A 72089-nucleotide genomic window follows, 5' to 3' on the forward strand; every position below is an offset into this window, starting at 1 on the left:
AAGATCTGAACTGAACTAAACTTATAGAATCTGATCTGAACTGAACTTATTGGATCTGAACTGAAATGAACTTATAGGATCTGAAGTGAACTGAAATTAAGTGACTTTAGACCCTGTTCTTTTGGACTGAAACTTATATGATCTGAACTGAACTTATAGGATCTGAACTGAACTGAACTTATTGGATCTGAACTAAACTTATTGGATCTGAACTGAACTGAACTTATAGGATCTGAACTGAACTGAACTTATAGGATCTGAACTGACCTTATAGGATCTGAACTGAATTGAACTGAACTTATAGGATCTGAACTAAACTTATAAGATCTGAACTAAACTGAACTTATAGGATCTGAACTGAATTGAACTTAAGAATCTGAATTGAACATATAAAATCTGAATTGAACTGAACTGAACTTATAGGATCTGAAGTGAACTTATATTAAGTGACTTTAAGTCCAAAAAAACATGGCCTTAACTTCATTTAAGTCTATAATTTGTAAATCTCGAAAATTAATTAATGAATAGTAATAAAATATTAAGGATAAAAATATCCAACAGTTATCTATTCCACCCAATTTATCTTGTGGATATGGATATGGATCGATGAAACCATTAATAATAAAAGAGTGCATAATAAGTGATATTTCAGTAAGTTAGGTCATGTGCTTTTGGATTTAAATTCACTTAATTTGATTCGATTGAGATCCTATAAGTTCGATTGATTCGATCGAATCCTATAAGTTCGATTGAGATCCAATAAGTTGATTGATTCAAATCCTATAAGTTCAGTTCAGTTCAGATCTAATAAGTTCAGTTCAGATCCTATAAGTTCAGTTCAGTTCAGATCCTATAAGTTCAGTTCAGAAAAATTCAGATCCTATAATTTTAGTTCAGAAAAGTTATATACGGAGTATTATTTTTAAAGACCGATACAAAAACATTTGACATTAATTATTCGATACATACATTATTATTTTAAAAAAAATCACTCCTCTCATTAATAATTTCAGCTTCACAATAAATTTGGGCATGTTTGATAAAAAGCGGAATAAGGCCATGTATTAGGTACGAAACAACATAGTCAAAAACTATAATTTTTTTTTTATCAATGTTCTCTCTTGACAAGTAATAATAATAATAATAATAATAATAATAATAATAATAATAATAATAATAATAATTAAGTTAAATAAAATAAAATAAAATTAAGTTAAGTTCGGCTCCTATAAGTTCAGTTCAGAAAAGTTCAGATCTTATAAGTTCAATTCAGTTCAGATCCTATAAGTTCGATTCGATTCGAGATCCTATAAGTTTAGTTCGATTCGATTCGAGATCCTATAAGTTCGAGATCGATTCGATCCTATAAGTTCGATTTAGATCATATAAGTTCGATTCGATTCGATTCAATTCGAGATCCTATAAGTTCGAATCGATTACGATCCTATAAGTTCGATTCGATCCTATAAGTTCGATTCGATTCGATTCGATCCTATAAGTTCGATTCGATTCGAATCTTATAAGTTTAGTTGATTCAAATCGATTCATTTACATTCGGTGTAATTCCGCAGCGATATTCGTTACCACCCGTTGCTCGTAGAATGATGTCCTTGGTTGAATCCTTCTTGTCTTTATCGTTCCTCTCGGCCTCTCCTGCAACAATGAACGAGGCGGGGGCTTGGCTTTGTGCCAAGCGTCTTTCATTCCGACGCTCAAGTCGATAACTTAGGGATAAGTTGTTCCTTGGCTAAATGTATATTGTAGAGAGAGAGGGAAGATTATACGGATGAATAGTGTTTCTTAGGTTAAGTTGTGGATCCTTTCCTCAATGAAGGTTGAGGAGTATTTATAGACTTTCACCTTTTGTCGCGTAGTGGCCAAGTGGCCAAGTGGCTAGCGGTGGAAAGATCGATCTACCCCTCGGCCGAGGGACCTATGGCGGCCGGCGGGCCCTGTTGACTCACCGTAGGGGGTCTTGGATGTGAGTACGCGGGTATGTGCCCATTTGCAAGTTGCCATCTTGAGACCAGTGACAGTAGATGGGCCAGATCGGCTAAGCCTAAGCGGATTGACTTCTTTGTGGATGTCTTTGACCTTGCTCAATATGTTGACTTGGTCGGATGCGAAATATCTTTGTCGGTTTAATCAAAAGAAAAACAGGGCCTTAGTGAAAGACTGTTTTTCCCAAGTTTTTATAAGGTCAAATAACACCCTACTTGGATATATACATAAGATTTTTACTACTCTCTCTGTCTCGGTCATTTGTTTACCCATTACATTTTTTAGAGTATTTTATTCATTTATTTTACTTTCTATATAATGGAGGGATTTTATGGGTAATTTGATCATACACCTCCATTATATTCCAATTGTCATCCACTAACAATCATTACAAATGATCCTCTCCCTTTTCTTTGATCTTATGCAAAACCAAAGATAAATAAATAATCGGTCAGGACATAAGAATTTTGTTTTTGCCCCATTTTAGCTACTTGGACGATAATAGTGGAAAATAATCTTATAGTTGCGTTACACAAACTTGGACGATTTCATGTATCTACCCTATAATAATATTAATAAATCACATCATCACTCACTTAAAACTCTTCTCCCTAGCTTATCTCTCCTATTTTCCTCATTGCTTCATCCGTCTATTTTCTCCTGATAAAATCCAAAGAAAAACCCAAATAATTATACAAAAAAAATTGACATTGTTTCATTTTCATACAAAAAATAACAAAAACCAAATTTAATCTTTTTTTCTTTTATTTTTATTTTGGTCTCTCTTCTGTCATCTATCAATTCCGTGGTCACTGAATTTCTAAGCTTTCTTTCGTTTTTCAAAATTAATACGCTAACATCATATCATAAAAAAATAAAATAAAATCAACTTTCGTCAAAACTAAGCATACCCAATTATTCTCATTTTTCTTAAATTCTTGTTTTGATCTTGGATTTTATTAAAATTCTGGGCAGTTCGAAAAAAAATCGTCTTATTTTCTTGATTTCTTACAAAAATTAATTCTTGGGAATTAATTTTTTCTGGGTTTTTTTTTGTTTATTTTTTCTGAGTTTTAGTAAAAAAAAAACAAAGAAAAATGGTGGGAACTGGGTTACAGTTTAATGGAAGACAAAGTTATGGGTTTAATAATAAGAAGAATAATAATAAGAATAATGATAAGAAATTAAGTTCAAGTTTAAATAAAATTAATGATAATAATGAGAAGAAGGCAGAAATTGAAAGAACTAAAAATGATGTTGTTAATGGTGGAGCGAAGGGTATAAGTGTCATTTCACCAAGTGTTGAGTTGCCTTTAAGTAATTTAGAATGTTTCCTTGGAGCAATTACTCCTTCTGTTCATGCCCATTATCTATCCAAGGTATTTTATTTCTTTTTTTATTTTTATTTTTATTTATTTTACGCGTTATCGATTTGTTATTAGTTTGTTTATTATGGAGATTACTTGTATACATGTTGAATGAGTGTTTAAGAAAATTATATGTTGTTTTGTTGATGCATTCATTTCTTGATTAAGTGCATGTCAGGGTTCAACACTTCCAACTCTTGGAACCGGTCCTTGTCATTCCAATTTTGGGATTTTGCATTTTGTGAACTTGAAGATTGTTACTGATTCAAAATGGGTTAAATTGATTGGGTTAGGGGGGACGATATCGCCATAGGAAGCGTATTTTGTCACTCGTTGTGTGAGAGTATTATTTTACTCCTTCCGTCCCGTCAATTGTTGTCCTTTGGTTTTGGCACAAAGACCAAGGAAAGAGGAGAGGGCCAATAACTAAATGACAAGTGGAACAAATTAAATGAGAATGCTCAAATTACTCAGGTTCATTCTTAAAATAGAAAGGACAACAAATGACTGAGACGCTCAAAAATGGAAAAAGACAACAAATGACCGGGACAGAGGGAGTAATAGCTTAACTTTTCGAAAGTGTTTTTTAAGCGACAGAGTACATGACCACTTATTTTCTGGAATGAATATTGGGTCATAGCTTCATTGGTTTAAGTGAATAAATGGTTGTTTTTTAATAAAATAGTTGCTGAAACTGAAAGTTGATTGTTTGTGGTTGCATTAACACATTTATTGCCAACATAATAAGTTATGCTCATTGAGTAATTGGTTTGATTGGATTGGGGAATGATGGTTTGCAGACGACAATGAAGGGTTTAAGTACATGTGATGGCGAGGTCCAACCGTACTTCATCCTCAGTGACCTGTGGAATTCATTTAAGGAGTGGAGTGCTTATGGTGCCGGAGTTCCTTTGGTATTGAATGACAGTGATTCTGTTGTTCAATACTATGTACCCTATTTGTCAGGCATTCAAATCTATGTTGATCCTTCAAAATCTCCTGTTAAGTCAAGGTATCTGAAATTCGTTTATGCTCGATGCTGCATTTCTTCAAGTTTCATTTATTCTGTATAACTGGAATCATTGAATGTCACTTCGGTTTTCATAGGATTTGTACATGTTTAGTTTTATCTTTGTATTTCTGTGGTATTATCTGATGTAAACCCTTCAGTTAGTAATTCTAGAATATTGACTTGCATTCCATGGATTTATATTAATTAAATGTAACCATGGAGTATCTAGTTTTGGTACATTGTCTTTTTGCGGAGACCCATAGTATTGTAAAAGTTAACTATTCATTTATGTTGTTGCTCAACGGCAATGGTATGTCAAAAATCCACGCGCCCTCTAACTGCCAGGGCCTTGGATTCTTCCTATATCACAATGTTTCTCTTTGCAAAGATATCTTTTACAATGCAGGTTCTCATGTTTCTGTTGAAATCATGCAATCACACATGTAAACCGAGTTTTTCTTCTATTTTTAGTTTGTTTTCTTTCTGGGAGGGTCGAATTTGAAATTTTCATGGCTGACCACTTTCTATGGGCCATCTAGTCTTATCTTTTAAGGTATCACCCATATCTTCGATAAAGTTTTGAGTGCACGTATTGTTACTGTACAGTTTCTGATTCAATTGGGCGAGGGTATGCTAATGTGAACTATTAACAAGGATAACCTCAGAAGAGCTGGGCAGTTGAATTTTATTTTTAGACTTGAGCATTTAAGGTTCCGTTGTATGGTTTAATTATCTGAGTTACCATTTGTGAAAGTACCATATGCATATTCATAATATGGCACGCTAAAGGAGGTTACATTGGACTGTGAATAAGATTCCTGAATGGGGATTTATACATTAGGAAATTGTTCGACATATCCAATATCATAATTTTAAACCTTGTTCTGTACACTAGGTGTTCCAATCTCTCGTTTTGATCCACAGTTTCAAAACAATTTCAACTTCTTGATAAAAAAGTAGGATAACTTCCTTTCCGGTTTATCTTTTAGTCCTAAACTTAGTTTAAAAAAGTGCGCCTCTGACGCACCTAGGCGCAAGGCGCACTAAGGCTACCAAGGTGTCTTAGGCGCATGGGATCCAAAAGGCGCACCCGAGGCGCACTACTATTAAATCCTATATTTTTTTTCCCAAAGTCTTTCATTTCACCCTTCTCTTTCCCCCTAATGCTTCATTTCCACTTATAAATTCATGTTAGCCCTCTTTAAAAACAAAAAAGGGGACTCTTGTTGCACAAAAAATTATTCTATAATATAGATGTTCATTTGATAATCAATGCGCCTTGTTCATAAGGTGAGCGCCTTAGTTTAAAAAAGCACTCCTTAATGTGCGCCTAAGGCGCGCCTTGGATGAGTTTCTAGCCAAAACGCCTCGGTGCATTTTAGGTACACCTTTTAGACAAGGCTCACCTAATAAGTTCTAACAAGGCTAACTAATACGCACTTTCCATATCTTTTAGACAAGGCTCACCATTTCGTTTCCTAATTATTCCTAACTTTACTCGTTGACATGTTAGCCAACTTGAGAACTCCTAAAAAACCTATTGTTTCCCAAAATTTTATTTGGAAATTACAAATTTGTTATAAAAAATAGGGCGACTACGTCCAAAAGGCGCCTCGTCGCATCGGCCCCTTTGCCTCGGTGCGCCTTGCGCATTTTCAAACCTAGGTGTGCGCCTTTGCCTCGCCTATTGCGCCTCGTCGTCGCCCTGGGATCCCATTGCCTCAATGCGCCTTGCGCCTTCTCAAACTAAGGTCCTAAACCCATATGGTGTCATAAAATGCCTTCTTTTTGTTCGCGCGGGCCACTTAATGAAAGTAATTGTTTGTTTTGTTTCTATAAATATGTGATTTTTACCTTCCTTCAAGACGTGTCGGAGATATGTTATATGAAATCCTTAAGCAAAGTAAAAGTTGATTTTCATTCTTTCAAAGATTTGATATCATTTCGAGCAAAGCCACCATTAAAACATAAATTTGTTACTAAAAATAGGGCGCCTCACCTTAGTTTAAAAAACCCGCCTCCAGTGCAGCTAAGGCAGCCTTGGATGAGGCACCAGCTAAAACGACACGCCTCGGTGCAATTTAGGTGCACCTTTTAGACGAGTCTCACTTAATAAGATTCGCTAGTACGCACTTTCCATATCTTTTTAATCTAGATCTTTAAGTATGCCATTTCTTTTACACATTATTCCTAACTTTTACTCATTTACATGATAGCCAGCATGAAAACTCTTAAAAAAGTATTGTTGTCCAAAATGTTATTTGAAAAATACAAAATTGTTACTAAATATGGGGCAACTCGTATCGAAAAGTCGTGCCCCATTTCCTTGCGCCTTGCGCCTCGGCGCGCCTTGCTGTAGTTGCTCCTCTTCAAATTAAGCGCCTCACGTACAAAACCGTAAGGCGAACCTTGGCCTCGTCGCCTCGGCCCCATAGCACCTCGATGCGCCTTGCGCCTCCTCAAACTAAGAACTCATGTAGATAAATCAGTGTGAGATGTTGCTATTGATGAGCCATGAGCGAGTGAGTGCATTTTGTTCTCGTCTTAGTTGTACCGCAACTTATGCATGCTTCTTGTAACATGGGCTCATGACTTATTATTAAACATATAGAAATATTCTTTTCATGCCACTTTGGCTTAAAAAATTGAACTAACAGAATAAAGTTTTGTGTGAGAGTATGAAATAAGAATCAGCACTTGGGGATGCCTACGTAGTTTAACAATGGTGTCTTCGTTGGAAATGTGTAATGCCGTGTGGTTTTTTGTTATCGTATTACTGGCAATGGACCTGGAGATAAACATGCGACATTTGCATCCAAGATGTTATATGGAAATGCCTTTGTATACACATGGTATATTGGAGCATCTTGGCTGGAAATGTGTAACAGACTAACTTGTGGTTTTCGTTATTGTATTGCTAGCAATGGATCCTTGGACTCGTAGGTGGTATATTGGAACAATTTTAAAACAGATACACATGCGACATAACACCTAGCATATCGGAAACTTTAAAGGCAGATCATAACAATTTATTAGTTGAACATTAGATTCATGGCCTAAGGAAATCAGCAATTTAATTAGTGTATGTGATGTAGTTGACTGAGAAAACAAATCAAGTCATTTATATGTTAACTGAGAGTTTACTTATTATGTTTAAATTATGTCCTCACATTTAGTGGCCTGACTAGTGTAGCCAAGCTGATGGTTTGATGCAGTCTTAGTTAGATATGAATTGTGCGACATTTCTGATTACAGGACTCTAAAAGTCACACATTAAGGTAACCCGAGGGGGAGGGGTTGTTCATTAATGCTGTATGGTCGCTCGACATATTGAAATTGTCAGGCGCGTAAAAGTTGGTAAATAGTTATTATGCCATTTGACACTGTTGAATTAGTATCTCCTATGATAACGACAACATGACGGTCTATAGATATGTTTTTTTGTCTTTGTGCAGGGTATTTCCAGAACCTCCAGAACCTGTAATTTCATGCACGATAACACAATGCTTTAAGTGTTTGTAGCGAAAAGTTCTGACTGTCGCTCTTAGTTAGAATTTTTTGGAAGGTGTACCGCTTAGGGCTAGCAGTAAAAAACGTAACCATATATGGAATGTTAGTCTTTGGGATTTATTTGTTAAGTTTCTATAAGCTAGTGCTTTATCTTTCATAGCGACGTTTGTAGGTTAACAAATGTATCCTTAGTATACCTGCTGCCGTACTACGCCAGCTTATTGCTATGTTTCATGTGGAGAAGTTTTTTTATTACATTGTATACTACAGGTTTTTAGCTTACACAATGACATCCTCTTCTTTATCATATTTTTGACGCATAACAAAACTGTTGCTTTATTGATTGGTTAGAAAGTATTTTGGAATCTCTTACTGGCAGAAGGCTAAACGATTTTGTATGTACCAGGCGAAAGAGTGAGGACTGCAATTCAAGTAGTGGCGGTAGCAGTGATTCTGAGAGGGACCAGGCATTGACATACTCTAGAGGGCAGCACAATCCTTGCAGCCTTCCGAGCGATATTTCTTTCAAAATGGAGAAATTGCTCTCAAAAACCCAGCATATAACGGTGCATGAGGGGTCAAGTGACGATGGTGAATCAGGGAATTCTCAAGTTTCCCTGTTGTTTCAATATCTTGAGTACGATCCGCCCTTTTGTCGTGAACCTCTGGCTGATAAGGTTATCCTCTCATTGTCCCCTCTGAAGTTGATGGCTCAGTTTTATTATAATGCTTACTTCTTTATTTTGTTTGGTCAGATATCTGATCTGGCCTTGCGATTTCCGGAGCTAAATTCACTTCGGAGTTGTGATTTACTGTCTACCAGTTGGCTATCTGTGGCATGGTATTATTTAGTGCCTTCAAGTCTCTTGTATTAACTTGCCTTTTACTGCTGATATTAATATAATTTGTATATTTTAGGTACCCAATTTATAGGATACCAACGGGACCAACATTGAAAGATTTGGAGGCTTGTTTCTTGACCTATCATTCTCTTTACACCCCAGTAGGAGGTAATGCGCTAATACTTGATAATGGTTGGTGCCTTTTCTGTTTGTGGCAAGAACTGTAATTGTTGGCTGCGTGCTTGCCTTCTTCCTGTTATAGTGTATATTCTTTATGAACAAGTTATTCACTATTGCAGTAGGGATAGCAAGATTGAGGTCTGAATGATGGGAGTATCCAAAAAATACAGCAGTGTCGTACAACCTTATTGTATTAGTTTCTTGCACCTTTTGTGTGGATATGCATAGTCAAATACTTGTTGAGCAACTCTTTGGCCTTTTCTCTTGCTTAAAAAGCCTGTCAGCTCATCCCTGACTGATCCTTTCGACTTTTACTACTTTTCATCATTTTTTGATTTTTTGAGAAGCGGCAGTGATGTTGCCATGTTGGTGAATAAATAAAACCATGAAGGTCCTGGTTGAATGGTATACAGTTGGTGATGACTGATGAGGATTTATTACAATCTTGCCGAGATATTGGGAAAATCCTGATATTAACCTTTTGTTTGGATGGAGAGATTTGAAAGGAAAGGGAAGGGAGGGGATAAGAGGGAGGCAATTTTCTTTGTTTGGTTAGCGAATTGAAGTAATTTAAAGCAGACCCCTCCATTTCTTTCTATAAGGCAAATTAAAATCTTTCCAACATAGGGACAATTTGGAAGAAAAACTACCTTGGTTCATTCCCCCTCCTCTCCCCTCCACCCCTTCTTTCTCCTTATTTTGTAACACACTGTGATGTAGGTGATGTAGGTGCAATAAGGGAACAAATGAGAGCTGCTGGAAACACACGGTTTCCTAGGCCAACTAGAAGAAACGGTATCCTAAACCGTATAGGACTTAGAATATTAGTTATTATTTTTGAATAAGATTAGGAAAATTAGCTTATACCAGTCAAGTTAGAAAACTTGTTATTTCCTAATCCGAGTTGTTATGGGATTTCTAAATTCTGGTTGTATTTTTAATTATTATTAGTTAAATAAGTTTCCTAATTAGATTAGGAAAGAGTTAGATAGCTTAATTAGCAAGCTAAGGTATTAGAGTTGTAGTCAGACTCCTGACATCGGGCAGGACTATAAATAAGGCCTATTTGTGACCTTATTTTTCAGATTATACATAAATAAAATAAGATAAGATTAGATTAGGACTCTTCCTGCGAGGCTTCATAGCAAATGGAGAGCTATAACCTTGCGAGGTTAGAACCAGATTATTCTATCCCAGTTTCTGTTCTGTTTTCACGATTTACAACAGCAAACACAATAAATTCCGCTGTAAAATTCTACATCCACAACTTGTTGATTTAAAAGCTCCGGAGTTGCTATCAGCCTATCATCAACATGAGTTTGAAGTTTAATTTGATAGTGGAAACTTACTCCTCAGCCTAAAGTAGAGGAGTTTAAATTGCACTGCTTCAATTAGTAATTTATTCCTGAAACACTGTTTTTCAATGTGGTACTCATAATTTTCTAATTTGCAGATGCCCCTTCTCAAGCTCCGGTGGTGACTTACTCAAATGAGATTGATGGCATTCCAAGGATCTCTCTACCAGTTTACGGTCTTTCTTCTTACAAGTTCAGAGGATCATTGTGGACTTCAAGTAGTGGAAAGGACAATCAGTTAGTGAACTCACTCTTGCAAGCAGCTGATAATTGGCTCAGGCTTCTCCAGGTTAACCATCCTGACTACCTATTTTTCAGTCGAAACAGATGATGTCAATAAGTAAACTGCTATGGTACATTGCCTTCCATTTCGAGGATGTTTAAGCGCGGCTTTCAGTGGTCAATGAGTTGGGGTTTTTCCCCGTGACTTGTTTTAGTCATCTATGATGCAAATTTAAAAAACCAAAAAGCAAAAAAAAAAAAAGAAAAAAAAAACCCAAAAACCCAAAAAAATCGAAAAAATCAAAAGGGGAAAAAAATGTAGATGTAGAGGTGCCTAGAGTACAGTTGAAGGGAAAAGGCCCAGCTGAATCGAGAAAGTAACAAGATAGGTGTAGAAATGCTGCTAGAAAATTTGAGTCAGTCAGGTTACAGCGAATGAGAGACTGCTTTATTTCCGGGTACCTTGACTAATCCCCCAGCCCTAATGTGCTTATTGACTAGAACGTAGTAGCTGGCAAACATTTTGAAGGGGATTTTGATAGGTTGTAACAGAATTATGATACTTTTTTCTATTTTATAGAGTATATAGACGTAGATTTGTACAGTAATGTTGGTTTGCTTGCTTTTCTCTAGTTTGCTTCATTGCCCTTATAATTTGCTGGGGTTTGGCGTTGGCATGGTTGATCTTGGCATGTGTTGGATTAGCTGTCTGTTAATCTGTTGAAACTCAAATATCCAGAGTGCTGTATTCCATGTCTTGTCAATATTCGGGTTTGGGACAGTTTAGGTTATGTCGGAACATGGTTTGGTCAGGTTGGATGAGTGACAAGTTATTATGCACACATATTTTCAAGTTTTGATCAATAGATCCTAGTTAAAAACTATTCTTAGGTGCATATATATTAGTATTAATTACTCCCTCTAACTCAACGGATTCTTAATCCCAGTCCTCGCAGAATAATAAAGTGAGAGAACAAGAGTTAACTCTCTTAAGAGGCTAAGAGCTCGCTTACTCCAACCATGAAGTTGGGGGTTTGATTCTCACCTGCGACAGTGCGCTCATTTGAACCAAAAAAAAAATAATAATAATAAAGTGTAAACTTCTTGTTGAGTCGGGAGTACTAATTACTAGATTTAATGTCCGTGCGTTGCACGGGCCATTATGTAATATTCTAACCTTAAGTGGGCTTAACTAAAGTAGCGTTCTTTTGGACTGAAATTCTCTGATCAGAATTGAACTAAACTCTTCTCTTCACAAATTAAGGCTATGTTTTTTTCGGCTAAAAGAGTTGAATTAATCTTAATGGATTTGACTGAACTGAATTGAACTTATTGAAGTTGAACTAAAATAAGAATTAAGCTGAACTGAAATAAGAATTAATTTGTGAAACTAAATTTAAAATAACAGGGTCTAAGTGGTTTGAAACATAGATACAATATTTTTTATGATTTCTTTTAAAACTCACGTAGCCTATATAACATTTTTACAAATTATTGATGAAAGTCATACAATAGATAACACACGTAGTACAAAACCATGGTATGGACTTGTGCTAAAATCTTTATTTACAACTGTTCTGTGTAATAATATTTGTTCCTGTACTTGTTCAAATTATTTGGTAATTCATAAAAATTCGTCTAAACTTAATAATTGTATTAGCTTTTAAATTACTCACAAAGTTGATTGTAATAATAGTAGGTCTGGTCTCTTAAGAGATGATTTCTTAATAAACTTACTTGAGAGACTAATTACAAATTGATAAAAAACTGGTACAAAATTTAATAAAAACGGGTATGTAGACTATAAAATGAGATACTAATTAAAAATAGTTACAATATATGATAAAATAGATATAATTGTTGCGAAAACATTTATTATACATGCTCGATTGATATTTATGCTAATAACGTAAGGAATCATATATTAGAAAGTATATATTTGTTAATCATATTAATGATATTAGATGAAGTAATGATTTAAGACGAATGTAAACTAATCTTAATTAGCTGATTCTCGTATAGCAAATCTCACAACAAAGCATTTAATGATGCTTCGTGTGTTTTGCCATAGTGCTCAGGCATATTTGACAAAATTGATCAAAACCACAAAATAACCATTATAATGAAATGGACCATAAATAGAACAAATACTTGCAAGAACATCGTTTATTTTGTATACCTTTATAGCTTTACCTCCATCAAATCGACCAAGAAACATGTACGCATCCCGTCTAATGAAAGTTCCTTCCCACCTTTTATTATAAAGATGGTTGTGGATCGAAATTCACTTCTATAATTGTAAATAAAACCATAAAAATTTACCTACATAAATTTAACCATCTTGTACGTGTTTTTACTATCTCCAATGGAGTATTATTATTTGAATGCCACAAGTTTTTATTTATTATGCATGGCCATACAACAATAAAATACGTTTTCGTTTGATCATACCGATCCAATTCCTGCACCATATAAACAAAAGACCGGGCCTAAGGACCTACAAATAAACAAATAGAAAATAATCAATACATATGAATCAATGGGATGATAAAACAAAAGCATCAAAGCAATGTGCATATTAGTTAAGATAACGAATTTTTTCACGTAATTCTAATAATTAAAAACCCTAGGTTTTGTTCTCTGCAAAAGCTCAAACAGAAAACCAAAGGGGAAACATAAAGTTAACTTTAAAGGACATTGTATAAATGGTATTTATATGTACGTATGTTGTTTGAAATCTAATGGAACTAGATTTAATGCCCGGGCAATGCCCGGGCCAATTTGTAATATCGTATGATTATGAATTTATGATGTTATAATACTCTAATTCCCTGTTCTTGGACTTAATTTTACTGAATTGAACGTATATAATCTTAATTGAACTTGGAGGAGCCGAACATAACTTATAATTAAAAGCTTAATTTATAGGATAATGGGTATGTAACTATGTATTGAGTTTAACTTTTTTGAACGAAACTTGTAAAAGTTGAACTAAATTAAAAGAGCTTAATTTTTTAAAACTGAGTTTTTTTTAACTGAACTTATAAGAATTAAACTGAATTTAAAGGAGTGATTTTAAATCTAAAAGAACATGGCCTACTACTTAAATATAACTTTTAAGTTAACAAATACTCCGTACTCATTAATTAGGACTATGATTCTATGAGTTTGGCCATAAAAATACCTTGTCATCATTGATATTGTAATGCACTTTACTATTAAATTGCTACAACTGTCTTCTCCATCCCATTTTTACTGTCCCAATTTTTATTTTGGGAGGATTTAAGGAAAAGTAGTGAATTATCAACTTTACTTTTTAAATGTATGAAGAGTTAAGCTCCCAAGTTTTATGGTGGTAGTTAGTTATTTAGGGATATGAATAAGAAAAGTTTTTCTTTTCTAAATTTAGAAAGGGAATATTAATTATGAGATAAAATTTGAAGTAAAATGGGATAATAAAATTGGAATAAAGCAAATATTTATCCTAATCTTTATTCTTTACCAACTTCACATGAAAGTATAGTTGTTTCTATCTTCTGGTTCTTTTAGGTATCTCATACCTTAGGCGTCTCATACAGTCATACTTGTATTACTTTTTGTAAGTCAAGCTTTATGAATCTCAACTAAAATTACTACACTTATGCCAACGCCCAATCTATGGTAAACATTACAATTTACATAGCATAATTGATAGAAAGTTTTGAGTCAATTTCAGTTTTTATTGTCCTATTCATCTAAATAATCTCAATTCATATTGTATTGTCATTATACTTGATTTAAGTTAGATCATAAAATATTCTCCAAATCTCCATATTAATTTGCATTCAAAAAGGATAATCCAAATATTTATTTTCTTTCTTCTCTTACCTATTTTGAGATGTCAAATTGTATAGGAGCGTAGGACTCTTGAAATTGATAACTGATCCTGAGTTCTTATCTTCATATTAAATAAATGTGATTTAGATTTAAATCAACTTATTAAATTATAAATTAATAATTCTACCCTAAGTAGAATATGTATTTTAATAAAATTCGAGATAAGAGAAAGTATAAAGGTAATCGTAGTTTTATTTATATAGCATTCGATATAACCTAAATCTCGACCTAGAATCTCGTAAAGTAGGCAACTTAAGATATTCGTCATAGCATTATAATAGGCAACTCAAGATATTCGTCATATCATTATAATATTATTACGATTACAGTATATTGCCATATACCGTAATTAATATTCTCCAACATATTTAGAAATTTGAAGCTACTACAAACCCATTTGTAAAAGGACTATAAATTTTTAAGTGGTATTCTTTGAAGCTAAATTTCATGATACAATTTTAAAATATGCAATTATATTACATACTTCAATAAATAGTATAGCTAAATACTAACAATCTATTTCTAGCTAAACAAATGATAGAGGGTGTACTATGTTTAGTAAACAACTGAAAGTATATATTATGAGATGATAATTTCTCATGGAAAGGAAGAGGTATCGCTTCAAGATAAATAAGATGATGACCACTTCATATCCTCGCATGCCTTGATTTACATAGACACAAACTTGCTTGGGAAGATCTACTCCTTCTGTCCCGATAATTTATTTACTCTTAGTTAAAATATTCCTAAAAAATAACAAAGGTAAACAAATAAGCCGATGAATATCGTACTATTTTACTAAACCATAGACAGTAAGACATGACCGAAAATCCGCATAAGAGCATGGTAGATTGAAGATTCAATGTAGACGTGATAAAAAGAGCTAGAAAAACTAAGCAAATATAGCAAGATGGAAATATAATAACTAATTAAGATAAAAAAAAAAAACACAATTATATGGAAACAATAGCAAAATCATTGAATGAGAAAGCTACAATTGAATTAATTATGGTGTTAACCTATCTCTAATTCTCTATATATAGCATTAGATGTAGGCGAGATTAGATTGTTTATAATTTATGTGTTTGACTTACAAAAGACTTCTCTATGGCAATTCTCCTAATTATCCTCAATTTTCATGGTTACTGTTAACTAAAAACTCTATCACCTATTTTAATTTATTTTAATTTGTTTATCTATTCTTAATGATTATTTTAATTTAATTTGTATAAGGTAGTTCGCAATAATTGGACTCTCTATAATCGCTCGAAAAAAGCTACCTTTATTAATATAGATAGATTTTATTTCGTTTCTAATTTTAGTTTATGACAAAAACACAAATAAGCTTTATCATGTGACGACTTTTGATAGTATATTATGTCATCTTATATTCTTTTCCTAATCTAAAACTCACCCATACATTGCATCGATATTAAATGTATAGGTTAATGTTGAAAGCAATACAAAAGAGACTAAAATTTGAATATTACCATAGAGGATGATGATATGAACTCATGTATGGTGTTTGCATCAAATTCTAATCAAACCATCTCCATTCCTGAAAAAAAAAAAACACAACCAATCATGAAAGTTAATATGACATAGAATTAGATAGATTCTACTAAAAGGAATAACAGGTATACAAAATCAAATTTTAAAACCCATTAAAATTATTGCTAATAAAAAATTAAGATGAGTAAGAAAAACAACACAAGAGGGGAATATCTAGCACAAACTAAGATGAGTGCCCATTATGTGTGTATATATAATCAATTAACATAGTTTGCTTTTAAAAGGATTCATATTCATTAAGGAAACTCTTGAAAAGATAAATCGAAAAAGCTATCGTAATTTGATTATGTTTGCTTCACAAAGAGTTTCATCATGCGGTGGATAGTAAGAAAAAAAATATCTCCACGTATATGATTGACTATGTCATAGTCAATCTTTATCTTATCATAGGATAATTAATTTTTTATTTTAATATTTATCTCTTTATTTATTTAATTATATGGTAGTCTGTAAAAATTGGACTCTCTGTAATCGCTCGAAAAAAGCTTCCTTTAATAATATAGATAGATAGATAGATAGATAGATAGATATATTGATTAAACGTGACGGTGTGATATGAGGAAAGAGAGATGAGACACTATATATACTCTTGCGGAAATAATGTTTGTAGTATTTGTGTTAGAGCCATATACTGAAAGATAATGTTTAGAGATAAGTTCTGTCAACTAAATATACGTAGTCTATGGAATATTAGGAATTAAAAATTAAAAATTTTATTCGAGTCTTTTACAAAACTTGGAGACTACCACGCGTCTCAAAATAGCTTCTATTATATATATATACTAGATTTTGTGCCCGTGCGTTGCACAGGTAACTAAATATTGTTAGGTCTTTAAATGAACATGAATAAGGGATAAATAATTAAATTTTATGGATGCAGTAATGCTTAATTTTAGACGCACAAATGGAGTTGTTATTTACCGTATATTGCTTGTAAACTACTTGTACTTAAACTTATGTCATATTGTATTATAACTATTTTAATTTTAATTTGTGACAGAACTCAGAAGCGATCCAAGAGAGAATTTATGTACATAAATCGTTCTTTTATATTTTTATCTAAAAGAATTACTATTAGGTCAAGAGAGTTTTACATACAAAGTAAGAGTACAGTTGAAAGTAAAGTAGCCATGTAGATATATAATACTGTGTATTTTGTTTGTTGTATGTGATTAGTCAAATTTTCATCTCTTTTTAAAGAGATCAAGTTAAAATTATGGCATAAGTTTTTGGTTATTCTAAAAGTTATCATAGCATGAATGCAAGATCATATCTATTAGTGTCTTTAATGAAACGTTGTATTTTCATTATGTAGTGTATATAACTCTACAATGGTAAGCCGTATGTAAAATTTAAAAACGAAAGATTAAAATTTATGTTATGTTAGATCTAGGGCGTCATGCACTCACATGACATTTTTTTATAGAATTGAAGCCAAGTCGGGATTTTTTTTTTTAAAATAGGGCTCAAAATCAAACTAATTCATGCTTTAGGAGGTCGGTTTCAAACTATTTCTCCTAATGGGTCCACGTCATCAACTTTTTTTGTTTTTTTCTAGATATGAGGTATCATCAACTGTTGCTTTCCATTCCACTTCGCCGTTCAAGTGCGTCTCAACTTCGATACAATCATTCTCCCTTGTCTCTCAACCGTTTTGTGTGATTTTTGCATTGTTGAATACATCTTGCGGTAGGCTACATACTATGACACTAAAATAATTCTTATGAAAGTAAGATGGTTTATGCATACACCTTGACACTCTCTCAAACTATATTGAAATACAATCTATGATCTGTAACAATCTAAACACCATGAGCATAATGCCATAATTCCATACTTGCAAATTTGCAATGCGTAGTGCAAACTGGCAACTTGGCAAGACCATGTTATACATCCAACAACAACTTGGCAAGACCATGTTACTAGTTTTAAACCCGTGCAAAAAATGCACGGGTTGTAACGGGAGGTTTTATCATTGAATATATGAGTAAATTGTACTAAATAGTTCCATATATTTACATCTAATTATTTTACTTTCAATACAAATGTCATATTAGTATATTTATTTTGTTAAATTTGTGATGTTGGAGCATAATAGTCATGCTGATTTTTTTTGTTTGATTTACACAATGAATTTGACTACTAATTCCGGATGATTAATCAATATGCATTGTTCACATTTAATTTGTCTGACTTAGAGGTAGGGGGACGATTGTTTGAAAATTTTATTACGTTTTTAAATTTTAATTTATTAATGTGTAATTGTATAATATATGGTTTTATATTGTTGTGTAAATGTGTAATCTTAATTAAATAAGATTAAGAGAGTAATAGGAGTAGTGTAATTAATTGTATAGAGATAATGGGGGGTCCCACTAAAAAAAAGAAAAAAAAATGAAGAAAAATCCAGCCAATAGAAATCCTTTAGAAAACCCATCTTTTATACTATGTAGATACATCCAACAACCTTATAATATGCTATATATCTTCTGCACATGGTTTGGGGTACTATTATCGACAAACATCAACCTCATACAGTCATACGCTCGATGACGATTTTTCTGGCGTAAATCTATTTGTAGTGCGTGGGACTTAATGTGGCCGACTGTTCAAGAAAATACCTTAGCTTTGCTTCAGCAAAACAAAGCAAAGATTCGGCACAAACTTCCTGTGTTAAAGGAGGTCTCAATGGCTTGAAATCAAATAACTTTGCATACTATGTGATAAGATAGATGTAATCGTACATGATCCTTGTTCAAGGCGGTGTTTAGGATAGTTATAGTTTATGTAAATACACATTTACCATCCATCTACTAAATTTACATTTACACACTCTCATAATCGTAAACTATTTTAGTTATTGAAAAAGATGAAAAAGGTGTTTATGGATGTGTAACCTACCACAAGAGGAATCTAACAACGCAAAAATCACGTGAAGATCATATTCTAATTTTTAATCGTAAAAAATATTATAAAACCAATCTTTTTGTGATTTAGTATATCTCTTATTTTATTATCCAAATATAATTATCTTTAAGTGGGATAATTATTAAAAATTAAAATTGTGTTTAGAAATAGTTGGAGTCCTCTCACGATGCCTGAAAAAAGCCTCTTTTATATATATAGACTAGATTTAATGCCCGTGTGATGCACGGGCCTATTGGTAGAGTTTTATGTAATATTTTTAATTATATTAAAAATGTTACTCCGTATTTATTAGATCTAACTTTGAGGATGACTTGTTATTTGTTACTATAACAACAAAATGTATGTAGCTTAATTCATTTGAATTCTGTGTAGATAATTGATCTTAATTTGTTAAGAATTGTTTGGTAAACACTTCTACTCGAACAATACAAATCTTAAGTGAAGATCTTTACAACAACAAATTAAATATAATTTTTTTATATATTTCATTATGGATTATAAATTCTGAAAAGTTTTCTATATTAGTTTGATATTGTTCTATATTAATGAAAGTGATGGTTTATCGGAATTACCTGATAAAACGTGATGAGAAATTAAATTGTTTATCACACGTTCTATAATACCGTCATTATTGTAACGTAATTAATGTGCATTAAGATATCTTTTCTTCGTCTAAAAACTCTAAATACATTAGATCTGTCTCGTGTTCTAGTTTTATATGGTAGGTATGTACAAATTCTTGGGAAGAAGTTTGTAAATAAATATAATTGTTTAATAAGAGTACAATACAATTTCATTTGTGTAAATTGTCAAATTTCATTAATAGTCTCAACCGTTTGTGTTTTTTGAACAATAGTTCAAACTGTCATAAAATAGTGAAATATCTTTGATTGATGCAATACACGTTTATCTTTACCCATAATCATTTTATGATAATAGTCTGACTAACAACGTAAGGTATGTATATGATCTTCGTAGAACAATTTATTGTTAACCTTCATTATATATTAAATTAACGGGTATTGTAATTAGTGAAATATAATCATGTCTCACTTGAAAAAACGAACAAAGTAAAAATATACTCTCTTCGTCCCGAACCAAATTGTGAGTGAATGATCAAATTACTCATCAAGTTCACCCTTAAACTAGAAAGGACAACAATAATTGACCGAGACATCTCAAAATGGAATTGAACAACAAATGACCGGCACATATGGGGTAAAAGAAGAGGAACATTTCGATTAGGGAATAGTAATATGCAAGATGTAATATAATCACACATATATAGAGAGGAGAGCTCAAATATTAGTCACGATGAAGAATTGAGGTATTCTACTCCAATTAAGCTTCAAATCTTATTTTATATTATCTTTTAACTAATTATATTAATACATTAATAATCTTATTTTATTTTATATTATCTTTCCACTAATTATATTAATACGTTAATAATCAAAATAGGTCGCTAAAGGTTGACGCTCTAATTACAAAGATAAGGAGGGGTAGGATATAACTATTACTCTAGAATTTCCCTACTATCTATCACTGATACTCTAATTTACAATTACGTGTAATGTAGTTAGAATGCCAAGCCCTACTATTTATGAGAGAATCGTTGAAGTGTCTTTATTCAAGCTGATGGTGGAAAAGAAGAACGGGGTCTTAGACACCCGACCAAAATTTGCGGTCTTTGGAAGGCTTAGCTTAAGGTTCCTTTCTTTCTCCTTAGATAAACTTTGAAAAATTTATATTCATATATATTCCTAATCTTTGGCAAATATATCTTGAATAGTTATTCTACATGAGTAAAAAATAATAAAATAATAATTGCAATAAAAACAACGTAAAATTATTACGCAGCTGCAAAAAAACATCTGCTTTGTGAATTTATCGAAATGCTACGAATAACATTAGTTTGTGAGATCTAAGGTAGAAGCATGCATGGATTCTTGATTAATGGATTTTCGAATAGAGATACTTAAAACTAAGCGTAAATAAGAGACGATCATATAATTCATATTGTTCTCGAATTTAAACAATAAAATCCAAATATAAAAAGTAAAATAAAATCAAGAGTATACATTGTGTCATGGCAAGTGATGTTTAACAATCTTTATATTATACCCCGTATTAAGTTATATATAAGGATTCATATCACAATGGCTATTCTCAATATGTACACTAACCTTAACCCTTCAAGAAAGCAACCAATTAATACGGAGTATCCTAACAAAATAGTATGGACACAAAGTCAATCATCTCAAGCAAAGCTCCCTGCAAATAAATAGATGGATGTTAGTAAAAGTACGATTTAAAATATCGAAGTCACTTGCCTCGCTCGTGTCGAAGTCGTATATCCACGGTTTTTCTTCTTCGAACCACTGCCATAGCAAATAAATATACGAAGTGTTAATATCTAACATACAAAATATATTACTGTCAAATAAGAAATACGTAAAAAGTATGTGAAAGAGCTAAATTCTATAAAATAAGAAACTAAATTTCATCATTAGAAGCGCAGGTAACAATTACAAATAAAAAAACAAAGTGAAAGTTGGAATATTAAAGAGGTGGATAGTTGTTTATATACTAACACAAATTGTTATTGATTTGACTTAGGATTCCAACTTTAGATAAATATTGATGGTATTCTGATAAAATTTTATCAAAAAATATTTTTAATGTGTAAAGTAGTCTAGAAAATTTGGACTCTCTGTAATCGCTCGAAAAAAGCTTCCTTTATTAATATAGATAGATATACTAGATTTAATGCCCGTGCGATGCACGGGCTATTTTGTAATTTCTCATGATATGATCTAATAAATACTTTGAGTGCACATGCCTAGTAATAAGATCAGTAGAAGACTATTTCGTTAAATTTTTCTTTAAGCTCGACATTTTATTTTCCGAATATCTCTTGAAATTAGTGTACTAGTAATCATTATTGTTCGTATATCTCATGAAACACAAACTCATGGGAGACACGGTCTCTCAATAACTATTGAAAGACCATTATCTCCATACCCCTCTATATACTTTTCGTTAGGGGTGTTCGTAAAAAACCGAACCGTAAAAACCGCACCGCAAAACCGAAAAACCGCATGATTTTCAGGTTTGGTTCACCGAACCGATTTGCCTTTAACGGTTCGGTTAACCGAACAGGTTATATTGAGTGTGAGCGGTTCGGTTTCGGTTCGCAAAAAAAATAATTCACGGTGAACCGAACCGAACCGTGTAAACATACTTTTTTTTAAAAAAAAAAAAATACTAAAAACTGAAAAGTGAAAGCCCAAAGCGGCAAAGCCCACCCTCCCTCATAACTCATAAGTCATACAAATTCTCAATTTTCCAATTTCTCAGTTTCTCATAAACCTAAAATAAAAACTCTAACCTCCAATTCCTCTTTCTGCCGCCTCATTCTACCTCCTCTTCCACCGTCTCCTACCTCCTCTCGTTGCACCGCTTCTTTCCACTGCCATTCAATCTCGACAAAACTTGCAAGTGTTCTTGATTGTCGATTTTTTATTTCATTTTAACTTTACTTTCAGTTTTAACTTAGTTTACTTGGGTCGATTTTCATATGCTCGAATGTTGGCTTTCATTAGATGTTTTATATCATGCTTTAATTCTATTTTTTACTGTCAATGTTTTATTTTAATTCATGTATTAATTTGATTATTCTTTTAGTCAATTCTTTAGCTTTAATTTCAGTTTATTGTCGATGTTTATTTATGTTGATTGCCCAAAAGTCGATTCTTGCACAAGAAAGTTTATGGTGTTTTGAATTAAAACCAATTTAAAAGCTCCTTATTCTGTTTTTGTGGAATCATTAACAAATGATTCACGGTTCACGGTTCACCGCTAAACCGAACCGTTGTGAAAGGTTCACCGAACTGAAATAAACCGTTTGAAAAGGTTCGGTTAAGGTTCGCCTTTTAGCCGAACCGTATAGTCGGTTAACCGTACAGACGGTGCGGTTCGGTTAACCGAACCGTGAATGAACAACCTACTTTTCGTACCCTTTTTATTATTGATGTTATCTCTATATGACTACTTATAACTACGTCATTTTGCAGTTAGGATCCTCTCCAATGAAGGATCCATTTTCTCTCAACAGAGTAGATTTCATTTTGCGGAGATCTAACAGTTCAACTTTCTTCACAGAAAATAAAGGAAAAAGAGTACGAAATGATAAAAAAAAATATAAAATTATTATGTGAGAGATAAATGAGGATCCCAACTCGTCATTTTGTACATGTTTTCATAACAATCATACTCATTTTACTGTTAATATCAACCATTGTACCATATTTATCTCAAATTGTAATAGGTGTCCCAATAAATTTATTTGAGACACCATTATTCAGAGAAGTGTTTAGTCCCAAATAGACTTTTGTAAATTGTATATAGAGTTTAATTTACAGTGAGAATTTAGTGTTTGTGTCAAATATATATTGTAAACTACGTACAAAATAAGTTGGTGTTACTTAATTATACCGCAAATATAAAAGTAAATCAATTTCCTATCTTCATCATCATCATACACTATATATTATTCCATTCTATTTTATTTTAATTATTAAGTATATCGCTCAAAAGTGTATTTATAATGTTCAATTATGTAATGATATAATACTCAGAAAAATGGTAAAGTGTGATCTATATGATTATATGCCACTTCTTGTGGTATTCTACTTGTAAAGAAAGTTATCTTCTCGTGTTCAATATCAAATAGTCTATCATATTTTCTTCCAATTCTATATTTCTTCATCAGATCTAAAGTTGTTAGATTTTCTTAAAATTAAAAAATTGCTAAAAAATAAAGTTTAATCTCTTATAAGAGCTTACTCAACAAATTACCCATGATCTTGGTCGAAGGAACTTATGGAATGTCGACTGCTTACGCCGCTTAGCTTAGAGGAAACTCCCGGTTGATCTATTTCGCTTTTTCCACTGAAGTCTAGTTCTTTAACTTCGTACGTTTTTTTATCCTACTACCCAAATAGAACCCATATTGATAATAAATAATCTCTTTATTAATTTACGATAATAGTCACTCGATCGACGTGGTGCACCATTAACATCTTATGATAGATATTCTTTTACGACCTCATATAGATGTTCTCGATCGATCTTTGAATATCAATATGATTAAACCCCCCCCTATATTAATATTAAATATAATATTATATATGCAATACAATTTTAGAAAATAAGAAGAATGAAAATGAAAAAATGTTAGAGATAGAGAGAGAAAACCCTAAAAAAACCTGAAACTTTAACCCTAGTTTTCTGTGCAGCTCTAACAACCATGGCTATCATGACCTTTACTGATAATTAATTCTCACCTTTAGCTTCATCTTCTAAACTCCCACGAACTACTACTAACACAAAAAATCAAAAAAATAAGGGGATGGTGAATGCGACAACTGAGAAAGTTCCGCAGACGGTCAGTGCTAAAGAGACTACACAGGGGTCTCAAACTGGTGATGCGAGAAAGACAATGTCTTTGGGGTCTATTGTGGGTATCCCTGTTCTTAACCTTGACGAGGGTGTGCCTGACAAACAAGACTCTAGATGGCTGCTTCGTCAGGGTGGCAAAAACATAGTTATGGAGACAATTGTTGAGGAGGAGGAACAGTTGGATCTCCTAAAGTTCACTCCGGATGACATAAAATCTGAGGTAGAATTTTGGAACCAATCTGTTTATTGTTATATCTTAGGGACTAATCCTCCTATGGAAGTTGTTGAGGATTATGTATATCAAGCTTGGTCTGAGTTTGGTATAGACAAGGTCTCTTTCATGGAGAATGGCGTTTTCTTAGTCAGGTTTACTACGCCTGTTGGGATGTCTTCTCTTCTGAATGCTGGTTATTATTTCTTTGATAACAAGCCTATAGTGATTAAGCCTTGGAGTGTAGATGTAGACCTTGTGAAGGAAAAAATTGATATGGTCCCTGTTTGGGTGCGGTTAATAGGAATACCTCTGAAGTTCTGGGGGGACTGTTTATTGCCTATTGCAGGACTTGTGGGTAACTTTGTTAGAAAGGACATTGCTACTACTGAAAAAAAGAGACTGAGTTATGCTCGTGTCTTGGTTGAATTGAAGATGGACCAACATTTACCAGACAAAATTCAATTCCTTGATGAAACTGGGAATGTAGTAGTTGTTCAGGTGACTTATGAATGGAGACCTGTTTCGTGTGAGGGTTGTAAGGGATTTGACCATGACAAACAATAGTGTCGAAAGGCTAAGCCTAAGGTCCAACTAAAAGGAAAACCAAATCCCCCTCCTGAGAAACAAAAGAGACAAGCATGGAGGCCAGTGCAAAAACAGGTGGATCCCCCTAGAGCTAAACGTTCAATTGTGTTTTCCCCTGAGGGGTTCCCTCCTCTGGTAAGACCTAGTGTTACTACTCCTGCTATGCATATCATGAAACTCAATAAGCAGGGTGGATTTATTGAGATAATAGCTTCTGATAGAAAAGGACCTCTTTCTTTCTTAGATGCTTTGAATGGCACTACTCTTAGGGGGGGAGTGATGCAGAGTGGTAAAGATCCCCCTTCTCAATCATCTCATGCATAATTTGGGTTTTTGGAATGTGAGAGGTTTAAATGATCTTAATAAACAAAAATTGGTTAAATGGTTTCTGCATAATAATGGTGTAGGGTTATTTGGTTTACTGGAAACAAAAATAAAGCTTAGGAATCTTTTGAATAAGAATACCTCTCTTTGTGAAGGCTGGAGTATTACTACTAATAGTAACTGGCATAAGGGAGGTCGTATTTGGGTTTTGTGGAAACCTGAGCTATTCATAGTTAATGTCCTAGCTTATAATGCTGAATATATTCACATGAGAGCGACTTCTAGGACTGATGATAATAGCTTTCTTCTTACTATGATTTATGCTCATAATGATTTATATGAGAGAGTTGAACTCTGGAATTTCCTGAAGCATATTGCTTTGACTTGTAATAAACCTTGGCTCTGGGCTGGGGACTTTAACACTGTGCTGAGCCTAGTGGAGAGGCTTGGGGGTAATACTTCTGAAGCTGAAATGCAACATTTTCAGGAATGTGTATCTCTGTCTTTGTGATGAGGACTGCGAGCTCTCTTGGGGCTATGTTCACATGGTCTAACAAGTAGAACCCTGTGGATAGAGTATACAGTAGACTTGATAAGGTGATGGGTAATAATGAATGGATGATGGAATATGGTGACTACTTAGCTCATTTCCACCCTGAAGGAGTGTTTGACCACTGCCCTTGCACAATTGTTAACAAGAAAGCTGACATGGGTGGAAGGAAAAGCTTTAAATACTTCAACATGTGGGGGAAATCTGAGTTGTTTCATGATTGTGTGAAGAAAATCTGATGTCAGGTTTACCAGGGGACTAAAATGTTTTCTGTTGTTAAAAAGTTGAAAGCACTGAAGCCTGGACTTAAAGCTCTTAATAAAGACTGTTTCTCTGATATTGAGAATAGCACAGCTCTCACTGCTGCTCTTTTGGAAAAAATTCAGAAGGATTTGGTGGACCATCCTGGTGATATGGAGATGATGCAACAGGAGTTGGTGGTGGCTAATGAGTTGAGGGACCTGATGACAGCTAGGGATAGCTTTCTGATTCAGAAATCTAAGATTCAATGGTCTCTTGAAGGTGATTTGAATACTGCTTATTTTCATAACTCAATCAAAAGAAGAATGATGCAGAATAAAGTTCTTAGCATTGAGGATAAGGATGGTAGGAACTGTACTGAGGGGTCTCAAATTCAGCAGGCATTCTTGGATTATTATTTGGACCTCTTGAGATCACAGAAGAGCACTATTCCTGTTAATGATAGGGTAGTCAGACTGGGGGAATGCTGCAGTCCTGCTCATTCGGATGTGCTGAGTAAAGCTGTCACAGTAGAGGAAGTTAAGCTACACTTGTTCAGCATCCCTAAGGATAAGTCCCCTGGACCTGATGGCTTTACTAGCCAATTTTATAGGGATGCTTGGGACATAGTTGGCAATGAGGTTTGTGCTGCTGTTTTAGACTTTTTTGATAGTGGTAAGCTGCTCACCCAAATCAATGCTACTATGATTACTCTCATACCTAAGACTGACAGACCAACTAGTGTAAAACATTTTCGACCTATTGCTTGCTGTAATGTCATTTACAAGACTATTTCGAAGATTCAGTGTGCTAGATTGGTTGTGGTCCTTCCTGACATTATAAGTAGGAATCAGGGTGCTTTTATTCATGGTAGAAGTATTTTGAAAAACATCCTTATATGACAGGACCTGGTAAGGATGTACAACAGAGGTAATGCCTCTCCTAGATGCATGTTTAAACTGGATTTACAAAAAGCCTATGATTCCATTGAATGGAACTTTATAGAGCTGATGTTGACAGCCTTGAACTTCCCTGCAAAATTTAAACATCTGGTTTTGACTTGTGTGAGGACACCTCTGTTGGGACTGGTGTCCTCCACAGTTAGTGCAATGACATATAAATCTCTAAAAGGATCAAAGGGTATACTTTTGTATTATTATCAGTTGGTCCACGTTTATCAATAACGGTTGGCTTGCTAGATAAGTTTGACGTTATTGTCATACTGATGGCGGTGATCAACCGGTCCCTAAAAGTCACACCTATAGGATACGTTTGAGAGATGTGACGGTATGAAAATACAGTCATGTTGATGCCTAATATGACTAAGCAGTTAGTCGAAGTTATTGACTAATAATTAGTCAAACGCGATGTTGAGATAATTATTTAACGGAAATTTCCCATGGTACCCTCGAACTTTGGCCGATTACACATGGTACCCCTCATTTTAAGTTTCTACATATGGTACCCTTGTATTTACTTTTTTCTTTCCCAGAATACCCTTAGCAACTCTCCGTCATAACACCGTTAGTTCTCAACTTCTAAACACTTTACCTCTTCCTTTTACCCATAAATAACCTTCTAATCCCTAATCTTCATCTTCTTGCTTTATATTCACTCATCCCATTTGCCACCACCAACACTACCACCGCATCACCACCACTACCATTAAACTCCGACAACCACCCCTCGCCATTGATGGGGTAATATGCCCCCATCTTCCTGTGAAAACGCATTCCTCTAAATTCCTCCTACTTTCAAATCATCACATATTCATCATTTTCCCCATATTTCTTCAATTGATAAACTAATTAGCAAAAATCTTGCGATTTCAAGTACAGAGAAACCAATTGGAAGCCATGGATTTAGAAGCAAATTCGAGCAAGTCCTTCACATCAGAGATAAAAGCATGTTTTGGTAAGCATGCTTGAAATTAAAATCGATGGTGGTAGTATGGTGCTGGACTGGGTGATGGTGCGGGTCCCACTGATGGCGGTGATGGCGATGGTGGGTCCCACTGATGGTGTAGGTCCCGCTGATGATGGGTTGATTGCGAGGTGGGTGATTGAATAAGGAGCAGACGTACTTGATTCGGTTAAGTCGTTTAGGGATTTGAAATCATCAGATAATTGTGGTGGAGGTGGTAGCTTAGTAAATGATAATACTGGTATCAGACTCATTTAGCAGTGAACATTGATGAGAGATTGGAAAACACGTAATTGGATCTGCATTTGTATAGGAATGCGGAGACTCTTAAGTAAACACGGCTTTAAATTGTTAAGAATAAAGAGGCTATAAATCGGGGTCAATTTTTTGACATTTTTGTAGCAGAGAGAACGTGGACAAGATGTATGGCTAGTGAAGAAATCTAGACAATCTCATTTTAATTGTTTAGTTTCAGCACCCGCATAAACACAATCTTTACAATTGAAGGTTTTCATTATCAAGTGTTAATTTGAGTTTATCGAATATTGATCTGCATTTATCGAATAAACCAAGAGGATGAAGATGTGTTATAGGTAAAAAGCAATTAAGCAAGAGGTAGAGTGTTTAGAAGATGTAAGCTAATGTGAATTAAGCGGTTAATTCGTAAATTAAATATAAACGGTTATATTTAATTAATGTATATTGAATTGATTAATTATACAATATTGTTATTGTCAGACATGTATTAATATATCGACTGAGTCATGTTGCTAGTTGATATTTTAATAACCGATAACTGATGACAATTTATAATAAAATCCCGTCATATACATTTTAGCATTTTAAGTCGGACCACGAGTTAAAAATAAGGAGAAAGTGAAAGCCCACTCCCTCCCTTGTAAAACCCACGGCCGAACCATATGAACAAAAGGAGAGGGCTTCTCTCCTTTTGACCTAAGCATATTCATTTGCACAAAAATTAGGTTTTTGGAGGCATTTTCTCTGAAACCTAGATCTCACATCGAAAACTCACAAAAACTCTCTCAATATTGCAAGGCAATTAGAGAGTACATTCTAGCACAAGGGGCATAGTCTCAGACGGTCTTGGGTGTAACGATTAGGAGGAAATCTATATTGATTTCTGTTCTTAGGCCGTATTCACAAAGGACCCGAGGTTAATTCTTATTCTTTATCGTTTCTCTTGTAATTTTCGTTTATGACAATAATCACATGTTAAAGATACGTTATAGTCCTAAAATTTAAGGGAATTTTACGGATATTTCCCTACAACCTCACTTCTCCCTTCATCTGAATGGCTCTCATTTTGGATATTTTGCTGGAAAAAGAGGTTTAAGGCAAGGGGACCCCATCTCTCCCTTGCTCTTTACAATTTGTATGGAGTACTTGTCAAGGGTCCTGATGTATGCAACTCAGAAATGGTTCTTCAGATTTCACCCTCTTTGTAGAAGCCTTAAATTGACTCATTTGCTGTTTGCAGATGATTTGTTACTCTTCTGTAGAGGGGATGTTAGATCTATTATGCGGTTGCTTAGAGCCTTCTCTACATTTTCTGCTATTTCTGGACTGGTGGTGAATGAGGCTAAGTCTGAAGTAGTTTTTGCTGGGGTTCCTGCTGACCTGAGACATGATATTTTACAAATCTCAGGTTTTCAAGAAGGCTGTCTACCCTTTAAATACCTTGGCATACCTATCCAACCTGGTAGACTCACAAAGCAGGATTGTAATATTTTGGTGGAAAGGATTGTCACTAGGATAAGAGGGATTAGGGATAAGAAGCTTAGCAATTCAGGCAGACTGATTTTGATTAATTCTATCCTCAATACTCTTCATAATTATTGGGCCTCCATTTTTCTGATTCCTAAACTGATCATAAGGAGGATTGTGGCTATATGCAGAAATTATTTGTGGGATGGGGGCACAGAGTACCAGAGGGCTCCTCTTGTGTCTTGGTCCACTGTTTGCTGCAGTAAAAAATCTGGAGGCTTGGGTGTGAAGGATGCTGAAAGTTGGAACATTGCTACTGTTGGGAAGCTTGTAAATTGGATCTACACTAAGGCTGATAGACTTTAGGTTCAATGGATTGATCATATTTATCTGAAAGGGTCTGACTGGTCTACTTATGTGCCTCCTAGTGACTCCAATTGGAATTGGAGGAACATCTGTAAGATCAGGATCAAAATGAATGCTGGTTTTGTGGATAACTGCTGGGTAGCTGATCCTAAAGGCTACTCAGTTGGGTCTGGTTATACTTGGATACAGGATCAACACCCACCTGTGTCCTGGTATTCCGATGTCTGGGATAGATGGAATATCCTTAAGCATGCCTTTATAGCTTGGTTAATTTCCCATAAGGCACTCAATACTAGAGAAAAGTTACATGCTCATGGGATACGTGCCTCTAAGGATTGTGTGCTGTGTGAAGATGGCATTGAAACACATTCCCATGTTTTTGAAGAATGCTTATATAGCAAGCAAATTATGGGACAGATTGAGACCTGGCTGCAACTTAAATTGTATCCTGATAGGAGTTGCTCTCAACTGCAGCAACATGTTTGCAGAATGGCAAAGTTGGCCTGCTGGTACACCATCTGGATGGAGAGAAACAAATGTCGAATGGACTTGCAGCTAACAATGCCTAGGAATATTGTGAAAGATTTGAAGAGGCTGATTCATGCTCGAATCAGTCAGATGATCCAACAACCTGTTACTAGCCAAGATCAGCAGTGGCTTTCTAGACTTGATATTTTACTTTAGTTGTGGCTAGTACTAGAAAATTTGAAATGATGTTGTAATTGACTATTATCTTTTTTTTATTAATGAAAACCTCTCACATTTCACCAAATTTTTTTTTTAGAAAATAAGGACTATTTCATAATTACTTTCATCATTGTATATGCTGGAATGTTTTACCTCTTGTTAACTATAAGAATTTAGAAATAAACACTACATTCATTGTATATGTTGAAATGTCTGACCTCTTGTTAACTATAAGAATTTAAAAATAAACACTACATACAATAATAACAATTAAAGCATAGAGATGAAATAAAATTGTGTAGAATGACTATTAAAATAAACAAAAATGTAACAGGAGTAGTGATGTACTCCGGAGTATGAATTAATGATGTACATAAAAGTTTTACTCATATAATCAATATATATAACTAAAGGAGGCTTTTTTTTTTTCTAATTATTCTATTAGCATTAGAATTAGGAGATAAGTAATTTTTTACAAGTTTTCTATTATAATTAGGAATATAATTTTCCTATTAGAAATGAGAATTAATTAATTATTTTACAATTTTCCCATTAGAAATAGGAAATAAATTAACAATTTATTAAGGCTTTTTTTTCCTAATTATACTATTAGAATTAGGAGATAATATTTATGTAAAATTTTTCTACTATAATTAGGAATATGATTTTTCTATTAGAAATGAGAATTAATTATTTTATAATTTTATAATTTTATTATTAAAAACAAGAAATAAATTAATTATCTATAATTTATTAATATTAAAAAATTATTCATTAGTATTTGTTCATTTTTTATTAGATTAGAAGGAAAAAAACATTTGATATATTTATAATATCCAATTTTATAACAACTTCCGATTAAAAAAATGAGGTATTATGAGGCTAAGAGGCCCTAGGCCGAACTGGGTTGTGACAAATGTGCATGCATAAAACGTACTACATGGAATTTACTCATGTAAAGAGTAAAATGAACGCTAAAATATACCCCTACGTCTTTTGTTATTGCCAATGTCGTATTTAATTATACATAATACGAAGTTTATTTTTCAAATGTCATATGTATTTCTCCTACTAATTTTAAAATTATTTCCCTCACAATCCACTTTAAGTTCTATTGATAATTTATTACATTATATTATTTACATTCATTTGTCATTATATAAAAGTATATTAATCAAAATTTAAATAAGATATTTATAAATTATTTATAAGTACAAAGTTTGATATCTATTTTTCAAGGAGTATTAAAAGATAAAGAAAGTTGCTGCTAATTTGCAAATCGAAATATCATATTATGACAAATGAGTAAATGTTTTGAAAAAATCTATTGTGCGATTGTTTTACAATTTAAAGTAAAAGTGGTACCACGAGTAATAAAATAGATTTGAATGAGGCTTGAAAGTAAATTAGATACACATATTATAGAAATATGTATAAGGTTAAGATTCAATTCAAGCAACGACCAACATTAAAAAAAAAAGTCATGAATAACACATAAAAGGGCAAGAGTAGTCTTTCCCTAACATAGTGAAGACCGTCTATCTCAAACTTTTCTTTTGACAAATTTACATGCATAAAAAACGGTACTATTCAATTATATGGAGGAAACTAATTATTGTTGATGCTATAATTTTTTTTGTGTGTAAATTGAGCACATGATCACTATAATTTAGGGAGATATACGAATTGGGGAAGGGTAAGACATATTCGTCATGCATAATACGATGCTTTAACCACCTTTACGCAAAAATATAAAAATAAATGAAAAAATTTAAATCTAAAAGGGGGTCACGTACTTGCCAACTCTTCTATAGTTTTCTACCGCATTAATATTCTCATGAAGTTTATAACATTTTTATTTCATATTAATAAAAAAATGATTATACTGCTTCGTACAATTTGTGATTTATAACTTTTATCTAACTTATTTGAACTTGCTTAAATTTATATATTTAATGTGAAGAATATTAATTATAAATATGATAAAGATAAAGTTTGATCTTTAATTTCCTCAGAGATAAAAAATAATTAAAAAAAAAAACTCAATTTTTATTTTCTTATAATATACTGATTAAAGGTCATAATGTAAAACAGGAAATTACACCACAATCTACTATTTCAATATGTCGATGATCAACACTCAAAATAGCACATTTGTTATTTAAATAGTGTAAAAACTTTCAAAATGCTAAAAAAATAAAAAAAAATGTTCAATATGTCGTTATCAAAACAAAACCTAAGTTTCTGCATTTTTTTTTGTCATATTCAACTTAGTCTTTACGAGATGTAAAAATGGTGAAGTTCAGAAAGTAGCGGCTAGTTTTCTGTTAGTTAGATGGACTTTTCAAGAGAGAGATTAAAGCTTTGCATTTTAGACCGTTTTATGTGTGAACCGAAGGGATTAAGTAGTGGGCTAAATGTTGTTTCGAGTGGGAATGAGGTTGATTGCGACGAGTTGGTTGACTAAAGTTTTTCCTTAATAGATCTAGGAAGGGGATAATAATTATGAGATAATAAAATTTGAAAAAAAAATGACAATAAAAATGAGATGGAGGTAGTAAGATTTATTTATGCAAAATGAAATAAATAACAAAGTTCGTGTGTGTGTGTATATATATATATATATATATATATATATATATATATATATATATATATATATATATATATATATATATATATAGAAGAGATCAAGTGAGTCCATCCAATTTCATTGAGTCCCTAAGTCCTCTTTAGGGCCATTGAAAAGATGAGATGAGAGGTTGAGATTGAAGGGGAAAAAGGGGGGATTAAGGCTAAAATAAGGGGATGGATGCTAATTAATCCCTTTCCCTCTCTACCATCACTAATCAAACACTAATTGCACTATAAAAGCTTTCTTTTTCCACTCACTTATCTCTCCTATCACACAAATATCATTCATCCCATCTCTCTAAAAACCTAATAAATAAAAAAAAACCCCCCAAAACATTTCCCTCCTCTTTTCCTTACTCATCCACCTACCACCACCAACCACCCCAGATCCGCCCCACCGAGCCACCACCCGACACCTCCATGGCCGAAACCAACACCACCACGACCACCTTCTATCCGCCTATGCCGCGAGTGCCGCACCTCTTCTCATTTTTCCTTTATTTTTTTTTTCAGATTTGAGAAAAAAAGTGGTGGTTTTGTTTCCTTTTTTTTTTATTCTTTTTGTTTTGTTTCATTGTTTTTGGTTGATTTTGTTGCTGTTGTTTTCGTTTTTTCTCTTTTTTTTTTTAAACTTGAAATCTGGTTGATTTTTGTTGTTGTTGCTTTCGTGTTTTTTTTTTGTTAACTTTAGATCTGGTTGATTTTTGTTACTGTTATAGTTTCGTTTTTTTTTTTTTTTTTTTTTTTTTTAAAACTTGAGATCTCGTTTTTGTTGTTGTTGTTTAGAAAAAAAATGATGGTGGTGGTTGTTAATTTGTTATTATGGTGGATTATTGTTGTTTTTTAGATCTTTGTTTTTCTTCATCTTTTGTTTTGTTTTGTTTTGTTTTCTTCATCCTCCCATTTATCATGTTTTTCTTCCTTATTTTCTTCATCCGCCAGTATGGACTTGTTTGTTTTTTGTTCTTTTTGTTTTTCTTTTATATGTTTTTTGTTATTGTTTTTTAAATGTTTTTCATTTTTCTTTTCTTTTTTTAAGTAAGGACTTGTTTTCCTCTCCCTTATTCTAGATCTAGGGTTTTTATGTTCGTAGTCGGTTTTTTCAGATTTAGTTTTAGTATTTACACTTCTAGATCTGATAAATATATAGTAGATTTTTTTTACATTTACACTGGTTTTTCTTCACATTTACACTCATATTTCTGTACATTTACACTCGTATTTCTTTACATTTACACGCATTTTTCAGATTTACACTCATATTTTTTAAAATTTACACTCATATTTCTTTACATTTACACTCATAAATCTTAACATTTACACTTGTATTTGTGTACATTTACACTCATATTTCTTAACATTTACACTCATATTTCTTTACATTTACACTCGTATATCTGAACATTTACACTCGTTAAATTTATATATATTTGGACTCATATTTTCGTGGATATGAGTTGGTGGTGGAGGACGGCGTTGGTGGTGTTTGTTGGGAGTCGGACTAAAGTTTTAATCGTAAAAGGACCAAAGTTACACTTATAAAGGACCAAAGTCACACTCAAGGACCAAATTTACACTCTTAAACCTTCAAAATTACACTTAAAATACTACATTTACACTCGAAAAACATCACATTTACACTTGTAAAATATTAAAATTATATAAATTCAAAATTTCCGTCACAAAAAATCAAATTTACACTCTTAAAATGTTAAATTTACACTCGGAAAATATCACATTTACACTTGTAATATGTTAAAATTATATAAATTCAAAATTCCGTCACAAAAAATCAAATTTACACTCTTAAAATGTTACATTTACACTCGTAAAACATCAAATTTACACTTGTAATATGTTAAAATTATATAAATTCAAAATTTCCGTCACAAAAAATCAAATTTACACTCTTAAAATGTTACATTTACACTCGTAAAACATCACATTTACACTTGTAAAATGTTAAAATTATATAAATTCAAAATTTCCGTCATAAAAAAACAAATTTACACTCTTAAAATGTTACATTTACACTCGTAAAACCTCACATTTACACTTGTAAAATGTTAAAATTATATAAATTCAAAATTTCCGTCACAAAAAATCAAATTTACACTCTTAAAATGTTACATTTACACTCGTAAAACATCACATTTACACTTGTAAAATGTTAAAATTATATAAATTCAAAATTTCCGTCACAAAAAATCAAATTTATACTCTTAAAATGTTACATTTACACTCGTAAAACATCAAATTTACACTTGTAAAATGTTAAAATTATATAAATTCAAAATTTCCTTCACAAAAAATCAAATTTACACTCTTAAAATGTTACATTTACACTCGTAAAACATCACATTTACACTTGTAAAATGTTAAAATTATATAAATTCAAAATTTCCGTCACAAAAAATCAAATTTACACTCTTAAAATGTTACATTTACACTCGTAAAACATCAAATTTACACTTGTAAAATGTTAAAATTATATAAATTCAAAATTTCCGTCACAAAAAATCAAATTTACACTCTTAAATTGTTAAATTTACACTCGTAAAACATCACATTTACACTTGTAAAACTCATACAACATTACATTTACACTTCTGAAATCTAAAACTCAAAACTGATTAATTAGGGGCTAGAGAGAGAGAAAAATTAATTAGTGTATAGAAATTTGATTAGTGGTAATTTTTTTTGGTAATTTTCAATCTCAACCACCCATCTCAATCCAACCATCCACATTTTTTTCATTTTCTTTTTAATAGCCCTTAATCAAATTCATCTCAACCATCCAATGAGTCCATCCAATGGCCCTTAGAAGGACTTATGGACTCAATTGGGAAGAAGGACTCATTAGAACTCCCCCTCTCTCTCTCTCTCTCTCTCTCTCTCTATATATATATATATATATATATATATATATATATATATATATATATATATATATATATATATATATATATATATAGTAATAAGATCAAATGAGTCATCCTCTTACATGTGAGTCCATAAGTCCCATTATGGGCCATTGGATCTTGGAAATGAAGAGCTAAGATGAGAACCCAAAAATTAAGGTTAATGCTCTAATTTTGCCATCTTTCTCTATTTTTCTCATTAACTACATTAATCCTCCTCATCTTTCATTCATCAACTCATTATCACATCTTCTTATTCTCTCTCTATATCTCACTTCTCCATATTTTCTCCAAAAAAACCAAGAAAAAAAAACCCCAAAAACCAAACAAATAAAAACCCAAAAAATCCAAATAAATCATTTACTCATCTTTTCCTCATTCACCATCCACCTACCACCACCCACCGGCCGCCGCCGCCACCACCACCACCGCCACCACCGCCGCCGCCACACCGACGTTTTTTTAATTTTTTAATTTTTTTTTTTAAAAAAAGAACTTGATGTTTGGGTGTTCTTTTTATTTTTTTTTTGTTTTTTTTTCTCCTTATATCGTCTTGCTATATAATATTGTTTCAAATTTGTGAGTTTTTTTTATCTTAATCTTAGATCTACTAAAGTAGATCAATTTTCATTGACCCGTTTTCTTTTTTTTTTCAATTTTGATGTTTTGGTCTTTTTCTTTTTCCGGTTATTGTCATTTTTACAAATTATAGTTTGATTTTAGTACTAAATTTATTAGTTATGAAATCTCATTTTTTACTTTTTTCTTGTTGATATCACTTTGTTAATATCCGTCTTGTTATATATATTTGACAAATTTCGTATTTAAAATTTTCTTTTGGTATTGTGTGATTTAGAATCTATTAAAATTACTTTATCGGTTAAAATTACACTTTTTCGATTAAAATTACACTTTTTACCGTTAAAATTACACTTTTTTCCGTTAAAATTACACTTTTTTTGGTTAAAATCACAGCTTTTTTCCTGTTAAAAGTACACTTTTTTCCGTTAAAATTACACTTTTTTCTGTTAAAATTACACTTTTTTTGCGGTTAAAATTACACTTTTCCGTTAAAATTACAATTTTTTCCCTTAAAATTACACTTTTTTCTGTTAAAATTATACTTTTTTCCTTTAAAATTACACTTGTCTTCATTAAAGTTACATTTATCTCTATTATTAAAGTTATATTTATCTCTACTAAGGTTACCTTCTCAATGACTAAAGTTACGCTTTTGGACAAAAGTTAGAACAATTTGGACTGAAGTTACACAAATTTGGACTAAAATTTGTCAATTTGGACTAAAAGTACACAATTTGGACTAAAGATACACAAATTTGGACTATAGTTATACAATTTGGATTAAAATTACACTTTTATGGACTAAAATTACACTTCCGTTGACTAAAATTACACTTTTGTAGACTAAAGTTATACATTTGTGGATTAAAGTTACCCATTTGTAGACTAAAATTACACTTTTTGGACTAAAATTACACTTTTTTGGACTAAAATTACACTCATAAAATGATAAAAGATACACACACTATCAATTTACTAAGTTACACTTTAGTGGACAATGATTGAAATTTCACAATCTCAATGACTCAAAATAAATGAATTGTGTAACTTTAGTTCAAATTGTGTAATTTACTCTAAATGTAGTCGTAAATAGTGTATTATTAGTTCAAAATTATTCGTAAATAGTGTATTTTCAGTCCAAAATTGTATAATTTTAGTCCAATTTTAGTTGTAAATATTGTATTCAATTTAGTCGTAAATAACTCCATTAATTAGTCCAAATAGTCCAAATTAGTTAGTCCATATTGTCCAAATTGTCCAAATTAGTTAGTCCAAATAGCCCAAATTAGTCTGTCTAACTTTAGTCCAAGAGTGTAACTTTAGTCATTAATAGAGATAAGTGTAATTTTAACAGGAAAAAGTGTAATTTTAACCGAAAAAGGTGTAATTTTAAAGTAAAAAAGTGTAATTTTAAAGTAAAAAAGTGTAATTGTAACAGAAATAAGTGTAATTGTAATGGAAAAAAGTATAATTTTAATAGGAAAAAGTATAATTGTAACAAAAAAAAGTGTAATTGTAACAGAAATAAGTGTAATTGTAATAGAAAAAAGTGTAATTTTAACAGGGAAAAGTGTAATTATAACATAAGTAAGGGTAATTTTAACCAAAAAAAGTGTAATTTTAACCAAAAAAAAGTGTAATTGTAGCAGAAAAAAGTGTAATTGTAATAGAAAAAAGTGTAATTGTAACAGGGAAAAGTGTAATTATAACAGAAATGAGGGTAATTTTAACCAAAAAAGTGTAATTTTAACAAAAAAAAGTGTAATTGTAGCAGAAAAAAGTGTAATTGTAATAGAAAAAAAGTGTAATTTTAACAGGGAAAAGTGTAATTATAACAGAAATAAGGGTAATTTTAACCAAAAAAAGTGTAATTTTAACCAAAAAAAAGTGTAATTGTAGCAGAAAAAAGTGTAATTGTAACTTTAATAAAAACCAAAATAACTCTAAAATATAGTATAACACCCACAACATTAACATAATAAAAAACCAAAATAAAAACCAAGAATACTAGATCTAAAATAAAATAAAAAACCGAAATAAGAAGTAGATGAAAATAAATGAAAAAATCAAGCGAAATCTTAAATACAACCGTTTACAAAACGGAATCTATACCTTAAAAAAACGGAATCCGACACAAGTAAACATGGAATTCAAATTATATAAACATTGGAAACCTCAACAAAAACTGAATCTGAAAAAAAAAATGAATCTGAAAAGGGAAGAAAGGAGAGTAGTGGTGGGGTTATTCGTTAAGAAAAAACCACCCAACAACAATTTAAGAAAAAACCATTAAAAAAAAGATCTCAAAATAATTTTAAAACATAACCACCCAACACCAATTCACGCAAAATCATTTTCACGCGACCCCATTTTCACGCAAATCTTAAAAGACTAAAAATGGGGAAGGAAGAAGAAAGGAAGGCGTGTGGTGGTGGATCTAAAAGTTGATGCGGTGGTTTGTGGTGTTCTGGTGATGGCGCTGGTGCGTGGTGGATGGCGGCAGCGGCCGCGTGTATGGCTGCAGATCTGAAAATAAAAAAGAGAAAGGAGAATATGGTGGTTGTGTGGCGGTGTTCAGAGGGGACTGGTGGCGCTTCTGGTGGCGTGTGCGGTGAGTGCTGTGGTGGTAGTTTTCAGATCTGAGAGAAAGGAGATGTAGTGTTGTGGTGTTGGTGGCCGAAAGGAGGAATAGAAGAAGTGGTTGTGGTGTTGATTGGCGGAAAATCTGGAATGCGGTGGTGGTGGTGTGCGTGTGGTGGCTGCTAGCTTGAAGGTTTAGTGGTTGCGAGGGGAGGTGGTTGCGAGGGGAGGTGACCGTGTGGGTGAATGGTGACAGGAATGGTGGGTTGTGTGCGTGGTGACGGGAGCCAGTGGTATAGAGGAGGTCGGGGTGGTGGAGAGGAGGACGGATTTTTTTTCCTCCTGTTATTTTGGGTTTTTTTTAGTTATTATTTTGGGTTTTTTTTTCAGATTTTGTTTGTTTGGTTTTGTTAGATGAGAGAAAAAAGAGAGATTGTGAGATTTAGAGAGAGGGAAGGAGTTGGTGATAATGAGATATGAATGGATTAGTAAGTAACTTAATGGCAATGAAGAGTTAATTAGACTAGATTGATTTGTGGCCATCCATTGAGATGTAATCTCATCCCTTCATTCCCTTCATCCAAGAGCCCTTATAAGGACTTAAGGACTCAATAGATGTAAGGGACTTAGGAGAACTTCACTCTATATACATATATATATATATATATATATATATATATATATATATATATATATATATATATATATATATATATATATATATATATATATATATATATATATATATATATATATAATATTCAAACTTATTCAGTTTACAAACATAGTACCCAAACACTTTGTTTGAGTATCTGGAATGGAGGTAGTGAAGGAAAAGTAGATCTATATACTCAACATATTCATATATGCTTTAATTTAATTTGTCATAAAATTAACAAGTGATCTTATGCATGCAAACAATATAAAATATAGAGAAGAAACCATCATCTTACATTGTGATTTTCGGATTTATGGGCACAAGTGAGTTCACCTACTCACTTGTTCTTGAGCTCTCCAAATGGAAGAACAAGGATTCATGTATAGAATCCCTCCCAAAAGAATATACCCAAGGAAATCTCTTAATAACTAATATTATTTAGATCTAGTAATAATATTAGTTTTACTATAAAATTGACACAAATAAATTGCATTTTACTCTTGAAAATCTCGGTCAAGAGGGAGTATATGTGAGTTTATTTCTCTAGAATTATCATAAATTTTAGAGAGTTTTTATTGCATTTTCTTACTCTAGAAAATTAGATGGGAAGAATGAATAATAATGTAAAAGAGAAAAGCTCTTCTCTCTTTCTTGTGGGTGGCCGAAAAAAAAGAGCATTGGGTAGTATGCCCAATGCCTTTTATTTTTGCTCTTCTCAAAAGCTTAGTCTTGCAAGGCTAGTAGGTAGTCTTTAATAATTATGTTTTCCACTAATATGAAAACACAATATTAACCCAACACTCCCTCTAATTTCGGCACTTTCATAATAAAATGGATGGTCCATTTTATTTTGTCATTTGTCAATTTTGTCAAATGTAACATGTTACATGACATGTCACAATGTAATGTATTTTTAACATATTAAAAATCAACATACTCATAAAATATGTCATTTACAAAATTGACTAGTAATTCGTAATTACTCGTGCCAAAATGTTTACAAATTATAAATTACAACATTCTGTATTTATAATATTTATTCATTCCGTTTCAATTGTTTCTGTAAACAATGATTTCATCTAAGTAATAAAACAATTCGATTACTTAGACCGTGTCTCATTTAATCATATTTACAATAAGATACGTAAATTATACTCACAAAATCATCCGTCAATTTTAAGCAATTTAATTAACTCGTATCGGTATACGATTAATTAAATAATCAATTAAGAGTATTTCCCTATAGGTATGACCTAAGGGGATCAATCCGATCACTACCGTCGCACGACGAATGCCAAACTCTAGTCAGCCAATCATTACCGATATGTGTGGACCAGTTGACTGTAAAATATTACATCCCACATGTATTCTTAAAATGAGATTTAATAATGATATGTAAATCATGTAATCGCACTATTGTTGAGGACACATTTCCCAACAATCTCCCACTTGTCCTCGACAAGTGTGCGTCACCAATTCTCTTGTCCTATTACTATCTCCCACTCAATGCAAGGTGTCTTTCGGTCGTACTTGCAAGTGATCATATCGAGAGTGGTTTCCTCGATCTGGAGAATAACCGATTGACCGGATTTATCTATCATAGATACCTTCCGAGCGTGGCCACGCATTTCCAATTCATTACTCCTCGAGTGGCCCTGAGATATTGTTATAACCCCGACAAGGGGTGGACAATTCCTATCGCACTTATTCCCTTCGACTAGCCACAGCCATCATAACCCAAAATATGCCCATTTGACCCCATTTACGAAGGTCGTAGTAACACTAATCAAAGTTAATCGAAATCGTGCCATCTTAGGCGAATTGTCTTTAGTCAAAAGAATCGACTCATTAGAATACTATAGCAGCTCTCGCCACGACCAGGCTATATAAATTTGTCAGAACTCTATAAGCGGTCATAAGGCCCGACAAGGTGTTCCTAACAATCTGCCTATGTGATCGACTAGTCATCTCACATGACCGTATGGCACTTGAACTTGCCATCAATCGCATCACACTCTAGTCACTTCGAGACGTCACCTCATACAAGTGACTATGGGCGAATACAATGCTAATCCGTGTTCACTTTAACGGGTTCAATTGTCTTTACAACCCGTTTGGATGTAACAAAGTATAATAAAAGAGTTTTAAAGTAAAACTCGAACGACAAATGCGATTATCACATATGAATAGTCAATGCCGATTACTATTTCATGTTCTATAATCTAATTTGATCTTGTATGTAGTTGTTCATTTCAATTCAATTGAAATGACATGACTCATCATGTTTAGCCTTTGAGAAGGCTTTGGTTAGTAGGTTTTATCAATTTCTTGTACCTTACTCAACCTTACTACATACTCGTTTTCCTTTGTAATGTATACATTTGCATCACAAAACTTTCTGAGTACGTGTCGAGATCCAATCAAGACATAGGTCCTCTAGCCTAAGAATAGCTCCCACTTTGTTTTCACAGATTAAAGGGACCCATCCCTCTTGCACATCTCATGATCGCAAGTGTACTCAATTTCCGTTATAAATATCTCTCATTGTTCTTTATTGTCTAGAACGATTCTAGAAAATCTACTTCTTAATTAACATAGCCACAATGGTATCTTAACCATCTTAATGTGTTTTGATTATGGTTTTGTCGGAAACCATGCGCAATCTCAATTGTCAATTGTCACTTGTGTAACACCCTTACACAATATTGCATCATAAACACTTTGCTTTATAGCCTTAATGCTTCTGTAAGCACTTAAGGGTAATCTTTATGGCTTACTTGGTAAAGATTACTTAAATTCGATTTTGAAAACAATTCATCATACTCAAAGTATATGAAGTGTTATACATCTTTACTCATTTAATTGATCCGGCAGCGGAAGCAAATGGAATCAATCAAATATGTTCAATATTGAACTAGTCATGAATCTTATCAACGTAAGACTTCTTATTGATGCTAATATCATGTGGATTTATCTTCATAAAACCGGATATTCAAGATGTATTATAATACTCCAAAAGTCTTAAATCATTCTCAATGATCAATATGTCATCCACATATCGGACTAATTAAAATTTCGTAACTCCCACTAAACTCCATGTATAAACACAACTTCTCGACTTATCGAGAAATGTTTTACCACATGATCAAAATGTTGATTCTATCTCATTGATGTCCTACTTAAGACCCTCTCTTAAGTTGCACATTATCTTAGGATTGCAAGAATCTATAAAACTCAAGACATGTATTGAATACATTCCTTCTAATTGAAGAAGTGGGTTTTAGATTCACTCGCTATGTATTTCATAATAATGAAACACAATCCCTAAGAAGAACCAAATAGACTTAAGCATTTCAACTGGTGCAAAACCCTTTGCAACCAATCTTGCTTTGAAATATCTCTTTATTAGTGCAAAACCCTTTGTCACTAATCAAGCCCTTTTGTTTCGGATTTTCATGGCTCTAAGCCTTGTATTGAGTTGTGACTTAAACACTCTTATGTAAGTCATATGTTCATTACTTTCTAGAAGTAATCAACTTGAATCAAACAATTTCTTTTGTAAGTTATAAGCTCTTTACTTTCTTAAAAGTAGCATGAATTCATCATTTTTAACAAGTGACGAATTTAACCTCCTAGGTTTTGAAGAAACAATGTCTTACACAAAACGTCTCATGTAGCCAAGAAAGACCAGTTTCTTGCGACATAACATTCTCTGTGGCTCTTGAATAATTTCTCCCACTCTGTCTTCTAGAAATAAACTTGTATTTTAGAAAGATACGACTTCATGAGCCGCAAACCCGTCGTGCTCGTGATAATTGAAAAGGGAAAATGAGCATTTGTTTCTTGTGAAAACTTACAAACATGGTACCCTTACCATTTCATATCTCATATGATTTGATTTAGTGGAAAAATAATTTAGACAAAAATGATAAATTCCCCAAAAGGATCAAGTAACTCAAAGTAACTTGATTGAAGTCCAAACCATATCGAATAGCGTTTGAATTCTTATCCAACCATACATTATTCCATAATGCGTGCTAAGAGAGATTAATTTGTGATACTATATCACAATTCATTTGGCTTATATCAAAGTCTTCACTTTGATAATCCCATCACGACTAAATCGTAATTCCTTGAACTCTTTGAAATTCTTCAAAGATTTCTCTATTTACCTTATTAAGTGAACATTTAGTGTCAACTTAAATCGTTGGTAAAAGATAATGATCAACCTAATTTGGATCGATGATTTACAACCTCGATCTCCTTTTCAACCAAAAAGGCACGAGACATCTTGCTTTGAATACAAGATACGCATATACCATTAACAATCTAATGGTTTCAAGAGTACTCGATAACTCTTTGGGTTCATCATTCCAAAATTTAAAGTTTAATCTTGGGTTACCAATTTGAGTCTTACATCATCTACATGATATATCTTTCTAGTTTGGTTTAGAATATAATCACCTTGATAATGGGCTAGCCATACATCAAATCGTGGTGTATAGGGTCACAAAAGTGAAACCTCTTTTGTATCTTAACAAGTTTATATTCTTATTTAGAGTTTATGCACTTAATAGTCACAATTAAGTACAACTTTAAATCCAAAAACTAGATTGAGTACACAATTACTCTATCTCTCGACATTATCGTTGCTAGTCGTCATATTCTAATCATCCTATGTATCAAGTACAATGATGAAAACCTCCACTGATTTCTAATATTGACGAAGTGGTACTAGCAAAAATTATGTTTAATCAAATAAACATTTAAAGAAGAAGGTCCCATTAGATGTCCCACAACTAACTTGTTGATTCTTCAATAATTTGGGGTAGTTTCCTTTCTTGTGTCCAACATTTAAGACAATGGAAACTTTATCGGTCGGGATTGATAGGTTTAGTATCGTTATTTCTCAATAACTTTACTTTTAACATTACCTTGTATCAATTCCATTATAATTTTTACTTCTCGAACCTCGTCCTCATCTTAACGGTTTAAGAGAATGCTCCCACTCATTTCAATGAGTCTTTGCTTTGAGAAGAAAAATTGAATTCATGAAGATTACTCTTCATTTGTTCGTTTAGTCTTAAAACTTTCATTGAAGTGGTTGCGTTATTTTGGTCAATTACGAATTCTGAAAATCTAATCACCAAAACAATTTATCGCTTCAAGGTACTTAATTCAATTAAGTATATGAAGCATAATCCATTGTAAGTAGAAGTGTTAGTCAAGAATCAAAACCTGTTTGATAATGAATAACTTTAATCTATACTCTTTACAAGAGATCCTTAGCAATGGTTCGTTTGAGGTTTTAGAAGCAAATTCAAATTTTGTCTTTAGTTACGATGTTTTAATGGAGATTTGTATCAAAATCGAAATGATATCGTATATGAATTGTGGTAAAGAAATAGAACAATATAAAAACGGAATAGTGGAAAACTTAACATTTATCATTTTATTAATACTTGTAAATAACAAGTAAAGCATTTACATAGTGACCTCTACCCAACTATGATAAATGATTCCAAGACCCAAATTCATATCAACTTAGGCACGGGGTAGCCGATGAAACCTTTATCAATATAACTCGGTGGATTAACCTTTTAATCGATTCTACTTTTAGAACTCTTGGTCGATAAAATTACTCTAATGTTTATCTATAGCCCAAAACACATCAACAAGGGCACGGGGTAGCCGATGAAACCCTTATCAATTACTTTTGTTGAGTTCAATCCAAATTTCGAATAAATGTGTCCATTATCCAAACCCATATTAACTTAGGCACGGGGTAGCCGATGAAACCCTCATCAACATGAATTCGGTGGATTAGACATTTATCACCCACTTCCCCTACGTAACAAGGTTTGTACCCCGGGGTAGCCGAGTGCACTCCCTCGCGAAATAGGTTTTCATGGTTTCTACTATTTGGTAAGGCTATGTCTCAATTAATTGTTTTAGCGAGAGGTCATGTCAATTTATTATCTATCACGTTTTAAGTGAACTAAAGCGGTGAACTACGATAATTCTAATTGACACGGTCGATTAAACTCGATGAAAGAAGATGCATGTTTTAGTTATGGCGATTTAGCGATGCATGTGACATAAAATAAAATGCAAGCATAAAAATAAATAAATAAATCCTAGTATGGCCTTTCCTAAAATAGAAAAACTATTTAACTATTACATATTCGGAAACCAACTCCATTGGTCCCTTGAACTTCGGTTGTGGCACGCATCTCGAGGTAACACCGTCTTTATGTATCGCCATTCTTGAAGAAATCCGTCTTTGGGAACTCCGGAATGAATAAAATTACATAATAAATTACATAATTTCCTATTATACATTTGTAACTAAAATAAAATAAATCTATTAAATTACAAAACGGTGATACGAGATCACAATAAAATTACAACCGAATCGATATTCCCATACATATCGGGAAATACCAATTAAATCTAAGGCCATACTAAGTAAAATTACATAATTCAAAAATTATATAAATTAAAATTATGACAATCATAAAGAAAATGCAGCATTATAATATGTATGAACATGCTCAATTTTATGCTAAATCGCCTTTAATTAGCCAATATCGTATATTACTCGGTTTTTACGGATTTGCGTGATTCCAACATTTTATAATCACAAAATTACATAAATTCATATTTATGCATAAGTTAATTACCCTAACCTCTTAGGACTCAAAATTTAGTCTTCACTAATAATTTGACCATAATTAACTTATATTTATAAAATTGTTCATTAATGGACTAAAATTACAAAAATAAGCTATAAACTTCAAATAAATCACAAAATTTCAAATAAATTCAAAATTTGAAATTTAAACTCATGAACATTCTGGAAAAATACCATGACTCTCATAATGTTCAAAAACTTAGGTTAAAAATTTCGAAATTTTTCCGGAAAAACAATGTTGCGGTTTATCGGTTTTGACTAAAATAATTATAAAAATATGGGAAAAATTATATTCATTAACTTTTCAATTTTAGATCTGAAAAAGACAATAAAAAGCAACATTAGACGTTTTTCCTAAGTCATAGATTATGTTTTATTAATTTTTCACTAATAATGTCACTATTTATGTTATTTTTGTTCAAAAATCCATAAATCATGCAAAAAGACTTCTTTATACCCAATTATTTTACACGCATCTTGTAAAATTCCATGTGACAACATATTAAATTTCTATGACCAGATACGAAATTTAACTCATATTAACCTATTTTTCACTTAAATCCGAATTTAATAATGAAAAATCCATTTTTCGAGCATAACAAGTCCAAAAATTATGAAAATTTATAGGTTATCTCAAAATAATATATGTGACAACATATCCAAAAATCACTGGAAAATTCGAAGTATAGCTAATTTTAGACCGAAAATGACATTTTTACTAATAAAATCATATTTAAATGTCATTCTTGTATAATATGAACAATAAAAATCCGTAAATTTAACCAAAATATCCTAAAACATTTTAGGACCAGAAATTTTAACATGCATGAATTAATTTCGTGATATATCATAATAACACAAATTTTACAAGTTTTATATGTTAATCTTTATAACTCGGAAAAACTTTTAACCGATTTGCATGCAAACAACCATGGCTCTTGATACCGATTGAAGGAAAAGTAGATCTATATACTCAACATATTCATATATGCTTTAATTTAATTTGTCATAAAATTAACAAGTGATCTTATGCATGCAAACAATATAAAATATAGAGAAGAAACCATCATCTTACATTGTGATTTTCGGATTTATGGGCACAAGTGAGTTCACCTACTCACTTGTTCTTGAGCTCTCCAAATGGAAGAACAAGGATTCAAGTATAGAATCCCTCCCAAAAGCATATACCCAAGGAAATCTCTTAATAACTAATATTATTTAGATCTAGTAATAATATTAGTTTTACTATAAAATTGACACAAATAAATTGCATTTTACTCTTGAAAATCTCGGTCAAGAGGGAGTATATGTGAGTTTATTTCTCTAGAATTATCATAAATTGTAGAGCGTTTTTATTGCATTTTCTTACTCTAGAAAATTAGATGGGAAGAATGAATAATAATGTAAAAGAGAAAAGCTCTTCTCTCTTTCTTGTGGGTGGCCGAAAAAAAAGAGCATTGGGTAGTATGCCCAATGCCTTTTGTTTTTGCTCTTCTCAAAAGCTTAGGCTTGCAAGGCTAGTAGGTAGTCTTTAATAATTATGTTTTCCACTAATATGAAAACACAATATTAACCCAACACTCCCTCTAATTTTGGCACTTTCATAATAAAATGGATGGTCCATTTTATTTTGTCATTTGTCAATTTTGTCACATGTAACATGTTACATGACATGTCACAATGTAATGTATTTTTAACATATTAAAAATCAACATACTCATAAAATATGTCATTTACAAAATTGACTAGTAATTTGTAATTACTCGTGCCAAAATGTTTCCAAATTATAAATTACAACATTCTGTATTTATAATAATTTATTCATTCCGTTTCAATTGTTTCTGTAAACAATGATTTCATCTAAGTAATAAAACAATTCGATTACTTAGACCGTGTCTCATTTAATCATATTTACAATAAGATACGTAAATTATACTCACAAAATCATCCGTCAATTTTAAGCAATTTAATTAACTCGTATCAGTATACGATTAATTAAATAATCAATTAAGAGTATTTCCCTATAGGTATGACCTAAGGATCAACTGATCACCACTGTCGCACGACGACAAGAATGTCAAACTCTAGTCAACCAATCATTACCGATATGTGTGGACCAGTTGACTGTAAAATATTACATCCCACATGTATTCTTAAAATGAGATTTAATAATGATATTTAAATCATGTAATCGCACTATTGTTGAGGACACATTTCCCAACAGGTAGGGGAGGGGAAGAGAAAGACTAGGAAGGGAAAGAGAGAGAGATAAAAGGGAAGATTGTTTCTTAAACTTTTCTTTGTTGAAGGAGAAATAAATTGTCTTCGATAAGGGAGACGATGATCCATATCATCTTGAGTAAAGATTGGTGTTTCTTAGAGGTGAATGTGATTTATGACTTCTTAGATGTAAAACGTGGCAGAAAGGTAGTGATAGTGGTAGTGGATTGGAGGTTGTTTCAAGTAGTAAGAACTAATCACAGTGGCTGATGATTTATTTTGTGGGTAAATTAGTGGGATGGAGGGAGGGTGCATTTGTGGAGGGTGATGAGTTTAACGAGGATAGTGATGATAAATAATGTTATTTATCAGCAAAATATCGCTTGCATTAAAACATATAGGTAACATGAATAATAATAAGAAAACTCAAAAGATCATACTGACAAACTTAATCTTGACCACATCAATCCAAATTAAAGTAAAATCTTAATTCTAACAACATTGACGAGAGCAAGGATTAGTTTCCATTGGATTGTGATTTTTTCTAGAAGTAGAGGTTTGGTTTTTCACTTGGTTGGATAAATTTGAGAGAAGTTTCGAAGACAAGGATTGATCTTTCAAGGGATGAGATTGTTTTAGATCATGTGTGTGAATAGGGAAGAAAAATAGGGGTCTGCGTGAAGGATTTTGTTTCAAATGAGATGATGGGGAGCAAGACTATTGTTATAGGGGGGTGTCATAAGTAGCCCCAGCCATGTAGTATTGCGTTGGAATTTGGTTCACATTCAAAGGTACGTCTATAGTTTGACCGGGATATATAACATTTAACTATCTGTAAATGTTTTTACGTAACTACCATTTGACCCAACAATGATTAAATTATGGTTGTTATTCTAAAAGGGAGATTTGTTGCATCATTGAGTTGATTATGCAAAGTACATATTATTGTTTTCCTTGACCAATTGAAAAACAAACAGGTATTAATGAACAAAATCTAAAATCTCTCAGTCCCAAGTATCATATATATAAACTTCATATTGGTTTTATTTTCCTAAAACAACAACATTGTCGAGAGCAAGGGTTAGTTTCCATTGGATGGTGGATTTTTCTAAAAGTAAGGGTTTAGTTTTTCACTTGGTTGGATAAATTTGAGATAAATTTCGGAGACAAGGATCGATCTTTCAAGGGATGAGAATGTTTTAGATCATGTGTGTGAATAGGGAAGAAAAATAGGGGTCTGCGTGAAAGATTTTGTTTCAAATGAGAAGATTAGGGCCAAGACTATTGCTAGAGAGAGAGAGAGAGAGAGAGAGAGAGAGAGATGGGTCATAAGCAGCCCTAGCCATGTAGTATTGTGTCGGAATTTTGTTCACATTCAAACATACTTCTATAGTTTGACCGGGAGATATAACATTCTAACTACCTCTAAATATTTTTACATAATTACAATTTGATACAGCAATGATTAAATTATGGTTGTTATTCGAAAGAAGGAGATTTGTTGCATCATTGAGTTGATTTTTTTTTTTGTCAATCGAAGCGCGCACTTAGTCGCATTACAATAGAGAGGAGGAGGGATTCGAACCTGGCACCTATTGTCCACAATACCTACGTCTTAACCACTAGACTAAGACATCTTCGGTATCATTGAGTTGATTATGCAGAGTAGATATTATTGTTTTCCTTGACCAATTGAAAAACAAACAGGTATTAATGAACAAATTTTAAAAACTATCAGTTCAAGTATCATATATATAAACTTCATATTGGTTTTATTTTCCTAAAAAAAAAAGTATTTTATTAATCAAACACTCTTTTATTCTTATGTCAATTTTATGTTAACGGAAATTATTTGTTGGTCATGCGGCATACATAAAATCTTAGACATGAACGATGTGAAATTTATCACACATTATTTTAATATCCGTGCAACGCACGGGCAAGAAAACAAGTTTAGGTTATTTAGCACATGAACAGACTAATAATGGACTCCTGTGAGAACGCATTATAAACCAAAAATAAAAGCAACAAAGAAAACACAAATTACTACGGAGTATATCTTAGTAAAATCCATACATTATTTATCTTATATATAAGATTGAACAACATAATTCTTTGAATTGGCATCCTAGTATTAAACTCTTTTCTAATTAACCTGGCCATGCATGGATCGCTTATGCGTCTAATGATCCGCGACAAAGCTTCACAACTATATAGTCTATCATTGAGCCGATCACGGTACACTGTACGCTGCAACATTAAACCCCCACAAAGCTTCATGTAGTTGATCATAGAGGCTATCATGGTATACTGCAGCCTTATTAATGTCAACCATTAGCAGTGTTGGTCGTGGATTCGAGTCATATTTCTTCTATAAATAATTTGCATCGCACCGGCATTGATGGTGCAGGAACTCAAGAAGAGTGCATGAACAAAAAAGTGTGAGATTGTGAGGGTATAAATACTTTCAATCTTAAGTTAATGTGTTCGTCTAGGTCTCTAATAATATGAAAGATAATCTTGCGTTTCATACGGATTCATCAGACTCCTCGTCTTTGTCAAAAAAAGCAAATATAAATTTGTTCCATACTAATATAAATTCCTCCTCAATTTAGGACTTATTATTGTATTAATAATAATATTTACAATTTCAGAAAAGTTGGACTCTCTGTAATCGCTCGAAAAAAAGCTTCCTTTATTAATATAGATAGATATAATATTATATATGCAATACAATTTTAGAAAAATAAGGACTATTCCATAATTACTTTCATCATTGTATATGTTGGAATGTCTTACCTCTTGTTAAATATAAGAATTTAGAAATAAACACTACATTCATTGTATATGTTGAAATGTCTGATCTCTTGTTAACTATAAGAATTTAGAAATAAACACTACATACAATAATAACAATTAAAGCATAGAGATGAAATAAAATTGTGTAGAATTACTATTAAAATAAACAAAAAGGTAACATGAGTAGTGATGTACTCCGGAGTATGAATTAATGATGTACATAAAAGTTTTACTCATATAATTTAGGCTATTTAGCACATGAACAGACTAATAATGGACTCCTGTAAGAACACATTATAAACCAAAAATCAAAGCAACAAAGAAAACACCAATTACTACGGAGTATCTTATATATATAAATATAAAACTGGGTTGAAGCGTTGTGGATGCGCCACGTGTCAACCCAGTTTTAAATACAAGCATTAATTACACTGAACATTATATATAAACGTAATAAATATTGTATAAATCTCAGCAAAATATTAATTACAGCTTAATAAATTTTGTTATAAAATTATATTCAATATTACGGTGATTTGATTCTAAATTTATTAAAAAATTATTTTGATAAAAATCCTAAAATGTAAATAATTACGTTTGTTGCGAAAAATGCTTCAAATTGAGTATAATTTTCATTATATTTATTGAAATATTTTGATTTGTAGAAATGATTAAGGTGAGTGTCCCATAATATTTTATGTTTACGTAAAAAGACATTTTGATAAAGTTATAAAACTTAGACCATTAAATCTTAAGAGAAAAAAAATTTTGTGCTCCCTGGGAGGAGGGAGGAGGGAGGAGGGAGGATATCAGGTTAAAGCACTCACTGACTGGAACAGAGCTGTTCACCTTAAATGGCTTTGGACTCTTGATAAGAATGCAGGGGCAATTTGGACTTCCTGGGTTAGTAAATATTTCCTTACCTCCTGCACTGTTTGGGAACTTGAAACTAAGGCACATTATCCTGAAAGTCTGAGAGGGCTTCTCAGAGTTAGGACTGAATGCATTGAGCAGATGGGGAGCATTCAGGCAGTTAAACTCCTACTCCAGCATTGTACAGTAGGGGGATGTTTCTCCATCACCAAGGCTTATGACAATATCCGGCATAAGTATCCTGTCAAGCCTGTGTTCAAGGCCATTCATAGAGGAATAATGGTTCCCAGGCATCGCATTATAACAATGTTGGCAGTTGAAGGCAGATTGGCTACTATTGACAAGTTAACTCACAGAGGCATGTATCTAGTCAATCGATGTTGCCTGTGTAAACAAGCTGAGGAATCCACTGCTCATCTCTTCTTCAAATGTCCATTCACTAGTACCCTTCTTGGATGTATTAAAGCTTGGACTCGGATGAATACTGGTACTGAACAGCTGCAGGATTTGCTACTTTGGACTCACAAACGTGCTAGGAGGAAGCACTGGAGGAACAAGTGGATTAGTTGTAGTTTGGGTTGCCTTGTTTCTGAAATCTGGCATGAGAGGAACTTGCGCATTTTTGAAGGACGGGAGAGGACTCACCAGGTTTTATTGAGCAACAGTCAATTTACAGTAAGCACGCTCCTTCTACATGTGGTATCTGAACAAGTGTATATAGATGTGATTGAGGCATTGAACAATTGACATATTCTTTTGTATAGTCTTTTGATACGGGAGAGGATTAGTACATTTTGTATAGGGGATATATACTTGTAAGGAAACTCATGTAATCCGATTTCTTTTGGAATATATGAGAAATAACTTTCTTGCAAAAAAAAAAAAAAAAAAAAATAACTTAAAGAAAACTACTAATAGGTAAGTTTTTATGTGGGAATGAAAAAAATTATATTGTGAGAAATTTAATACATATGATATTTTGATAGGTTTAAATAGTGTGATAACGAGTATGTGTACGAGTATGTATGTACAGAGTGATCACGAATGCATTTGAATAATCAAAACAAAAGTAATGATTATTAAATAATACTCCCTCCATTCAACAATTATCACCCCATTTCTCTATTATATGTGAGGGGTATTATATTGAAATGGGGTGATAAAAGTTGAATGGAGGTAGTATAGTATTATAAAAGACATAAAAAAAAAAATAGTGAAAAACGTTACATTTTTCTTTAATATCTTCAATTAAAATACGTACACGTCAAGTATAAATATTGATTATGACTAGATACATATTTTAGTTAAATATTTTATACTTATATTTTAAATACTTTGAAGTTAAACTTCAAAAAATATTATTTGAAAAAGTTTAACCTATTTTATTTATAGGTAAACTCTTAAACATCATATTTATATATAGTTGTTTAAAAATACAAAAGGCGCAATTTTTTTAGATATGTTTGACACATAACAGATGCAAAACACAATCAAAATATTTGAATAAGTTGAGTTTGAACTCTATATGTTTGATACATAAATATCACACGCAATACATAAAAAAAAATAAAAATTAGATAACATTTTATTTACATCATTTTGAACAAATATTGATTGATTTGGAACCTAACGTATTGTGAAATGATATAATTTGAGAACTTAATGTTGATTGTTGCCATTATTCGAATAAATTTTATATTAATTAATATGATATTTGATTAGTCACAAAATAATTTATAAAACGCTAAGCAGCATAATAAATTATCACTTATTAGTTTTAATTTAAATTGTATGTATTTTATTTTAAAATATTAAAATTAAATCTAAAAAAATTAAATTAGAGAAAGATTAATTTATTTTTATGTATAAGTAAAAATATTAAAGGTTATATATAAATTATGTTATTTTTCTTCAATTATAATAATTAAATTTTAAAACAGGCCGCGCGAAGCGCGGGATACTATCTAGTATCTTAGTAAAATCCATACATTATTTATCTTATCTATAAGATTGAACAACAGTTCATAGACTATACATCTGAGGTAGTACCTCTTATTGTTTATTTTCTGAGTTTTATTTTAAAGTTTTTGAGTTATGATTTAGTATAAAGTTTTTGAGCACATTTACTAAAACATTACACGAAAAAAATATAATATTGCTCAAAAACTATATTTATAAATGGTAATATGCTCAAAAAAATGTGTATATATTCAAAAACTACATGGTCTGAGATATTACCTCAGATGCGTAATCCTTTTTCTCGATTGAACAACACAATTCTTTGAATTGGCATCCTTGTATTAAACTTTTTTTCTAATTAACCTGGCCATACATAGATCGCTTATGCGTCTAATGATCCGCGACAAAGCTTCACAACTATATAGTCTATCATTGAGCCGATCACGGTACACCGTACGCTGCAACATTAAACCCCCACAAAGCTTCACGTAGTTGATCATAGAGGCTATCATGGTATACTGCAGCCTTATTAATGTCAACCATTAGCAGTGTTGGTTGTGGGTTCGAGTCATATTTCTTCTATAAATAATTTGCATCGCACCGGCATTGATGGTGCAGGAACTTAAAAAGAGTGCATGAACAAAAAAGTGTGAGATTGTGAGGGTATAAATACTTTCAATGTTATGTTAACGTGTTCGTCTAGGTCTCTAATAATATGAAAGATAATCTTGCGTTTCATACGGACTCATCAGACTCCTCGTCTTTGTCAAAAAAAGCAAATACAAATGTGTTCCATACTAATATAAATTCCTCCTCAATTTAGGACTTATTATTGTATTAATAATAATATTTACAATTTCAGAAAAGTTGGACTCTCTGTAATCGCTCGAAAAAAATTTCCTTTATTAATCCTATTTATTAAACGAACAACCACAGAGCTGAGTTGTCGCTCTGTGGTTAAAAGTTCATTTTTATATTTGTTTAAACAAGTGGCCCACCACGTTCTGTGTTTTCTTTTATTTACCGAATAAATCATCAGTTTACATAGCAATCAATCGAACAAGTGGTGTGATATGTGATAATGAAAATTTCTCACTAATTAATTTTAATAAAATAATTATTAATAATAATTTTTATTGTTAACTTGATAAAGATATAGTAAAAAATAACAAAATCAACAAGACTGATAAAATGCCGTATAGAATTTAAGATATATTGAACTAAAAAAAAAAAAAAAAACCAAATGCACTATAATCTCATGAAATAATTTTATGAATTGCTTAAAGTTATTAACATAAACTCAAACTTCAATAAAAAAAAATCAATTATATTTACAAATTTATTAACACAGATATATAACTACACTATAAGTGATTTACAAATACGGTATAGCCATTGCCTATTACAGAAATTATTAATAAAATATAAAATTAACCAAATTGATATATAAATAATTACTGATATGCCCATTTATTAACAATGGGTTAATTTAAGTATTTAACTTCTTTTTCTAAAAGAAAAAAATAGACGTTTTAGACGAGAAAAGCAATTGACTAAAAAGCAAACTCGACTGACTCGGCGGGGTTTGTGCGGTGAGGGAGTGGGTGGAAAGTGTTTGGAGGGAGCTGGGGATGCGAGATAGAGTAGAGTTTATGCTCGGTTGTTGGGCAATTTGGGAAGCCCGGAATAAATGGGTGTTTGACAATGTGCAAGCTAGGGAGGAGAGTGTTGTGCGTAGAGTAAGGGAGTTGGGTGCGGAGATAAGTGCGGTGCACGACCATAAGGGGAGTTTGCGAGAGGGAGGAAGCTATAATCACGGTGAAGGGGAGCAGGACCGAGGTAAGGCGAAGGCTTTTGCAGAACATGATGGGGAGAGGGATCTTAATGTTCAGAGGGGATGGGTGAGACCTTTGGAAGGGATGATTAAATTTAATACGGATGCGGGAGTAAAGGAGGGAGTGGGGACGGGATTAAGAGCTGTGGGGCGTGATGAAAATGGTGATGTTCTATGGTGCGTGGCGTGGCAAGGCAGGGAAGTTCTCGACCCAAGTGTGGCGGAGGCTAGGTCGATCTTATTAGGCTTGGATGAGGCGAGAAGGCTGGGCTGCAATCGTGTCATTGTGGAGAGCGATTGTCTTACCGTAATTGAAGCCTTGAAGAAACGCAAGACGGGACGTAGTGATCTTTACCTTTTTTTAGACGATATTTTCTTTTCTTTGTGTAATTTGGTCTTTTGTTAGTAGAGATTTCAATCGTGTAGCACATGAGCTTGCTCATGACTGTCCTGGGAGCCTTGGTAGGAGGTTCTGGTCGGATAACTATCCTCCAAATGTTACTCGATGTGCTGCGGTTGATCGTTTATCTATATATTAGTACCCTTTCGGGTTCTTTCAAAAAAAAAAAAAAGCAAACTCGACATATTCCATCCAAAATTAAAAATAAGAAGATAAAAAAAGTACTATATAAAAACAAATAATAACACCGCTTAAAATACAAATCATACTAACCTTAAAACAAAGAACTTTTGTCAAACAAGCAAAAATTGATTGAGGTAGATTTGAAAATAAAAATATACTAAAAAAATATTAAATCTTAAGAATATTTATAAAAAAATCACCAAAAATATAACAGCATTAGCTTATAATGGCTGAGATAAGTTTTATAATGAAGTGAGATAAAATAAAGTGAAAAGATGAGGGATGAACATGATTGATGATGAATGAATTTAATGACGATTATTCATTTTGATAATTGTTGGTGAGGGCGGCTGATGAAATGTTTTTTTTAATTTCTTTATTTATTTATAAAGGGGGTTAAATAGGGTTTGTTTTGGGTAATGGGCTGGCAAATTTGGCCAACACACTCCTTCTTTGACGTAACTTATTTCACTCACGGCCTCTTTTATGATTGAATATTCATTAACGGGTCAGATGAGACGGGCTTAATGGGTCGTCCCGTCCATGAACACCTCTACTTATGACTAAGTTATGAACATATAATTATCGTCTTAAATTGTAACCAAAAAAAATAATTATCGTCTTAAATCGGGTAATACGGATCAGATTAGAATACAAATAGGCCATATGAGTTATGAGTTGAGTTAGGATCAGTGTACAAGTCAAAACAAGTTTCTAATGCCATTTTTATACAATTTTTAAAATAGAAAATAACGCTATTGATAGTACGCCTTAATATTTTGATAAAAATTTTTTGAAGTATATAACATTTTTAATCATGATATGATTATATCACGGGTTTGGATATTTAACATTCGAATAAGATGCACATGTCACAATTTATTTTTGCCCGGTTTCAGTAATTAATAATTTTTACTAAATGAAAAATAGGTCAAAATTTTCATTTTAAAATGTACACAGAATAAATTTCATTTTGTCCCGTGCACGGGTTATTCTTCAGAAGTTCACGATTTTCATGAAAGAAAAACATGTTTAACAATTTGCATGGGTCTCCAACTATTCAAACCTAGACAATTTTTCTAATTTCGTAATATTTTTTTCATCTGAACAATTTTGTTTCACATATAAGTCGGGATTTAATAATTTACCCGGATGGGATAACTAGACAAAGTAGAGACTCAAACTTAGTTAACAAGATGACATATTCGATCGGTACAATCAAAATTTTCATTTTAAAAGTGCACGGGTCAAAAAAATTCATTTTGTCCTGTTTAACTATACACAACAATCGGTACTAAATGAAAAGCAGGTAAAAAAAAATTCATTTTAAACGTTCACGAGTCCAAATTTTCACTTTAAACTTGCCCGACTTCTACAAAGAGCACGAGTTTGACTAAATGAAATATGAGTTTAACATTTTGCACAGGTCTGCATACAGACCGGTTCAAATTTTTACTAATTTTGTTTTATTTTTGCGCGAATAATTTAGTTTGATATGTAAGGCGGGTTTTTCCGAAGTCGCGCAAGTAGCATGACAAAGAAGTAACTCAAAATTTAACCAACAAGAGGATATATCATACTACAATAACTACTTGCCCAATTGACTCTGATGCATTATTTACATTCATTGCAAATAAAGCATACACACCGTAAATTACACTATGCCATATTAGGACCTTATTCAATCCTATATCTATTTATTATTTCGCGGGTCAAGGAGTTCATAAATATTTCAGCAACTCTCCTATAGGACCGTCCTATAGTATAAGACTGGCCCAATAGGAGAATAGCCCAAACTAATCATTAGATTATATTTGTATTTTAATTTTATTTTAATAACTCGATATCTTATGACTAATACTGACACATTTAAATAAGTAATTTCTCAATATAAAATATTAGGTTATCAAAATAAAATATTTTTATACTAATTTATTTATGTTTATTAATTTATTTTATTGGGCTTTTTATAAGTGGAGTTGTCTTACACATAAAATGGTCTTATATAACAATTAGTGTAAATATTTAGATTAGATTAGCCCATATTATGAAATATGAAGCAGAAGGGACTTACCTAATTCTGTATCTACTTATAGTTTTCTCTACCAAATAAATTTAAGGAAATTTCACGACCTATTACAAGAATTCTGCAACACTTCTATTATATGTTATTGTATTTTAAAAATTATTTATACAACAAGTACATAGTATGAGTCTACAACATGATATAAATTTTAGTTGTGAAGATGATAACAAGCAATCTGATCATGTACCTACTACAAGAACACAAGATCTTACATGTTACAATCATATCTCGTTGACCGATCGTGTTACTCCCTCTGCATATAAGTGTTCACCCCATTTGTCTAAAATATGTGAGGAGTATTTTATTGAAATGAGGTGAACATAGATGTGTGGAGGGAGTACTAGGTTTCGAATATTGTACGGTCGAATTTTAAGATTTATGTTTTGATATATTTCGAATATAAATTGTAGTGTTAATATTACCATATTTTCCATATACCCATCATGTAGAAGTCGCTAATTACAAATGAAATTACAAATCTTAAACATGATACGTAAAACGTAATCGTATTTTTTAAATTATTTGAACCCATGCAAATTGCAAAAAAAAAAAATGAAAACAACACTTTTAAATAACAAATTCCAAATAGCATACCCGTGCAATTTGCACGGGCATAAAACTAGTATAGATAAATACTCCCTCCTATTCATTTTAACTCTTCCCCTTTCCTTTTTCATCTATTCATATAACTCTCCCCTTTCCTTATTTAGTAAAGTTTTATACTTATTTTAATCACCTTACCTCACAACAATACCCCATAATACTCATACTTTTTCTTATTTTAATCACCATACCCCACAACAATACTTATTTTAATCATCTTACCCTACAATAATATCTTCCCTATCTCCAATTACCTTACACCCCCACAATACTTTACAATAAAATAATCATCACCTTAATTTGCGTGCCCTTTTAAAAGGGGAGAGTTAAAATGAATAGGAAGGAGTACTAGATTAGAAATGTCAATTTGATCTTTTTGGGTCATTATTAACTTACTTCATTATCAGTCAACCATCGTTTTGTTTCAGGTCGGGTTGGGACAAAAAGGATTGTTATCGGTTCAACCTCAGGTTAGGTTAGGTTAAGTTAGGTTAGGTTAGGTTGGGTTGGTCTGGTTTCAATTCACGAAAAGTTTGAATTTTGTCAAGTCGGGTTTTTGTCTATTCGAAACTGGTTACTCGTTATGGGTCAGATTTTGCCAACCTAACTACAACCCATCCAAAATAAAGCATATCTGATTTTTGGCCCCTAAGCCATTTAAACATGCATGGGATGGATCTTGGCAGACCAAATAGCCCTGCATGTCTGGCCCATGCTGAGCCGCATACTAAGGCGATTTGAGGAAGTTTTTGCTTAAATAGGGTCGAAACCCAAACTATTTAACAAAATAGGGCGGGTTTCAAACTATTTACCAAAAATGGGTCCACGTCATCAATTCCGATTTTTTTTATTTTTTTTTGAATTTCATAGCATGTCGCTGTCCTGGACAGCGAGAAGTTGGTTCCATGTTTAGGTGTTTGACAACCTACATTCGTCGTCTATGTTCTCCTTACTCCGACTACCAAATAATGAAATACAACCACCATTCTCTTCTTCTCACTTCCCTTATCATATACACACATTTTTTTGAGTTATTAGTGTTTTGGGTAAATTTTACCGGTTAGATATTAACTTGTAGGGTCAAAGTGATCGTCTACGATTTTGCGTGAATAAAGAAATTTATGAGCAAAAGTAAAAGACAACGAAGGAGACAGTATGACGCGAGAGAGTTTTGGTGACGCGGAAAACCCGTTGTGCGAACAACCGCGGGGGGAATCGGAATCCCGCCAATAATCGCACTACAATCAAGAGTAATTCGCAAGTAAGGAAGTATTATAGTATTTTCTCTAGTAAGCTATGCGGAAAAAAGTTCTCCGTCGATCCCCTTGTTGCTGCATGCTCTTCTGCCTTTATAGTTGACTTCTTAGGGTTTCCTCTTTTCAGGGCCCTGGACGCCCGTTGCGAGATTCCTGGAACGGTTACCTATTTTTGAGGAAATAACTGCTCTGACTTTTTCCTCCTTTGACTGACGTTTTTCTTTTCCTAAGTGTGTTTGTTTGCTTTTTGTCTTGTGGTCCTGATTTTGCCAAGTCACCAATCTCATCACACTTGTCCTTCTCCACTTAGTATCTGCCACGTGTCCTTTGGTAAAAATTGTAAATTTTTCCCCTAACAATTGCCCCCAAATTCTCGTGCAAGTACACTTGGGCGGGAATTTCCAAACTGACTCAGCCGCCAAAAAACCGTCTGTACAGTTTCTCACGTCTTTTCAGATACTTGCTTTTATCTCCTCAACTGCCGTGTTTATTAATTGCCCAACCGTCCACTTTCTTTTCTTTTCCCTATAACTTTCTCCATTCTCTTTCTTTTCAGTCTCTTTCATCTTCTTCATTTTCTTTCCTTCTCAGTCTCTTCTGTCTTCCTTTCCCAGGTACCCTATCCTTTTTTCTCGTAATGGCTCGAAAAAATACTCGTTCTTCTAGTTCTTCTATGCCAATCCCTATTTCCGACCTTTCCAATTTGTTCCCTTCTGCTTCCATTCTTGCTCCGACGCATTCTTGTAACTCCACTTTCGAGGCGTCTGATGTCGCCTTGATAAAAGAGTGGTTTGGTTTTTCTGATGAGGTGGTGGTGCATGCCCCCCTTCCTGGTCAAAGGGCGGATTTTCGTAGGCCGGGGTGGACATGCTTCTACTTCTACCCTTTTTTTCTGGGTTTAAGACTCCCTTTCCCGAAATTGATTCAAGATTTCCTCCGTTTGAACAAGCTTGGCGTGTCAGGTTGCTCCGTACGCTTGGCGTACATTGCTTCCGCTTTGTGCTATGAACGATTTATATGACTCCGGGATCAACCTCGGTGATCTGGGTCATCTCTTTACTGTGAGGTCCCTGGGCCATGGTCAAGTGACCTTGCGAGTCCGGGAGAATGAGGAGCACTGCATAGTGTTTCCTCCTAAGCCCAATGACACCGACTGGTTCCGCCGTTTTATCTTTGTAGAAATTAACTCCCTTCCTCCTCCAGTTGATTACTTGTACTCTGAGTGGCGGTCCACTTCAGGTATTTAGGATTTCCTCTTTCTCTCTTGCTCTTTGTTTTCTTACTTTCCTTACTTGTTTTTTTGTGCAGGCTTGAACCGTTTAGTGCCTTCACCTGACGAGACTGCTTCTCTTACCAAGCTGTTTGGTCTGCCTCCTGATCAGAGGTCGTTCAATCGCTTATTGGGCCTTATTCCAGGTGGAACACCGCCCGTTGACGGAGAGGAGGAGGAGGAGGAGGAGGAAGCAACAATGACTGGTAGGCTCCTCCTTTGCATGTTCTGCCTGACTTCTTTATTTTCAGGACCCTGCGTTATTCCTGGGGCCTTACTTTTTTTCTTTACCTCTCTAGGATCCTCAGAAACTGCGAGACCCAAGGTTACCTTACAAATGATCTTAGCCCAGAGAAAGAAGAGGGCTACAGGAGGTGTGCCCAAGCCTGCTTCCAAGAGGAAGGCTGATTCTACCCCGGATGCTGAGGCTGCTCATTCGAAGAAGCCTGCCTCCTTCTCTGAGCCTTCTCCTATCGAGGCTACTCCCCTGGCGTCCTTGCCCCCTGAACTTACTAGGCCTCCTACCCATGACACCCCCAATGTTCATCCTGCTGAGATGACTATGAAACTTCCTGAGGGTTTCGGTCTTTCTCGGTCTTTGGGGCATTGGCCCTATTTGGAGCGGATGATGCTTCCTGGTCCCCGTTCATCTTTGGAGAAGAGGTCTTCAAAGGAGCTGTCAGACCTGGATGCTGAACATGCTTTTGAGGTAAAACCTTTCTCTCTCTCTCTCTTTTTTTTTTTTGACTGTTGTCCTGCTGATTTTTCCTAGTCGCTGCAAATATCGCTCCTCCTCCGCGAGAGGCTCGCCCAACTTGAGGACGAAGTGCGCCGTCGACAATCAGAGAAGAAGGACCTGCTCCGTCAGCTAGACACCGAGATGAAGGAGAAGGTGAAGCTCAGGGAGGAGGCGAGCTCCATTCGCAACAGTCTGAAGGAGTCCGAGATGCAGATGGCTCAAGTTCTGGAAGCTAACAACTCTCTGACGGCCGAAAACAAGGTCTTGAAAGAAAAGAAGGCCAACTTGTCCAAGGCCCTGACTGATGCTGCAGCTTGCTCCTCCTGGGAGATGAAGATCGCCTGCATCAAGGAGTTCAACGAGGGAAAGCATCTGTCCTGGGACCTGGAGGAAGAAGAGAGGTTGTTTGCTGATTCCTTTCCTGAGAAGGTTGATCTGGGGATTCTGTCGGACTTTAAAATTGACGCCCTGGAGGATGACGACTTTTCAGCTGCTGAAGAAGAAGAGGTTCAAGGTGGAACCTGTCCAGATGGAGGCCTGGCTCCTAAGGGTGGCTCCACTGTTCAATCTGCTCCTGAGACTGTTCCTGCTCCGGATACAGGGGTGGAGCATGTGTTTCTGGATTAATGAGGTTCCTGGACCAGCTTCTTTTGGTTTTTAGTATCTGTTTTCTGGGCCCTGTGTGGCATAAAACTTTGTTAATATTTTGGATAATTTTTGGTGTGTTTTGGCCTTGCTCATGGGAGCAAGGCATACTTTGATATTTTGCCGCTTCGGGCGTTTTAGTTAATATTCTGCCGTTTTCTGGCGTACCTTTATTTTGTCGTGCGTGCACCTTTTTCGTTGTATTATTGCCGGCTTTTGTTGATTGGAGGCTCTGGGATCTACTTGCCCCTCTATTCAGAGGAACCTCGCTTGCACGGATGCTGAGTACTGCAGGAGCCTAGTTCATCCGATCTGTGGGTACTTAGCCATAAGTCCATGCTTCTCTGTGTAGGGACATAGAAACTCCACTAGATTAGCTTTTGCAGGCTCCTATCTTCTAGAGCGTGCAAATTTTTTTTTTTAAAATAGGCCCGAAGCGTACTGTTGATAAAACTTAGATTTTAAAGTAATTCGTTTAAAGCATACTGAAAATTATAGTCTGATAATTTGAAGTCAAAAGATTTAATTTGGAAGCTCTGAAAAGGATTTTAAAGTTCTATTTGAAAATTGAGGCTCTTAGAAAGACAAGAATATTCTAACAAAACCTGGAACCTGGTGGGGTCGTGTTTGCATGTCTGGTTGCTGACTGTTCTAGTCGCTTTAGATGTAATATTTCTTTAGGTGGATGATATTCCACGATCTGGGACCATTTGCCCTTCCATTATCATGAGCTTGTAGGCTCCATTTCCGACGATACTTTCCACCTGGTACGGTCCTTCCCAATTGTAGGTAAATTTACCTGCTCTCTGGTTTTTAGTGTTCTGGAAGACTTTTCTCAGGACCAGGTCTCCTACCTGCAGGGTCCTTACCTTTACATTTTTGTTGTAGCTTCTGGCCACTTTGTCCCGCACGTGCGAGGCCATCCCGATCCGGGCGCCGGTTCGAGCTCATCCACCGTGTCTAGACCGCTTGCCATTTCCACCTGGTTTCGCTCCTCTGTCAGGCACCCGTATCTGTGGGTAGGAACCCTAACCTCTGAAGGAATAACTGCTTCAGCCCCGAATACCAGGCTGAAGGGAGTTTGCCCTGTTGCTACTTTAGGGGTGGTCCTGTCAGCCCACAGGACTAGTGGTAGCTCTTCTGCCCATTTTCCCCCAATTTCTTCCAGCTTCTTTCTCAGGTTTTCCACTATGATTTTATTCTTTGGACTGCCTGCCATTGGACCGAGGGTTTCGGGAGTAGACTTCGCAATGAAATGTTCCAACTAGCACAAAAAAATGCTTCGTCTTATTGCCAATAAACTGAGACCCATTATCGCATATTATTTCAGATGGAATACCAAACCTACAGATGATGTTGCGTTTAATAAAAGATATCACCTGGGCCTCGGTAACTTGGGAAAATGATTCTGCCTCTATCCATTTGGAGAAGTAGTCCGTCATGGCAAGCATGTAGACCTTGTTTCCTGGTGCCTTGGGCAGCGGCCCACTATGTCCATTCCCCATTTCATAAAGGGCTAGGGAGAAATAATCAAAAGTGCAGAGGTTCTGCAGGTTGGTGGCTGACTGGTGCATGCCTTTGACAGGCATCACACTTTTTCGCGTATTCCATAGCATCCTTGCGCATCGTGGGCCAGAAGTACCCCTGCCTGAGGGCCTTGTTGGACAGCTCCCCCTGCATGGTTTCCACATTCACCACTGTGGATAGCATGTAAAACAGCCTGGGCTTCATCCTTATCCAGGCACCTCAGGTAGGGTCCTGCGAGGGATTTCCTGAACAAGACACCATCAATCAGCACAAATATGGAAGCTCGCATTTTAAAGCTTCTTACCTCTTTTTTGTCTGCTGGAAGTGTGTCGTTCTGCAACCAATCTTGATAAGGCTTTCTCCAATCTACAACCTCCTCTTAGCTGGTGGTGTTTGCTAACACCCCTTTTTCCTGTGATTGTGGTGAGCCAGCTGTGCCTTCGTTGTCTTGTTCTGCTTTTGATATTGCAGGTTCTAGTACGTGGACGATAGGTATGGTGGAGATTGTACCTGCCTTGAATGTTGCCCCCATGGCAGCTAAGGCATCAGCCTCCACGTTCTGGTCCCTGGGGATTTGCTTAATGTTGAAGGTCTGGAACCTGAGTTTCAGCGCTTGCGCTATTTCCAGGTAGGCCATCATAGTGGGGTCCCTAGCTGCATAAGAGTTATTTACATGGTTCACGATGAGTTGGGAGTCGCTGTATACCTGGAGGTGCCTGATTTTTAGGTCCAGAGCCAGCTGTAGACCCAAGATCAAGGCCTCATATTCTGCCTCGTTATTGGTAGCTTTGAATTCGCACCGAACTGCCTGGACCAGCAGGTCCCCTTGGGGTGACTTAAGGACCAGACCAACTCCTGCTCCCTTCATATTTGAGGCTCCATCCACATTCAGCTCCCACATCTGCTCTCCTTTGTCCTCCTCCAGGGTGAGGATGTCCTTTTCGGCCTGCGCCTGGAGGGAGGGGGAAAAATCGAAGACAAAATCTGCTAGAGCCTGGGATTTGATTGCGGCCCGAGGTTCGAATTTCAGATCGTAGCCACTCAGGTGTATGGACCACTTGGCCATTCTGCCTGATAACTCTGGTTTCCTCATTATAGTCTTAAGAGGGTAGTTAGTTACCACAGAGATAGTATGGGATTCAAAATAAGGTCGCAACTTATAGGAGGCTGTGACTAGCGCAAGTACAAGTTTTTCGAGTGAGGTGTACCTGGTCTCTGCAGGTAGCAGGGGACTTACCGACATAGTATATCTTTGGATCTTTGTACACCTTCTTGCTCTCGAACTAGCATCAGACCGATGTGACCACCTCCGTTCTTGAGAGAGAGTACAAAGACGGGGCTCTCCGGGTTGGGTTTCGATAGGAGTGGTGGAGTGCTCGGATATCGTTTCAGCTCGCGAGTCTTTGCCTCATACTCCTCCGTCCACTCGAACTTCTGGCTCTTCCTCAGGATGTCATAAAATAACCTGCATCTGTCTGAGGACCTTGCTATGAACCTGTTCAGAGCAGCTACCCGTCCCGTCAGACGCTGCACGTCCTTCGGCTTTCGAGGTGACTCTAGCTGGAGTATGGCCTTGATTTGATCAGTGCTGGCTTCTATCCCCCTCTGGGTGACCATATATCTCAGGAACTTCCCACTAGAGACTCCGAAAGTGCACTTCGAGGGATTCAGCTTCATTTCATATTTCCTCAGGGTGCTGAAAGTGTCAGCCAGATGTTCAACGTGCTGGGCTTCTTGCTTTGATTTCACCACCATGTCGTCGATGTATACCTCCATGGTGCGGCCTATTTGCTCTTTGAACATAGTGTTTACCAGCCGCTGGTAGGTGGAACCTGCATTCTTTAGACCAAAGGGCATCACGTTATAACAATAAATACCTCGCTCTGACCTGAATGCCGTTTTCTCTTGATCATCCGGGTGCATCTTAATCTGGTTGTAGCCACTCCAAGCATCCAGGAATGTGAGCATTTCGTGGCCTGCTGTGGCATCCACCATAGCGTCTATATGCGGCAGCGGGAACGGGTCTTTAGGGCAAGCTTTATTTAGGTCCGTAAAATCGACACAAACCCTCCATTTGCCATTCTTTTTCGGGACTACCACCACATTAGACAGCCATTCCGGGTACTTTACTTCCCTGATTTTTCCAAAGAAATGAGTTGTCTACCTCCTGGTTTATGACCTGGTTCCTCTCTGGAGCAATCTTCCTCCTCTTCTGCTGGATAGGCTAATAGCTTGGGTCCACACTCAGCTTGTGTGTTATGATACTTGGATCTATACCTACCATGTCATTGTGGGACCAAGCAAAACAATCCATGTTAGCTCTTAATAATTGAACAAGTTCCTGACGGACTTTACCTGTGCATTCTGACCCGATGAGTATGGTTCGTTCAGTTGCGGTTCATCCAGTCGATCTCGTTTAGCTCGCTGAGGTGGCTCGACGTATTCTTCCCGGATGCTCGGCTCTGTAATTGCTATCTTTGCCGCGGTCTGGCTGTTGGTTTTAGGGCTATCTTATAGCAATTCTTAGCTTCCTCTTGATCCCCACGTATCTCTTGCACTCCCCAAGGCGTTGGGAATTTCAGGCATTGGTGGTAAGTTGAAGGTACCGCCTTCATTTCGTGGATCCAGGGCCTGCCAAGAATCACATTGTAAGTAGAGGGCCCATCGATAACCAAGTATCTTACCTGCTTGTTGACTCCTTTGGCATAGGTTGGGATGACGATTTCTCCCAGAGAGTGCTTCGTTTCGCCACTAAAACCGACTAGAGGTACCTCTTTCGTTGTTAAGTCCTTCTCGCTGAACCCCATGACCTTCAGTGTTTCCAGCATAATCAGGTTGACGGAGCTTCCTGTGTCCACCAGGATCTTCCGTACCTCACAGTTTCCTATGGGGAGGGTGATGATCAGAGCGTCGTGGTGTTGTTCTGGATCATTTTGTGCGTCTGTTTCATCAAAGGTGATCGCAGGGAGGTCTGGCGGTGACTCTGCGGAAAACTCGCTTATCTCCTTTGGTTTGTGTGGCGTGTCTTTTGGGCTCAGCCGAATAGGTCAGGCCGCACAATTCCCGAGCCTCCCGTAATAACATTTACAATTCTAGTGCACACAGGTGGAGGAGTAGGCAGAACCTGAGTAGCGGAATGAACTTTGGTGGAGCCTCCTGGCAGTAGGTGGTCCAGGTTCCCTCGATCGTACTGGAATTTGACTTCCTTCCTCAAGGTGTAGCATTCGTCGGTGTCATGGCCGATGTCATCATGATATTCGCACCTTTTACTGGAGTCTCTTTTATCGTTGGGACGCTCGTCAACCCGCTTCCTAGGCCATCTGACTCCCCGGATCTCCTTTAGGGATTTAAGTACACCTGCAAGATTGGTTGAGAATTTATACTCACTTACTTTCGGAGGTGGCTCTGAGTTGTTCTTTCCTCCTGAGCCCTCCGATACTTTGTTCACGGGTTTGCTGTAGGGTTTAGCACTTTCACTCTGCTTCTCCACAGGTGCCTTTCTGGATGTAGGATATGTGCCATAAGCTGCCCTCCTGGGCCCTAAGTCTTCTTCCAGCCGCATGACTGCAATTGCCTTTGTCTGCACCTCCTCGAAGGTAGTGCATGGGTACTTGGTCAGATCTTTATACAAGTCTGAATCCTGGCGGAGCCCTTGGCGGAAAGCTTCTATGGCTGTGGCTATGTCGCACCGAGGGATTGCCACCTTCTCTCTGTTGAACCTGTTCAGAAAATCTCTGGTGGCCTCCTCAGGTCCCTGCACTATTCGGTATAGGTCACTGGTTTGTTTTTCTGGTCTGCGGCTGCTGGCAAAATGCTGGTGGAAGGCATTGACTAAGTCGGCGAAGCAGGTTATGCTCCTATTGGGCAGGCTGACGAACCACTGCAAGGCTGCTCCGGACAGGGTGGATCCAAACCCTTTACACATACAGGCTTCTTTCAAGGAGCCTGTCGCGGTGATCACCATCATCTTTTGCTTGTAGTGGTTGATATGGTCAAGAGGATCTGTGGTTCCGTCGTAAAGTGTCATGGCTGGCGGCACGCATCCTTTCGGGACACCGACCAAGGCTATGTCATCCACGAAAGGGGAGTCCGTGTAGCTATCTCGTGTCACCTTCTCCAGGGGTCGTGCTACACCCGAATCTGTACATCAGTCCTCAATTCTCGTTATTCTTTGTTCCAAAGCAAGTCGCTCGCTCTGCAAGAGGGTTAGAGACAGGCGGAAAAGAGCCAACAGATGTACCTCCCAACCAAGCTCCTCCTGGGAACTGACTGCCTGGCTGACTTGCCAAAGGTGTTGCATGGATGATGGTTCCTGGCTGCCATTCTAGTGCCTGTTGAGAAGAGATTCCTCCCACCCAGGTCCCTCCAGCGAGATGTCCGCTTGCTGGGTTCATCATGCCGATGCTGGGTCCTGGATTCCATCCTGCCACCTGCTGGGAGGTTGTTCCTACAAAAGATTGCGAGTTAGTTCCTGGCTGACTATTAGACAAAACACTACCAGGGTTGGGCGCAAGTGAACTGGCGATCAAAAGACAAGAATCCTAATCCGTGGCTCGATGGCTCCTCTGGGTGGTACTCCTTCAAGATCCAATCTGGTGATCAGCTCCGATGGAATCTGTCTGGGGCCCGCGCTGGTGACCGAAACTGGGGCCTCAGAAGGTGGAGGCAGCGCGGCTGACGAGGTCCTAGTTACTGTTGCAATCTGGTTCCTGAGGTCTTGGTTGTCCTTCCTCAGGCTTTCGATGGCTCGGTGCAGGGTATCCATTCCTTCCAACACCACTCGCATTGGGTCTGGTGATGAGGCTTCTGACTTTTTTGGGACTCCTCCCGATGCGATCTCCCCGAACTGGTCCCGCTGGGCCGCTTTTCCTGCTAGATCTCGTAACACCGGGTGCTGCTGACGCCTTAGGCGCCTGGGGTGGCTTGAAAGGTGGCGGCATGGCTCTCGTGGAGGCACTGACCGGGGTCATCTGACCGGCTGCTGATGGTGCGGTGACTGATCCCGTGCTCGCTGGAAGAGGTCTTCCCCCAGAAGATTGAGAGGATACCTCCTGGGTGCTGGACGAACTTGCGCTGGCTCCAGACATGATGACAGACGGATTGCTTAATTTCGACTTTATGAGAGATTGATCACTGAGGCCCCACGGTGGGCGCCAAATTGTTTTGGGTAAATTTTACCGGTTAGATATTAACTTGTAGGGTCAAAGTGATCGTCTACGATTTTGCGTGAATAAAGAAATTTATGAGCAAAAGTAAAAGACAACGAAGGAGACAGTATGACGCGAGAGAGTTTTGGTGACGCGGAAAACCCGTTGTGGAACAACCGCGGGGGGAGTCGGAATCCCGCCAATAATCGCACTATAATCAAGAGTAATTCGCAAGTAAGGAAGTATTATAGTATTTTCTCTAGTAAGCTATGCGGAAAAAAGTTCTCCGTCGATCCCCTTGCTGCTGCATGCTCTTCCACCTTTATAGTTGACTTCTTAGGGTTTCCTCTTTTCAGGGCCCTGGACGCCCGTTGCGAGATTCCTGGAACGGTTACTTATTTTTGAGGAAATAACTGCTCTGACTTTTTCCTCCTTTGACTGACGTTTTTCTTTTCCTAAGTGTGTTTGTTTGCTTTTTGTCTTGTGGTCCTGATTTTGCCAAGTCACCAATCTCATCACACTTGCCCTTCTCCACTCAGTATCTGCCACGTGTCCTTTGGTAAAAATTGTAAATTTTTCCCCTAACAATTAGCTTCATGTTTTACCCAAAAAAAATGACCCGCAATATCGCCGTTCACAAACAATTTATGTTGCTAGCTGCGAAAGCGAAAGCGAAACCAAAATGGCTGAATTTTACATGTTGCAACGTGATCGACGATTCTGAGTAAGCTTCCCATGAAACAAAATTGTACCTTTCAAAGCTCACTGTAATTACTAAATACTGTATATCACTATCACCATAAATCCATAATTCCTACTGTATATCACTATCAATATAAATGGATTTCTCGAAACCGAAATAGTTAGTGAACCGCGATCTTGCGGATCATTTTTTGCGGAAACCATGGAGCAAATAACTCAAACAACCAAGTGTAAATGTTAAGGGAAGTAAGAAGAAGAGAATGGTGGTTGTATTTCATTATTTGGTAGTCGGAGTAAGGAGAACCGAGACGACGAATGTAGGTTGTCAAACACTTAAACATGGAACCAACTTCTCGCTGTCCAGGACAGCGACATGCTATGAAATTAAAAAAAAAAATAAAAAAATCGGAATTGATGACGTGGACCCATTTTTGGTAAATAGTTTGAAACCCGCCCTATTTTGTTAAATAGTTTGGGTTTCGACCCTATTTAAGCAAAAACTTCCGATTTGAGGCACCAAGGTAAGGCCGCTTTGGCAATGTTACCTACTTAAAGAAAAAGAACCTGCAATCGAAATCACTCAGCTCAGTGAGATGTCAATGGTGAGAACCTATTTTCGGCACCAAGGCAAGGCATAGTTTCATGTCTAAGCTTTACAATGTGTTAGGAGTTAGGACAACATTGATGGGGTGGGATTTGGGAATATGAGATGGACGGGATGGAAAGGGAACGGGAAAGAAGCATTAGAGTTGAGCTCGAAATTTTTCGTATGTTGTAGGGACGCTCATTTATCTCGTAGGTCTCCATTTCCTTCCAAATTCATTTGTTAATTAGA

General features: G+C 34.7%; 5 protein-coding genes across 7 annotated transcripts; 3 read left to right on the top strand and 2 right to left on the bottom strand.

Moving 5' to 3' along the window:
• Nucleotides 1-2588: 2588 nt before the first annotated feature.
• LOC141626483 (uncharacterized) lies at nucleotides 2589-17902 on the top strand. 3 transcript variants are annotated; one of them, XM_074440266.1, is made up of 7 exons: nucleotides 2594-3380; nucleotides 4169-4380; nucleotides 8297-8567; nucleotides 8646-8731; nucleotides 8809-8900; nucleotides 10366-10556; nucleotides 16938-17085. In XM_074440266.1, exons 1-7 carry the CDS (start codon nucleotides 3099-3101, stop codon nucleotides 16998-17000), a joined length of 1197 nt encoding a protein of 398 aa, XP_074296367.1. In that variant the 5' UTR covers nucleotides 2594-3098; the 3' UTR covers nucleotides 17001-17085. The 3 variants fall into 3 exon arrangements, with proteins under 3 accessions (XP_074296368.1, XP_074296367.1, XP_074296369.1); XM_074440268.1 differs by lacking the exon at nucleotides 16938-17085 and adding an exon at nucleotides 17496-17902 and having other exon boundaries at nucleotides 2595-3380; XM_074440267.1 differs by lacking the exon at nucleotides 16938-17085 and having other exon boundaries at nucleotides 2589-3380; nucleotides 10366-11097.
• A 12461-nt stretch (nucleotides 17903-30363) lies between these two features.
• On the top strand, nucleotides 30364-30939 carry LOC141628150 (uncharacterized). Its single transcript, XM_074441325.1, has one exon. It carries the CDS (start codon nucleotides 30364-30366, stop codon nucleotides 30937-30939), a length of 576 nt encoding a protein of 191 aa, XP_074297426.1.
• A 21758-nt stretch (nucleotides 30940-52697) lies between these two features.
• Nucleotides 52698-53650, top strand: LOC141628151 (uncharacterized). Its single transcript, XM_074441327.1, has 2 exons — nucleotides 52698-52706; nucleotides 52787-53650. The coding sequence occupies exons 1-2, from the start codon at nucleotides 52698-52700 to the stop codon at nucleotides 53648-53650; spliced, it is 873 nt and encodes a 290-aa protein (XP_074297428.1).
• Nucleotides 53651-64555: 10905 nt separating this feature from the next.
• LOC141628152 (uncharacterized) lies at nucleotides 64556-65467 on the bottom strand. The gene is made up of 3 exons (XM_074441328.1): nucleotides 65258-65467; nucleotides 64852-65142; nucleotides 64556-64732 (listed from the first exon to the last, which is right to left on the bottom strand). The coding sequence occupies exons 1-3, from the start codon at nucleotides 65465-65467 to the stop codon at nucleotides 64556-64558; spliced, it is 678 nt and encodes a 225-aa protein (XP_074297429.1).
• Nucleotides 65468-65784: 317 nt separating this feature from the next.
• On the bottom strand, nucleotides 65785-66498 carry LOC141628153 (uncharacterized). Its single transcript, XM_074441329.1, has one exon. The coding sequence runs from the start codon at nucleotides 66496-66498 to the stop codon at nucleotides 65785-65787; it is 714 nt and encodes a 237-aa protein (XP_074297430.1).
• Between the last annotated feature and the right edge of the window lie 5591 nt (nucleotides 66499-72089).

The sequence above is a fragment of the Silene latifolia genome, chromosome Y (genome assembly GCF_048544455.1).
Source record: "Silene latifolia isolate original U9 population chromosome Y, ASM4854445v1, whole genome shotgun sequence".
In the NCBI taxonomy this organism is placed as follows: Eukaryota; Viridiplantae; Streptophyta; class Magnoliopsida; order Caryophyllales; family Caryophyllaceae; genus Silene; species Silene latifolia.

Excerpts from the sequence above, each read along its gene's own strand:
- LOC141626483 (XM_074440266.1), top strand. The coding sequence starts at position 3,099 with ATGGTGGGAACTGGGTTACAGTTTAATGGAAGACAAAGTTATGGGTTT. Across the intron at positions 8,732-8,808 it reads AGTTGGCTATCTGTGGCATG|GTACCCAATTTATAGGATAC; the intron begins GTATTATTTAGT and ends TGTATATTTTAG. Across the intron at positions 8,901-10,365 it reads TCTTTACACCCCAGTAGGAG|ATGCCCCTTCTCAAGCTCCG; the intron begins GTAATGCGCTAA and ends TCTAATTTGCAG.
- LOC141628150 (XM_074441325.1), top strand. The coding sequence starts at position 30,364 with ATGAATGCTGGTTTTGTGGATAACTGCTGGGTAGCTGATCCTAAAGGC.
- LOC141628152 (XM_074441328.1), bottom strand. The coding sequence starts at position 65,467 with ATGCCTGTCAAAGGCATGCACCAGTCAGCCACCAACCTGCAGAACCTC. Across the intron at positions 65,143-65,257 it reads CCCAAGTTACCGAGGCCCAG|TTGGAACATTTCATTGCGAA; the intron begins GTGATATCTTTT and ends TTTTTGTGCTAG. Across the intron at positions 64,733-64,851 it reads AGCGAAACCAGGTGGAAATG|GTAGGAGACCTGGTCCTGAG; the intron begins GCAAGCGGTCTA and ends AGGACCCTGCAG.
- LOC141628153 (XM_074441329.1), bottom strand. The coding sequence starts at position 66,498 with ATGAGGAAACCAGAGTTATCAGGCAGAATGGCCAAGTGGTCCATACAC.